Below are 60,948 nucleotides of genomic sequence, written 5' to 3' on the forward strand. Positions count from 1 at the left end.
CCTGGTATTTTTCTTCTGTGACCAAGATATTGTCTACCAGTGAGAAGGAATTCTTCCTCGTTGGTCCGTAAAAGGGATTGGTCTCCCAATAATTATTTTATTGAAAAACCGGTCGTGACAAGAGCTCTCCGAAGGATCTGGATCTGGTGATGAGACGGCCGCCCGCTCTGATGGTGAGTCGTCCACGGATGAGTCAAACTCATTGTATCAACTTCAAGATGGCAGGCTCAGGGGTTGTTCCGATGGCGACAGTATTCCGGACCCCTTTGAGCCGCCGAGCCAGGTTGGAATCTTCATGGCTGGTGCACAACCTGTTCAAAACCCCACCGCCGGGGCAGGAAGCCTTGTGCCCTCGCCGGCTCAGGTGCTGATGGATCTCACAGACAAGTTGACGGTCCTGTTAACCGCTATGGTCGCCCCGGCGGATCAAGCTCAGAATGACGCGGAGGTGGCACAGTTAAAGCTTGATCTGGAAAAGGCCAAGGAGGATCTAGCGGCGGAAGGGATCAGGATGGCTGTGGAGAGGGCGGCTCTCGATGCTCAGACTCAGCTGATTCAAGCGCAGTCTTTCCGACTCACGATGGATCAGAACGCGTCCAATGAGGTCATGAGAAGGAGGCATCAAAAAGCCCAATCTCGACTCCCTCCGGTTTACGATCCTCGAAACCTCTTCAACACGCCTGGGGCAGGGCCCAGTAACCCGCCAGAGATCACGGCGCCCGGAGCTGGAACGCCAATCCAGCCCCAAGTGATGGGGCCTCCCCGGGTGAACACTACCCAGCCTCATTACGTGCCAATACCACCGGGTTATTATGCCAACCCGTTGGAAAACATGGTCGCCGCGGCGGCACGACTGGCAGCTCTCCCAATCGATGGTGACTCTCCAACGGCGGTTGAAACCCTCCGGGTCAGAGAACTCCTTCAGACGGCTCTGGCACAGCAGGAGGCGTATTCTTATAGCCGGGATAGGATTCATTCAACCCCTCGTCCAGGCCGGAGCCCGAGTTATAGCAGACACATGGTCTCAGCGACCGGCTCAAGCAACGTCCGACGCCATGACTTGCCTCCTGGCCACGGCCCGGCTTATAACAGAGCCTTTCACGCAGTAGACCAAGACAGAGCACGGCAAGAGGCGGAGCAGGCGCCTCAGTTGACGGCTTACCAGCCACCCCCGGCTTATCCGACGGCTTCTATTGATGCGGGTATACCTACAAGGGCTGGAGGTGTCCCTTGTCTGGTGTCGTCTCCCCGCAATGAACGTCTGCCCAAGGATTTCAAGGGGCCTAGGAAGGTGCCTAATTACACGGCTGATTTACAACCCGGAGCCTGGATCGAGAGTTACGAGATGGCCATGGAGTTGCTGGAGGTTAGTGAAGCAGCAATGGCCAAGTACTTCACCATGATGTTGGATGGAACTGCCCGCACTTGGTTGAAGGGACTGCCTCCAAACTCTATCGGGTCTTGGGCTGAACTGAAAGCCTGGTTCATCCAAAACTTCAAAGATACCTGTAGGCAGTCTATGTCAATTGTGGATTTGACTAACTGTAAGCAGCAGGAGGGTGAGTCTACAACCCATTGGGTTCGCCGGGTCAAAGAGATAATACATTCATCTGATAAGATGGATGCCGGCTCTGCAGTCTTAATGTTAGAGCAGAATTGTCGCTTTGCGCCCCTGAAGATGAAGCTCGGGCGGCTCAAGCGCGATTGCAACGATATGGGTACGCTGATGGCGGCTCTGGTTAAGTACGCCGACTCTGATAGTACCAAGGATCCCGCGTCGGATGATGAAAGGACAGGGAAGGGAAAACGGAATGGCAATGGCAAGGGCCCCCAGCATAACCCGGCGAACCAGGGGGGTAACAAGCGTAAGGCTGATGGCAGTATGGAGTTTGTGGCCAACACCAGTTCGCAGGGTAACAACCACCGGCGCAAGGGGAGACCACCTCCCCGCACCGGTGGGTCAGGCCCGACGCGTGAGCAGTTGTTGAATGAGCCTTGTCCAAGGCATGGCTCTAGGGAAAAGCCGGCCACTCACCTGTGGAAGGACTGCGCAATCATGAAAGCCTTCAAAAATTCCAATACTTTCAATGGCAATAATGGCCCGGGCGGCGGCTCAGGCGCCGGCGGCTTTCATGGCCCGGGCGGCGGCTCAAATTCTAATTCTCAGAATGTTCAAGGGGGCTTTAGTCAGCAGTCCGGCCAGGGTCATCAGCAGCAGCAGGGGGGGGATACCAGACCAATCCAAAGCAGCTCAATGGTGGACAGTATCATGTGTTTACCACCAGTCTGTGCAAGCGAGATCAGAAGCTTCACAAAAGGGCTGTGAATGTTGTTGAGCCGGCGGTTCCATGCTATTTAAGATGGTCTGAGCAGCCTATTGTGTGGAGTAGGGAAGATCACCCTCCCCGGGTTGATAATCCGGGTCACCTGGCCCTGGTGGTGGCTCCTCAGGGGGGGATATAAATTCACTAAGGTGCTCATGGACGGATGCAGCAGCATCAACATCCTCTATTATGAGACCTTCCATCGTATGGGGTTGATTGATAAGTACCTCAGCCAGTCCAATACTGTTTTCCATGGTGTGGTGCCTGGTAAGTCCGCATATCTAGTTGGTAAGATCGAGCTGGAAGTGGCTTTAGGAGATGAGTACAACTACAGGGCGGAAAAATTAACCTTCGAGGTGGTTAAGATAAGAAGTCCGTATCATGCTATATTTGGGCGGCCGGCTTACGCCAAGTTCATGGCACGGCCGTGTTACGTGTATTTGCAGCTCAAGATGCCGGGTCACAATGGGACCATTACGGTTCATGGCAGCCGGAAGATAGCCTTGGAGTGTGAGGAAGGTGACGCGGCTTATGCAGAATCTGTTTGTGCAACAGAGGAGTTGAAGTTTTACAAGGACAATGTTGACCCGGCAGGTATGACGTCTTTGAAAATGCCGACCACGGAGCATGAGCCGGCAATGAAATTTAAGTCAGCTGATGAGACTAAACTTGTTGACTTTGTTCCAGGTGACTCATCTCAGCAGTTCAGCATCAGTGTCAATCTGGATCCGAAATAGGAAGGCGCGCTCATCGAGTTCATCCGTGAGAACAGGGACATTTTTGCATGGAAACCTTCTGACATGCCAGGTGTACCTAGAGAACTCGCTGAGCACACTCTCAATATTGATCCGAAATTTAAGCCGGTCAGGCAATTCCTTCGGTGGTTCAATGAGGAGAGACGGAAAGCCATTGGTGAGGAGGTGGCCCGGCTCTTGGCGGCCGGGTTTATTATAGAAGTTTTTCATCCAGAATGGTTAGCTAACCCGGTACTCGTGCTCAAAAAGAACGGCACCTGGCGGATGTGTGTGGACTACACGGACTTAAACAAGGCTTGTCCGGCTGATCCTTTTGCTCTCCCCCGTATTGATCAAATCATTGATGCTACGGCGGGTTGTGAGCGCTTAAGTTTTTTGGATGCTTATTCTGGATACCATTAGATTAAAATGGCAGTTAAGGACCAGGAGAAGATGGCGTTCATCACTCCCTTTGGAGCCTTCTGTTATGTGTCTATGCCTTCTGTACTCAAGAGTGCACAGGCGACTTATCAGCGTTGTGTGCAGAATTGTCTTCATAACCAGATTGGGCGCAATGTTCATGCCTATGTGGATGATATCGTGGTTAAGTCCAGGGAGAAGGAGACCCTGGTAGATGATCTTAGAGAAACCTTTGATAATCTCCGGGTTTACAAGATGACGCTTAACCCGGCCAAGTGTGTTTTTGGTGTTCCCGCAGGCAAGCTCTTGGGTTTCCTGGTTTCTAACAGAGGCACTGAAGCTAACCCGGAAAAGATCAAGGCAATCACCTCTCTGGCTAAGCCGGCGTGCATCAACGACGTCCAGCGTCTGGCAGGCCGCATCGCTGCTTTGAGCCGGTTTATAAGCCGTTTGGGTGAAAAGGCCATGCCACTATACCAGTTGATGAAGAAAACAGATGAATTTGTCTGGAATGATGCTGCTAATGCTGCTTTTGAGGATTTGTAGAGACAGCTGGCTGAGCCCCCAGTTCTTGCTGCTCCGGTTGACAAGGAGCCCTTATTACTGTATGTAGCTGCCAACACACGAGCCGTCGGTGTGGCTGTGGTGGTGGAGCGCAAGGAAGAGGGTAAGGAGTATCCGGTTCAGCGGCCGGTTTACTACGTCAGTGAAGTGCTCATTGAGTCCAAACAGCGGTATCCACATTGGCAGAAGCTTGTTTATGGTGTGTTCATGGCAAGCCGGAAGCTTAAGCATTATTTCCAGGGTCACCCCATCACTGTGGTTAGTTCTGCTCCCCTTGGAGATATCATCCAAAACAGAGAAGCCACAGGAAGAGTGGCTAAGTGAGCTATAGAGCTTGGGCCTCATGGTCTGAAATACGTGCCATGCACTGCTGTCAAATCTCAAGCATTGGTGGATTTCATCAACGATTGGACAGAGCTGCAGGTGCCTGAAGATAAACCGGATAATACATATTGGACTATTCACTTCGACGGGTCTAGGCAATTGGAGGGCTCGGGGGCTGGAGTTGTATTAACTTCCCCTAGAGGTGACAAGTTTCGTTATGTGCTACGGTTGATGTTTCCCTGTACGGCTGAGTATGAGGCCTTGCTCCATGGTCTTCGGATGGCTAAGGAGATGAGCTTGAGCCGGGTAAGGTGCTTTGGCGACTCAGATTTAGTGGCTCAACAAGTGTCGGGCAAGTGGGATTCCAAGGACCCTCTCATGGCGGCTTATCGCCGCAAAGTTGATGCCATTGCTGGACACTTTCAGGGTTACCAAGTAGAGCATATCAATCGCAGGAAGAACGAGGCGGCTGATGCATTAAGCCGGCTGGGCTCTCAGCGAAAGCCGGTGCCGCCTAATACTTTCTTGGACATCTTGCATAACCCTTCTGTTAAGTTGCCTACAGAGGAAGACTTGGCTGTCCCCGACCCGGAGGCACAGTTGGTGGCGGCTCTCCACATTACCCCAAACTGGACAGTACCATACTTGGCTTACATGACCCGCGGAGAATTGCCTGAGGATGAAACTTTGGCCAGACAAATAACCCGGCGGTCTAAGTCAATGATAATTATTAATGGTGAGATGCATCATCGCAGTGTCACTGGAACTTTCCAGCGTTGTGTTTCCCCTGAGGAAGGTCAAGAAATTTTACGTGAGATTCACGAGGGGGATTGTGGCCATCATGTCGGCTCAAAATCCCTTGTGGCCAAGGCTTTTCGTCATGGTTTTTATTGGCTGACGGCTCATGCTGATGCGGAGGACTTGGTCAGTAAATGTGACGGTTGTCAGAGGTTCTCACGACGGGCTCATGTGCCGGCTCAGGAGCTGAGGATGATTCCAATTACTTGGCCATTCGCGGTCTGGGGGCTTGATATGGTTGGGCCTTTTAAAAGGTCCAAGGATAAGAAGACCCACCTCTTGGTGGCAGTTGACACATTCACAAAGTGGGTTGAGGCAGAGCCAATTAGCAAGTGTGACGCGGCCACAGCGGCTCAGTTCATGAAAAGGGTGATATTTCGCTTTGGTTTTCCACACAGCATTATAACTGACAATGGTACCAATCTGTCTAAGGGCGCCATGGAGGAGTTTTGTCAACGAGAGCATATTCGACTTGATGTTTCATCAGTGGCTCACCCTCAATCCAATGGTCAAGCTGAGAGAGCTAATCAGGAGATTTTGAAGGGCATCAAGCCCCGGCTTTTGGTCCCTTTGCAACGGACGCCGGGTTGTTGGGTGGAGGAGTTACCCTCCGTGTTATGGAGCATCAATACTACTCCTAACAGGTCTATGGGCTACACGCCTTTTTTCATGGTTTATGGGGCGGAAGCGGTCCTCCCTAGCGACATCCGTCATGACTCGCCTCGAGTGGCGGCTTATGTTGAGGCGGATAATGAGCGGGCGCGCCAAGATGCTCTTGATTTGTTGGACGAACAGCGTGATGTGGCAGCAGCTCGCTCGGCGATTTACCAACAAGACCTGCGCCGTTATCACAGCCGCCGGGTTAAGTCCCGGGTCTTCCAGGAAGGTGATCTGGTGCTCCGGCTCATCCAAGATCAAACAGATGCACACAAATTATCCCCGCCTTGGGAAGGGCCCTTTGTGGTCAGCAAGAACTTGCACAACGGGTTATACTACCTTATCGATGTTCGGGAGCACAAAGATTCACGCAAGTCGGAGGAAGAGACCCGTCGGCCGTGGAACATAGCTCAGCTTCGGCCTTATTACACTTGAGCCACCGGCTCTCATAATGTACATATTTCTATAGCCATGTATATATTATGATAAATAATAAAGCAGGACCTCTGTCCTTTTCTCCTCCAAAGGTAAATGTGTTATTTCCATTACAATCACATAGTCGCTTGGACCTGTATCCGGCTTACGATCGTATTCGAATCTAGTCGTTAACAATATAATCACCTGGGGGCTTCCTGTTCAAACATAGGTCATATTCGAACCAAAGAGAACATAGCTGTCGATACCCATTTGATTGGCAAATCGCCGAGCTCATTGGGGAGTTTCTCTTGATCATATTTGAATCATAGCTCAACCCCCTTTGGGAACCGACGTGGATCGTATTCGAATCAGCGTCGTTAAACAACTCTCAAGGTCATTTGGGGGCTTCCTGTTCACACATAGGTCGTATTCGAACCAAAGAGAACATAGCTGTCGGTACCCTCTTGATCGGCAATGCCAACGCCACTGGGGGCTATATGATCGCATTCGAATCTTAGCTTAACCCCTTTGGGACAGTTTTCTGGTCGTATTCGAATCAGAAGCCCTTAAGTTTTGACCTTTTGGTTTACAACAAGTTGTTTTGATCATATCAATAGTGGGCAAGGGCGGTTCTTGTTCCGCCGGCTTAACTTTGATTAACAATGTTGCTAGCACACAGTAAGCATTATCGATGCTGGTGAACCAGAGTTGAGTTCTCAACCTCATTATTTGGGTTACATAAGCCGGACATATACATGCAAGATTTGCAGGTAGGCTATTGTGGTTATCCTGAAGATATGGTTGAGAGCCGGTCTTTTATGACCTTGGTTATGTTCCGGGTTAAGTGTAAGATATATGACTCTCCACGCGGTAAGCCGCCTAGAGACTTGTGATTTATTTTTCTATGCAGAACAATTAAAGACAGTTCTTCAAGCTTAAGGAAAATAAATGATCAATTATAACCCGGAGGAATATGAAGAAGCAGCTTAAATGGAGTTAAGCATTCAACACGTGCACGGTGGCACGACAAAATTAAGTATTTCTCCTACTCTATTACAAGACTCCCCGAGTCCAAAAGGTGAGGCATTGTTTTAAGGGGTAACCATGAGCCGCCTAAAAATCAAGGTGCTTGTTGGGTCGAAGCTTCCGGCTCATCCCTCTCCACTCCTCCTGCTGATTTCATGACCTGGAAGGTTGATGATTTCCAGTCAATTCCGCTCAAAGCTTCAAATTGAGCCTCGTCATCAATTAACCCGGCCGGGTCAACTTCTGGGGCGAAGGTACGCTTACGAGTCGGAGGGATCAAGCTGATTGCTTCATAGCGTGGAGTAGGGATACTCTGATTCTCCGCGTCATAGCCCGGCTGATACTTGGTAAGGTCGGTGTCATTCCCAATCAGGGTGGCCACCGGGCGCACGCTCTTCACACAGGCAGCGAAATCTTTCTGGTCAAAGGGGGTGCCGTCTTCCTTCAGGCTGGGGTATCCAAGAGCGATGTCGGCCGGGTCTAGCTCCGGGAGAAAAGCCTTGGCCCGGCTCAAAGCAGCTATAGCTCCGGCTCTTGCAGAGGCCCATTGTGACGCCCGGATAATTAAGCTACAGTAATTCTCTGCTAATGGTGCCACGTCACCACGGTTACTGTTGCTAATCTCGGGTTAGTTCGAACCCGATTCAAATTCAAGTTCAAAATCAAATCAAACGGTAAAAGTTTTCAAACATTAAAACTAAAATGTTCGGGTTGTGCCAAATAATGCGTAGGTAATTATGATGGAGAAACGACACCTTTATAAAATATTTAAATACTATTAGATGAATAAAACAGTAGCGAAAACTATTATCTAAATACTTTTAAATTCAAAAAAATTACAAAACTAATTTAGTTTGGGTAGCAAGTTAGTGTGGCTGTGGCATATTTGGTAACATCAAATTAGGTGCCATTTTGGTATTTCGCTAAAACAAAAATAAAAGGAAACTAAAAGAAAATAGAAAAGAAAAATAAATAAAACAACACACACACAGGGCAGAGAACCCCCTTGGCCCAACTGGGCCTCGGCCCAGCCGCCCCCACCTGGCCGCTAACAGGCCGGCCCACCCACTCCCCTCCATAACCCCCCACTCTCCTCGGTCCAACCCTAACTGACACCCATTCCCCCCCCCCCACGATCCCCACTCCCCCTCTGCCTCCCACTGGATCGGCGCTGCCGCGGCACCCCTCGCGCCCGATCCCGCCCGTCGCCGTCCTCCACCGCCCCCAACCGCTCCGCCCCCCCCCCACTCCCTCTCGATCTCTCTCTCGCCCTTCCCCGATCTGGATCGGGGCAACCCCCCCGGATCCCATCGCCCCCTCGCCGCCTCGACGTCGCCGCCACCCGCCCCCATCGCTCGACGCCGGCGCCCTGCCACCTCGTCGCCCCGTCCACGACCGCGCCGTCGCTGGACCCCGACCGGAGCTACCTCGACCCCGCCTCCCCAACGCCGCGTCGCCGGACAACCTCCTTGTCTTCCCCAGCGCCGCACATCGTCCCCGTCCTCCTCCCCAAGGGCTTCACCGAGCCACGCCGACCCTCTCCCCGGCAATGCTAGTGAGCGCCACCCCCTCTCCCCCTCGTCTAACGCGGACACGCCGTGGTCGCCGCGCCCCGCGTGCGCTCGGCCGCGTTCACCGCATCCTCGCCAGCCACCCGTGCCCGCCCGCGCCGGCCTTGGCCTCCTGCGACCAAGCACCGACCGCGCCCAGCCCCTACCGCCGCCCGGCCACAACCGCCTCCATCCCGCGACGCCTGGCCGCACCAGCCAGGGCCGCCGCCGTCCGGGGCCGCCCCTGCTCCCCGCCACCTGCCGCTGTCGAGCGAGGCCGCTGGCGCAGCTGGGCCTCGGGCACGGACACCCATCGCCCAAAACTGCAGCGCCCCTACGCCCGAATCGCCCGGCGCCCGTTGGCCCGACCCGATAGGCCCCCAGGGCCAATGGCAAGTGGGGCCCAGCCCCAGAACGAATTAAAAAAATGATTAAAAAAAGATAAATAATAAATAAATCATTCATTAATTAATTAAGTTAATTAATCCTGCTTAATTAAACAGATTAACTTGTTAGTTTAATTAATCAGTAATTAGTTTAACTAAACACTAATTAGCCTAAACAGGGTATGACAGGTGGGTCCCACTGGACCCACACGTTAGTTGACTAGTCAACACCCCTGTTGACTGCTAACGTCAGCATGACATCATGCTGATGTCATAAATCCAAAATTCGAATTAAATTAAATAATTAATTAAATTCCAGAAATTAATAAATTCTTATGAAAATCATATCTTTTAATCCGTAACTCGGATGGAAATACTTTGTACACGAAAGTTGCTCAGAACGACGAGACGGATCCGGATACGCAGCCCGTTCGTCCGCCACACCTCTCTAACCTATCGAACAGGCAACTTTCCCCCTCCGTTTCATCTGTCCGAAAATGCGAAACATCGGGAATACTTTCCCGGATGTCCCCCCCCCCTTCGCCGGTACCACCTACTGCCGCGTTAGGACACACCTAGCACCGCTCATTGTCATGTCACGCATCGTCATGCTTATGTTTGCATTGTATTTACTGTTTCTTCCCCCCTCTTCTCTCCGGTAGACTACGAGACCGACGCTGCTGCTGCCCAGTTCGACTACGGAGTTGACGACCCCTCCTACTTGCCAGAGCAACCTGGCAAGCCCCCCCTTGATCACCAGATATCGCCTATTCTTCTCTATACTGCTTGCATTGGAGTAGTGTAGCAAGTTACTGCTTTTGGTTAATCCTATTCTGCTGCATAGCCTGTCATTGTTGCTATAGTTGTTACCCTTACCTGCTATCCTACTGCTTAGTATAGGATGCTAGTGTTCCATCAGTGGCCCTACACTCTTGTCCGTCTGCCATGCTATACTACTGGGCCGTAATCACTTCGGGAGGTGATCACGGGTATATATACTTTATATACATGACACATGTGGTGACTAAAGTCGGATCGGCTCGTTGAGTACCCGCAAGTGATTCTGATGAGGGGGCTGAAAGGACAGGTGGCTCCATCCCGGTAGAGGTGGGCCTGGGTTCCTGACGGCCCCCGACTGTTACTTTATGGCGGAGCGACAGGGCAGGTTGAGACCACCTAGGAGAGAGGTGGGCCTGGCCCTGGTCGGCGTTCGCGGATACTTAACACGCTTAACAAGATCTTGGTATTTGATCTGAGTCTGGCCATTTGGTCTATACGCACTAACCAACTACGCGGGAACAGTTATGGGCACTCGACGTCGTGGTATCAGCCGAAGCTCTTCTTGACGTCAGCGACGGAGCGGCGCGCGCCGGATTGGACTAGAATGCCTGCTAGGCTAGGTCTGCTTCCGGCCGCGCACGCAACGTGCAGGTGTGCAATGGGCGATGGGCCCAGACCCCTGCGCGCATAGGATTTAGACTGGCGTGTTGACCTCTCTGTTGAGCCTAGGTGGGGCTGCGACGTGTTGATCTTCCGCGGCCGGGCATGACTCAGAAAAGTGTGTCCGGCCAAATGGGATCGAGCGTGTTGGGTTATGTGGTGCACCCCTGCAGGGAAGTTTATCTATTCGAATAGCCGTGTCCCTCGGTAAAAGGACGGCCCGGAGTTGTACCTTGACCTTATGACAACTAGAACCGGATACTTAATAAAATACACCCTTCCAAGTGCCAGATACAACCCGGTGATCGCTCTCTAACAGGGCGACGAGGAGGGGATCGCCGGGTAGGATTATGCTATACGATGCTACTTGGTGAACTTACCATCTACTCTCTTCTACATGCTGCAAGATGGAGGTGGCCAGAAGCGTAGTCTTCGACAGGATTAGCTATCCCCTTCTTATTCTGGCATTCTGCAATTCAGTCCACCGATATGACCCTTTACACATATACCCATGCATATGTAGTGTAGCTCCTTGCTTGCGAGTACTTTGGATGAGTACTCACGGTTGCTTTTCTCCCTCTTTTCCCCTTTCTTTACCGGATTGTCGCAACCAGATGCTGGAGTCCAGGAGCTAGAGATCCCGAGGATGATTCTACGTGGAGTTCGGCTTCGAGGAGTAGTTAGGAGGTCCCAGGCAGGAGGCCTTGCCTTTTCGATCGTTGCTACTTTTGTGCTAGCCTTCTTAAGGCAAACTTGTTTAACTTATGTCTGTACTCAGATATTGTTGCTTCCACTGACTCGTCTATGATCGAGCACTTGTATTCTAGCCCTCGAGGCCCCTGGCTTGTATTATGATGCTTGTATGACTTATTTATGTATTAGAGTTGTGTTGTGATATCTTCCCGTGAGTCCCTGATCTTGATCGTACACATTTCCGTGCATGATTAGTGTACGGTCAAATCGGGGGCGTCACAAGTTGGTATCAGAGCCGACTGCCTGTAGGAATCCCCCTTCCAAACTCCTTGGCCGAATTCGAGTCTAGCCTTTACAAAACTTTTACTAACATGACTGTGTGGCTTACGGGCCCACGTCGCCATTGGGTGGTATTAGGATCTTTTACTCCTTGTCTATACTCTGGGACTCTGAACTCTCTCCTATTCGGGTTAAATGATTTTGCTAAAAGGACTAACTGTAGGTTCTCATAAATACTTTCTCCCGGAGAGCCCGTTATCACAGATGGTCGCCGACTGCACCAGAAGATGTTGAAGATACTCTTCGATCATTCCCGAGACCCTTGTGCCCTCTGCCTTTTCAATTCCCTACTACCGATATATCCATATGGATAACAACATACACTTGTTGTTCATACAATTACTCTGAGTTTCTCGTGTTATTACCAGATACATCGAATTGCTCTCCGGCTTTTTAAGAATCCCTTGTACCACTGCCTTGCAGTTCTTTTCCACCTGAATACCCCTACGAATAATTTCTCGCACTTATCGAGTATCCGCTCATTCCCAAATGATTCATGTATTTCACAAAGTCTTCGAAATACCATTCGATCTTCCGAAAATCCTCAGCAACCTATTGCTCTGGAATTTCTTGCTTGCTTTAATTATGATTAACCCCATAAGTCTGGTAATCTTATTAGCATCCTTTGCCATTATCATTTGAGTCTGTTGATTCAATATGTTGCGATGCTCGCATTCCTCAGTCGAATCCTAGAGTTCATCCTTCCGGCTCAGATGTCATTTGAACAGGAGCTGGTTCTCGACTAATCAAATTACTGTCGATTGTATCCCTAAGGTTATTCAACTTATCCATCCCTAATCAGAGCATTGCTTCGGATCCCTTGATTTGGAAATCATAATTCTTTTGCATTTGAGCTTTGAGTTAGTCAGTTGCTTCTATAATCCGATGCACTTGCATTCCTTCTTCCGTTGATAGAGTACCGATACTCACATCAGCTCCGTTGTAGACCACCAGACCTCTTGTTGGATTATTATCTGGCAGTGTCCTTCATATTCAAATAACCTTGTGAGCCTTTCCACAGATATATAAGGCCTTTGGTAAATTGTATCCTCTACTTTCTCAACCATGCTCTGTTTTTGAGCTGGTGGTATTTACTATTGAAGCTTGTGGTATATGTTTCCACGATACCCTGACGGGTTGAACCTATGCCTTCCTTAATATGTGTGAACTCAAAGGTTTTCGCGAGTCATACTCTTCTGGTATTTTGCTAGATAAAATTTCAACACTACAACTTATTCGAAAGTGAGAGGTGAATGGAAGGTTATACATTGAAGAAGTGGGAGTCGACCTTGAACTTTGTGTTCATGCCCATGGACACGATGTAGATCCTACCATAGAAGCTTCTTGTAATAATAACTATTTCGTTGATATAATATCATCTGGTATCTGTGAATTGATCCTATGCAATCGTGGTTCCGACCATATTTTCTCTTTGATCCCATTTCTCTGACAAGTTAAAGCACTTGTCTTTTGCAAGTCAATACCCCAGTCCAACCTCTACTTTGATCTACCGTCAAGTATTACCCTCTGGTATCTCGAGAATATCTAAGAACTGTGTTGCATCTTATGAGTCTTCATCAACTATTATTTCTCACTAATTCCAATTTTTCCAACGGGTTATGAGTTGTTAGAACCCCTCAAGGACACCGATATGTGAATCAATTCCGCACTCCGATTCAATAACTCTAAGTAATTTTTGTTGCTTACGAGTTTAATAATCCTTCAAGTCATTCCTAGCCTGCTCGGCTATGTCATTATCGTGCTGATTTTAACTGTGCTACATGGTCCTTAATCACGGAGCACAACCTTCGACGGTGAGCTAATCTTACGTCAATCTTCCTCGTCATATCACTTCTCCTTGAACAGCAAACTTGATTTCGAGTTTGTCTCCTACCCGTGGTTCCAATAACATTTCGCTTTCATCATTCCTTTGACTTGATGTCATCGTCGATCAGTTACATCTTCTTGAAAACCTCTCGACAAATTTGTCGTGATCATTGTCAACAATTTGACTTCTTCCAAGTTGTGTGTCGAAATTCAGGATGAGAAATACCATCCTTGCCCCTCGATGAATTCTGTTATCATCGACAACATTCTTGCCTCCCCCAACACAAACTTGTTCATATTTTGTGTTGTATCTTGATTTCCTTGCTATCCAACTTATGTTAAGTTCTACCGCGGAGTATTACCATCTTTGATGTCAAGAATGTTGTGAGGATTGCTCCACCTCTTAAGAGTTCTTGCTATAATGATACTTCTCACCATCACCATTCTTTCTTGGTCCTCGTGTTGATTCCAACCGGGGTACCCACAAGTGGTTTGTGATGTGTAAATTCTAAACTTCTAGCAACCCTATTGCTTTGAAGTTATTGGTCTATAGTTTCATTCTACGTCTATGGCTTATTGAATTATCATTCGAACATTGATTGTGTTGCCTAGCCCATATTTCGGGTGCACGGTCAACCAATGTTCAATTGTGTATGTTTCCTCGAGCATACCTCATTATATCATTTGAACTGACAAAAGCTATCTCCTTGTACACATAATTGTGGAAATCCATCTTTTGGAAATCTCAATGGAATGTCGCTGAGTCCATCAGCCACCTCCTAACCCTCTCCTTGGTTTAATGATGAACTCTTGTTACGGAACTTGCTTTCATAGTTCATTTCCCGAGAATCTTACAATGTCATCCCATCAATTTGTGTTGCACCTTTCTTCTCAGACATCCCGAGTCTGAGGTATCCTGACACCAATCAGATCTGAATCTCGGTCAGATATGATGGTTGGAACATATTTCCAAGAGTTATACATTGGTCTTTATCTGACCTGGTAGGGTGATGTCATGCCTAGCACAACTGGCCGGAGGACCTATTGTTATTGTTCTTCCTTCAGCAAGGTTATCCATTCTTCCATGAGGAAATTGTAAGACTTATTCTATAAGTTCTTCCTGATGGATCCTTTTTGTTTCCAAAGTCTGATCTTCACCTATTGACCATGTCAATGCTATCTCGAAGCATGTCTATGGTACTCCGATTTTCAATAGGAACATTTGAAGCCCAATGCTAAATGTTTCCTGCTCAATTATCCAAACACCGTTGTATGGGTAATGTCATGAAATTTCTCTCCCCTACCTAAAGAGTTTTCTACCTTATATCCTGTCATGGATATCATGCTCAGTTTGTCCTTGGGAAGGATATACCCTTGAAATATGTGTTTAAACACATTTTCCTTTCCATTGTTCAGTTTAATCTGATGATCACCCTTTTCCTTTCCATTATTTTATTTAATCTTTCTGGTGATCATTATGATCTAAGCAGTATTAATTCCCTGCTTGTGCAAACACCTCGGTGTACAACTGTCAGTAAGACCCTGTTACTATTGTTGGTGACATTCCGGTAGCCACCGATGGACGAGAACTTTGCCTATTGGCCCGCCTCGTTCAACGAGCAAGAAAATGGTTCTCTTCGTCCCTCGCCCTTGGTATCGATGTTGTTGCCGACATAACTGACAGGCTACCCTCTGATAGGCCTTGCTATCGCGACTGTGCAAGATGTCAGCCCCCTTTCTACTTTAAACCACATGGTGGGCCCATAACCCAGAGTTCCACAAGATCGAAACCTGAATCTCCTGTACACCCCCTGTTCCCAAAGTTATTCCTCGCGCGTGGCCTCGTATGTAATTCACGGGCCACCGTCCCAAGTGATCAATTCTGGTATTGGACACAATACTTATTCCCGTTGCTCTGAACCCCTTTTCACTTTGTTTCAGGCAATGAACGATTGCCTATCCGCTCGAAACTTCTTATTGCACTGTCCTACTTTGCTCTTGATGTGTTTCATTTGTTCAACTCGAGAGATACTCATATGTTCATTCTTGGGATACCCCTAGATGATTTTCCCTTATAACATCCTATCGTTGAAGAGCTACCCCTTACCTATTCGTAAGTACGATGGAGTTCCCCGAAGAAAGGACGACAACATCATCATGATGCATAGGAATAAAGAATTGAAGACATCAACGAAAGGGATTAACTTCTTCGAGAAGATCCGTTATAATTTCGTAACGAGAACTTTCCCCCCTTATCCCACCTCTTAAATCTCGGGACGAGATTTCTTGTAGTGGAGGAGAATTGTGACGCCCGGATAATTAAGCTACAGTAATTCTCTGCTAATGGTGCCACGTCACCACGGTTACTGTTGCTAATCTCGCGTTAGTTCGAACCCGATTCATATTCAAGTTCAAAATCAAATCAAACGGTAAAAGTTTTCAAACATTAAAACTAAAATGTTCGGGTTGTGCCAAATAATGCGTAGGTAATTATGATGGAAAAACGACACCTTTATAAAATATTTAAATACTATTAGATGAATAAAACAGTGGCGAAAACTATTATCTAAATACTTTTAAATTCAAAAAAATTACAAAACTAATTTAGTTTGGGTAGCAAGTTAGTGTGGCTGTGGCATATTTGGTAACATCAAATTAGGTGCCATTTTGGTATTTCGCTAAAACAAAAATAAAAGGAAACTAAAAGAAAATAGAAAAGAAAAATAAATAAAACAACACACACACACAGGGCAGAGAACCCCCTTGGCCCAACTGGGCCTCGGCCCAGCCGCCCCTACCTGGCCGCTAACAGGCCGGCCCACCCACTCCCCTCCATAACCCCCCACTCTCCTCGGTCCAACCCTAACCGACACCCATTCCCCCCCCCCACGATCCCCACTCCCCCTGGGTCCACTCCCCCTCTCCCTCCCACTGGATCGGCGCCGCCGAGGCACCCCTCGCACCCGATCCCGCCCGTCGCCGTCCTCCACCGCCCCCAACCGCTCCGCCCCCCCACTCCCTCTCGATCTCTCTCCCGCCCTTCCCCGATCTGGATCGGGGCAGCCCCCCCCCCGATCCCATCGCCCCCTCGCCGCCTCGACGTCGCCGCCACCCGCCCCCATCGCTCGACGCCGGCACCCTTCCACCTCGTCGCCCCGTCCACGACCGTGCCGTCGCTGGACCCCGACCGGAGCTACCTCGACCCCGCCTCCCCAACGCCGCGTCGCCGGACTGCCTCCTTGTCTTCCCCAGCGCCGCACGTCGTCCCCGTCCTCCTCCCCAAGGGCTTCACCGAGCCACGCCGACCCTCTCCCCGGCAATGCTAGTGAGCGCCACCCCCTCTCCCCCTCGTCTAACGCGGACACGCCGTGGTCGCCGCGCCCCGTGTGCGCTCGGCCGCGTTCACCGCATCCTCGCCAGCCACCCGTGCCCGCCCGCGCCGGCCTTGGCCTCCTGCGACCAAGCACCGACCGCGCCCAGCCCCTACCGCCGCCCGGCCACCACCGCCTCCATCCCGCGACGCCTGGCCGCACCCGCCAGGGCCGCCGCCGTTCGGGGCCGCCCCTGCTCCCCGCCACCTGCCGCTGTCGAGCGAGGCCGCCGGCGCAGCTGGGCCTCGTGCCCTCGCTGCGATGGCCTCGGGCACGGACACCCATCGCCCGAAACCGCAGTGCCCCTACGCCCGAATCGCCCGGCGCCCATTGGCCCGACCCGATAGGCCCCAGAGCCAATGGCAAGTGGGGCCCAACCCCAGAACGAATTAAAAAAAGGATTTAAAAAAACATAAATAATAAATAAATCATTTATTAATTAATTAATTAAGTTAATTAATCCTGCTTAATTAAACAGATTAAATTGTTAGTTTAATTAATCAGTAATTAGTTTAACTAAACACTAATTAACCTAAACAGGTTATGACAGGTGGGTCCCACTGGACCCACATGTCAGTTGACCAGTCAACACCCATGTTGACTGCTGACGTCAGCATGACATCATGCTGATGTCATAAATCCAAATTTCGAATTAAATTAAATAATTAATTAAATTCCAGAAATTAATAAATTCTTTTGAAAATCATATCTTTTAATCCGTAACTCGCATGGAAATACTTTGTACATGAAAGTTGCTCAGAACGACGAGACGGATGCGGATACGCAACCCGTTCGTCCGCCACACCTCTCTAACCTATCGAACAGGCAACTTTCCCCCTCCGTTTCATCTGTCCGAAAATGCGAAACATTGGGAATACTTTCCCGAATGTCCCCCCCCCTTCGCCGGTACCACCTACTGCCGCGTTAGGACACACCTAGCACCGCTCATTGTCATGTCACGCATCGTCATGCTTATGTTTGCATTGTATTTACTGTTTCTTCCCCCCTCTTCTCTCTGGTAGACTACGAGACCGACGCTGCTGCTGCCCAGTTCGACTACGGAGTTGACGACCCCTCCTACTTGCCAGAGCAACCTGGCAAGCCCCCCCTTGATCACCAGATATCGCCTATTCTTCTCTATACTGCTTGCATTGGAGTAGTGTAGCAAGTTACTGCTTTCGGTTAATCCTATTCTGCTGCATAGCCTGTCATTGTTGCTACAGTTGTTACCCTTACCTGCTATCCTACTGCTTAGTATAGGATGCTAGTGTTCCATCAGTGGCCCTACACTCTTGTCCGTCTGCCATGCTATACTACTAGGCCGTGATCACTTCGGGAGGTGATCACGGGTATATATACTTTATATACATGACACATGTGGTGACTAAAGTCGGGTCGGCTCGTTGAGTACCCGCAAGTGATTCTGATGAGGGGGCTGAAAGGACAGGTGGCTCCATCCCGGTAGAGGTGGGCCTGGGTTCCTGACGGCCCCCGACTGTTACTTTATGGCGGAGCGACAGGGCAGGTTGAGACCACCTAGGAGAGAGGTGGGCCTGGCCCTGGTCGGCGTTCGCGGATACTTAACACGCTTAACGAGATCTTGGTATTTGATCTGAGTCTGGTCATTTGGTTTATACGCACTAACCAACTACGCGGGAACAGTTCTGGGCACTCGACGTCGTGGTATTAGCCGAAGCTCTTCTTGACGTCAGCGACGGAGCGGCGCGCGCCGGATTGGACTGGAACGCCTGCTAGGCTAGGTCTGCTTCCGGCCGCGCACGCAACGTGCAGGTGTGCAATGGGCGATGGGCCCAGACCCCTGCGCACATAGGATTTAGACCGGCGTGTTGACCTCTCTGTTGAGCCTAGGTGGGGCTGCGACGTGTTGATCTTCCGCGGCCGGGCATGACTCAGAAAAGTGTGTCCGGCCAAATGGGATCGTGCGTGTTGGGTTATGTGGTGCACCCCTGCAGGGAAGTTTATCTATTCGAATAGCCGTGTCCCTCGGTAAAAGGACGTCCCGGAGTTGTACCTTGACCTTATGACAACTAGAACCGGATACTTAATAAAATACACCCTTCCAAGTGCCAGATACAACCCGGTGATTGCTCTCTAACAGGGCGACGAGGAGGGGATCGCCGGGTAGGATTATGCTATACGATGCTACTTGGTGAACTTACCATCTACTCTCTTCTACATGCTCCAAGATGGAGGTGGCCAGAAGCGTAGTCTTCGACAGGATTAGCTATCCCCCTCTTATTCTGGCATTCTGCAGTTCGGTCCACCGATGTGACCCTTTACACATATACCCATGCATATGTAGTGTAGCTCCTTGCTTGCGAGTACTTTGGATGAGTACTCACGGTTGCTTTTCTCCCTCTTTTCCCCTTTCTATACCGGATTGTCGCAACCAGATGCTGCAGTCCAGGAGCTAGAGATCCCGAGGATGATTCTACGTGGAGTTCGGCTTCGAGGAGTAGTTAGGAGGTCCCAGGCAGGAGGCCTTGCCTTTTCGATCGTTGCTACTTTTGTGCTAGCCTTCTTAAGGCAAACTTGTTTAACTTATGTCTGTACTCAGATATTGTTGCTTCCACTGACTCGTCTATGATCAAGCACTTGTATTCTAGCCCTCGAGGCCCCTGGCTTGTATTATGATGCTTGTATGACTTATTTATGTATTAGAGTTGTGTTGTGATATCTTCCCGTGAGTCCCTGATCTTGATCATACACATTTGCATGCATGATTAGTGTACGGTCAAATCGGGGGCGTCACACCCGTCTTAGCTCTTGGAAGCGCTGAGGAAGAACGGCAAGCCGCCTGAGTACGTCCGCCAGGTGAGTCGGAACCTCATTGGACAGAGTCACAACGGCTAAAGCACGCTGTGACCCGGTGTAGAGTTGCTCCACCAAGGTGTAAACAGCCTTCAGCTTGGTCAGAACATTTTGATTAAGGTTGGAGCTTCTGGGACCTGCATAACAATGTTAGGTGAGCTGATGGCAATTGTGGGACTTATAAGACATAAAGAATGTAAGCTTGTTAAAAGCTTGCAGAATGACTTACCGAAGATTGCGGAGACCATCTGTGACACATGGCGCTTTATGCCGGAGAGTTCGGCGGTTCTCTCAGTCAGAGCAGCCTCCGCTTGTTCGGCCCGGCTGAGCAAAGCAGTTTTCTCCTCGGCCCAAGTCTTTCTTTCTGTTTCAAATTTCATTTTTAGCTTTTCTTGTGCAGCAACACTGAACTCAAATTTGGCGTTGGCCTTCCGGGTCTCAGTTTCCTGAGTCTTCAGGCGGTTCTTCAGCTCAGAGATTTCAGATTCAAATTTCTTGCAGGCAGCCTGTACAAATTCCGGGTTACAGTGTGAGTGATTATTATGCAACATTAAAGTCCCAAGCACTTTGCAAGCAAAGACACTTGGCACTTGGGGGCTAATGTATGCTGAAAGATTCTATTTATAATTGCCGGTTCATGCAGGTAAGCCAGAAGTTAAGTCTACAACATATTCTATCATAAGTAATAGACTTGGGGGCTAGCATGGTAAGGATGACTATGGAGTAAGCAAGAGAGTTGTACCTCAGATTTTTGCTGTATCTGCTTCACCATATCAATCTCCAGGTCCCGGCTGTTGTGCACTTGACCAATGTAACCAGAAACAATGTCTCCAATGCTCAAGTTAGCATAGTCAGTGATCTCCAGTCTAGCCCTGCGGCGCTCCAGCAGTTCTTCATTGGCAGAGCATCTGGCCAGCACAGTGGGTCTTCCCGGCTCAACATATTCAGTCCGGGTAATCACCACATCCGGGTCATCGGCCGGTTGAGCTGAGCTGGGAATCTCTGGGTTGTCAGAACCCGCCATGGTTTGTTCTTCAGTTGAGGCGGCGGTTTCCGGGGCTGGTGCAGATGGCGGCTCTGAGGCAGAGGCATTGGGTTCAGTTAAGTCCGGCTCTTCGACCGGTTTATTTTTCTTGGCCCTCTTGCTGAGCTTGGCTTGGGCACTGAAAGTCAAAAGGTTAGTACAAAAAACATAAGTAAGATAAGCACAAAATGAGATGATTATCATTACCCAGGTGCGGTCTTGAAAGCCGGCAAGTTAGATTGCATGGAGTCACCGGAGGAAGGTGAAGTTTCCTGATAGTTTGAATCAGATGAATTGAGTGGTTGACGAGTGACGCCCGCTAAAGGATGAAAAGGGTATAAGTTGGAGATAACCTCAGTCCGGCGCTTTCTTGATGCTTCGGGTAAGCCGGAGGAGAGGTCTGCATCCTTGCTGGCCCGGGTTTGCCTCCGGCTCTCATGAATCTGTTGCTTCAAAAGAAATTGAGGATCTTGATAAGCTAAAGGATGCGAAAATCTTACTTTCTGGGTTACTCTTCAGACTTTCAGCCTTGGCAAGGGGTCCGAGTCGGAGGAGAGTATAGTTACCTCTTCAGTCACCGGGTTACTCGCTCTGGTATCATCCTGCAGATAATCAAGTCAATAAGGTGGTTAAAAAACAAATGAAAAACAAAAGAAGAACCTAACGAATCAAGGGCTACCTCTGACTCGGAGCTATCATCCAACTGAAGCAGCTCTGAGGCGCTAGGCTTACTCCCCTTCTTGCGGGGAGCGGCTCTCCTGGCGGCTTTTTTAGCCTTCCTGGCTTTTTTGGCAGCCTCATGGTCATACTTGACCTTCCAGAACTTGTCATTAGCCTGGAAAAATGCAACAAGGGTTTCCTTAAAGTTAAAACGAAAATTGTTGAAATGGAAAGTAAAGTGCTCAGATTGGTAGCTTATCGCCGGAGCCGGGTTAGCTTGGCAGAAGGGGCTTAAGCCGGTCCTCCCGCAGTTTGCTAAGCTCTCGTTCAAGAGGGACTTGGTCATGTCATCCACGACGTCCTCAGGTAGATCGTTGGGTCTGTGCCGCAGAGGGTCATCCTTCCGGCCCGTGAATCACACATTAAGACAGGGCGGCGGCTCAAGGGAATCACCCGCCAAGAAATCCAGACCCGGACCAGATCGACGCCGTTAAGGCCATTTCCCAGAAGAGCCTTAATCTTGTTGATGGTGGGGATCAGTGGTTGACGCTCAGCTTGAGATAGTTTGTTTGGCAGGGGGTGAGTTGGCTCCAGACGCAGGGCACGAAAGCCGGGCAGAGGGTTCTCATCAGCCGGAGAAGTATCTTGGCAGTAGAACCATGTCTGGTTCCAGTCCTTTGGGTGGCTTGGCGGCTCAGCGTAAGGAAAGAGGCAATCTCTCCGTCGTTGAATGGAGATTCCGCCAAGTTCCAAGCTAGGCCCGTTGGCGCATTCGTTCTGGCGATTCAAGTAAAATAACTCCCTGAAGAGTAGCAGACTGGGTTCCTCTCCAAGGTATACCTCACAAAACACTTGAAAGTTACAAATGTTCGACACGGAATTGGGTCCAATGTCTTGAGGTCACAGATCGAAAAAGTTCAGGACGTCTCTGAAGAATTTTGAGCCGGGAGGAGCAAAGCCCCGGCTCATGTGATCAGCAAATATCACAACCTCTCCGTCTCTTGGTTGAGGTCTTTCTTCGGACGGGTCAGGGGCACGATAAGACATGACCTCCTTCTTAGGCAGGTAACCCGTCTTCACGAAATCAGCTAAAGTATCATCAGTAACATTGGATCTCATCCAGTTGCACGTAATGGGAGCCTTGGGAGCCTTGGGCGGCACTGTGAAAGACGAAAGCCTATGACAAAGGGAAATGTCCGGTTCAAATATAAGCCGGAGGAAGATTACAGTTCAGTATTCAAGATGGCGGCTTATGAAGGGGCCTAATGACATATGGCTAATTGTGTCGGGTTATCTAAGCCGTTGTGGGCATCATGAGTCATTCAAGTTGTTTAAAACTCTATCATAAATGAGCCGGAAATTTCACAGCGCATAGCCTCTTTTAAGCCGGAGATATGAGCCACCATAGCTAACAGATGCAATTTTTGACTAAGTGTGGCACAAACAAGTTTCACAGATCGCAGTGATTATTTTGGATCAAATGATCGTCTAGAAAGGAAAAATTTCTAGACCTAGAAAGCTGATACAGAGAAGTTCATGAGCTCTAAGAAGATACCTTTGCAAGTAAAGGGGACATTCTATTGTTGAAAATGGGTGCGAAACCACAGCCGCACGAGTTCTATATGGTTTCTGGATCCAAGGGGCCGTGTAGGAAGAACTGTGAAGAAATGGCGACGAACTGCGAAGAACAGGGGAGAACGACAAGAACCATAATGCGGATATACTCTATGGAGTGGCAAGGACTTACGGGTGCTGATGACTCGCGGAGGTCGCCGCCGTTTCTCTGGACCAGTTCAGGGTGATGCAGCGGCCAAGGTTGGAGAAGACCAGGGGCGCGGCGGCGGCGGCGGAGCTCGAGCTCTGGAGCGACAGAGGAGGAAGACGAGGGAGAAAGGAGTGACGAAGGCCTATGGGCCGGGCCTATTTATAAGGGTGACTGATAAGTGGGCGCGAGAAACGAGGAGGCCAAGACGTGATTATCTCACCGCAGAAGCGCCTCGATTTTCGGGATGGTCATTAAAGATAACATCCGTTGGGATATGACAGAATAAAAAATGAATTTAATGGAAGATGACGTCACGGCGGGTTACCAAGAATCCAGAAGATGACGTCACGGCGGGTTATAACTTTCGCACAAGCAGAAGCCGAAAGATTTTCTTTCAAAGGGATTGAAGATTGACATGAACCGGTTCAAATCAATCTGGGGCCTAATGTTGAGGATACAACCATTAGAGTCACCCGCCCAGGAGGGGCCGGGTTACGTCATAATGATCATCACGTGAAGCCCAATACCGAGCTTGAGGATGGCGGATCAATAATGGGCTTAAGACCCGGAGGCGGCTTAAGGCCCGAAGTGATAAACCGCCGTTGTAACAAGACTTGTAGTATAAGGCAAGAGTAGTTAAGAGTCCGAGCCAGATGTTGTTATAAGCCGCCCAGGACTCTGAGAGCCGCGGGCGTCAACCTCTCTATATAAAGGGACGACCCGGCGGCGGTTCAGGACGAGAGACAACAGATCGATAACCAGGCATAGCGATTAAGCTCCCTGGTCATCGAAACCCTAAGCAATACCACCTCAACTAGACGTAGGATTTTACCTTCACCGTAAGGGGCCGAACCAGTATAACCCTCGTGTTCCTTGTCCTGTTTAACCCCTTTAAGCTTCCTAGTGGCGATGGCTCCACGACTAAGTCCTAACACGAGGACATCTGCCGTGACAATTCCACGACATGTTCCGAGGCCATGTCTGTACATGCTAGGCTCGTCAAGTCAACCTAAGTGTTTCGCATGTCTTCCGAGGCCATGTCTGTACATGCTAGGCTCGTCAACACCCGTTGTATTCGAACGTTAGAATCTATCACACCCGATCATCACGTGGTGCTTCGAAACAATGAACCTTCGCAACGGTGCACAGTTAGGGGGAACACGTCTCTTGAAATTTTAGTGAGGGATCATCTTATTTATGGTACCGTCGTTCTAAGGAAATAAGATGTAAACATGACAAACATCACATGCAAATCATAAAGTGACGTGATATGGCCAATATCATCCTGCGCCTTTGATCTCCATCTTCGAGGCGCGGCATGATCACCTTCGTCACCGGCATGACACCATGATCTCCATCATCGTGTTGTCTCGCCAACTATTACTTCTACTACTATGGCTAACGGTTAGCAATAAAGTAAAGTGATTACATGGCGTTTTCATTGACACGCAGGTCATACAATAAATTAAGACAACTCCTATGGCTCCTGCCGGTTGTCATACTCATCGACATGCAAGTCGTGATTCCTATTACAAGAACATGATCAATCTCATACATCACATATATCATTCATCACATCCTTTTGGCCATATCACATCACATAGCATACCCTGCAAAAACAAGTTAGACGTCCTCTAATTGTTGTTGCATGTTTTACGTGGCTGCTATGGGATTCTAGCAAGAACGTTTCTTACCTATGCAAAAGCCACAACGTGATATGCCAATTTCTATTTACCCTTCATAAGGACCCTTTTCATCGAATCCGATCTGACTAAAGTGGGAGAGACAGACACCCGCTAGCCACCTTATGCAACTAGTGCATGTCAGTCGGTGGAACCTGTCTCACGTAAGTGTACGTGTAAGGTCGGTCCGGGCCGCTTCATCCCACGATGCCGCCGAATCAAGATAAGACTAGTAACGGCAAGTAAATTGAAAAAATCGACGCCCACAACTACTTTGTGTTCTACTCGTGCAAAGAAACTACGCATAGACCTAGCTCATGATGCCACTGTTGGGGAACGTAGCAGAAATTCAAAATTTTCTACGCATCACCAAGATCAATCTATGGAGTAATCTAGCACCGAGGGGAAGGGGAGTGCATCTACATACCATTGTAGATCGCTAAGTGGAAGCGTTGCAAGAACGCGGATGAGGTAGTCGTACTCGTTGCGATTCAGATCGCGGCCGAATCCGATCTGAGCACCGAAGAACGGTGCCTCCGCGTTCAACACACGTGCAGCCCGGTGACGTCTCCCATGCCTTGACCCAGCAAGGAGAGAGGGGGAGGTTGGGGAAGACTCCGTCCAGCAGCAGCACGACGGCGTGGTGGTGGTGGAGGAGCGCGGTACTCCAGCAGGGCTTCGCAAGGCACTACGAGAGACGAGGAGGGAGAGAGGTAGGGCTGCGCCAAGAGGGAGAGCAAATCATGTGTTGGGCAGCCCCCATACCTCAAGTATATATAGGGGAAGAGGAGGGGCTGCGCCCCCACCTAGGGTTCCCTCCCTAGGGGTGGCGGCCAAGGGGGAGAGACGGGGGCGCACCTAGGGTGGGCCTTAGGGCCCATCTGCTCCTAGGGTTTGCCCCCTCTCCTCTTGAGGGCGCCTTGGGCCTTGGTGGGAGGCGCCCCAGCCCGCCTAGGGGCTGGTCCCTTCCCACTATTGGCCCACGTAGGCCTCTGGGGTTGGTGGCCCCACCTGGTGGACCCCCGGGACCCTCCCGGTGGTCCCGGTACGTTACCGATAGCACCCGAAACTTTTCCGGTGACCAAAAAAGGACTTCCCATATATAAATCTTTACCTCCGGAACTCCTCGTGATGTCCGGGATCTCATCCGGGACTCCGAACAACATTCGGTAACCACGTATATCTATTCCCTATAACCCTAGCGTCATCGAACCTTAAGTGTGTAGACCCTACGGGTTCGGGAACCATGCAGACATGACCGAGACGTTCTCCGGCCAATAACCAACAGCGGGATCTGGATACCCATGTTGGCTCCCACATGTTCCACGATGATCTCATCGGATGAACCATGATGTCGGGGATTCAATCAATCCCGTATACAATTCCCTTTGTCTATCGGTATAGTACTTGCCCGAGATTCGATCGTCGGTATCCCGATACCTTGTTCAATCTCGTTACCGGCAAGTCTCTTTACTCGTTCCGTAACACATCATCCCGTGATCAACTCCTTGGTCACATTGTGCACATTATGATGATGTCCTACCGAGTGGGCCCAGAGATACCTCTCCGTTTACACGGAGTGACAAATCCCAGTCTCGATTCGTGCCAACCCAACAGACACTTTCGGAGATACCTGTAGTGCACCTTTATAGCCACCTAGTTACGTTGTGACGTTTGGTACACCCAAAGCATTCCTACGGTATCCGGGAGTTGCACAATCTCATGGTCTAAGGAAATGATACTTGACATTAGAAAAGCTCTGAGCAAATTAACTACACGATCTTGTGCTAGGCTTAGGATTGGGTCTTGTCCATCACATCATTCTCCTAATGATGTGATCCCGTTATCAACGACATCCAATGTCCATGGTCAGGAAACCATAACCATCTATTGATCAGCGAGCTAGTCAACTAGAGGCTTACTAGGGACATGGTGTTGTCTATGTATCCACACATGTATCTGAGTTTCCTATCAATACAATTTTAGCATGGATAATAAACGATTATCATGAACAAGGAAATATAATAATAACCAATTTATTATTGCCTCTAGGGCATATTTCTAACAGAATGATCCGGTTGGCTTGCTTGAGGATGGAGGGGTTGAAGGCTATGGCGGTGAGGAAGTGTGTGGGGATGGCACATAGGACGTGCCGGACGAGAGCGAGCCGGTCTCCTCGGGAGAGGAGGGAGGCGCGCCAAGTGGAAAGCTTCCGCTCCAGCTTGTGGATAATCGGCATGAGGCTCGTGGTAGAAGGCTTGCGAATGGACAAAGGGAGTCCCAAGTACTGGATAGGGAACTGCTTCACCGGGCATTGCATCTCGGAAGCAATGGTCGCCATGTCCTCGTCATTGCACTGGATAGGAGGAGGCGAGCACTTGCTGTAGTTGGTGCGGAGCCCGGAGGCCACCCCAAAGACACGTAGAAGCTCGCGGACAACAGAAATATCGTGGTGGTCCGGTCGGCAGAAGATGACGATGTCATCGGCATAGAGAGAGATGCTCGAGGCCGCGTGTCTCGTAGTAAGCCGCTGGATGAGGCCAAGCTCAACGGCACGGACGAGCATGGAGTTAAGAACGTCGATGAAGATAGTGAAGAGCATCGGAGAAACCGGGTCGCCCTGGCGAAGGCCACTGGCGTGGTCGATGGGGGGCCCGGGTGGCCGTTGATCATGACACGGGTGGAGGCGATAGATAGAAGGATCGATATCCAGTCACGCCAACGTTGGCCAAAGCCAATGTGCTGTACGGTTTCGAGGAGAAAGGGCCAAGAGACGTTGTCGAAGGCCCGCGCGATCTCAAGCTTGAGAAGCATGCGGGGGACCTTGAGGTTGTGGAGGAGACGCGTCGTCTGCTGGACGAGCAGGAAGTTGTCGTGAATACACCGGCCGGCGATAAAGGCGCTTTGGTTGGTCGAGACCATGGCCCAAGACGAGGTGCAAGCCGAAGAGACAGCACCTTTGCAAAGAGCTTTGCAATGAGGTGGATGAGGCTAATGGGGTGGTAGTCCGATAAGGCAGCGGCGTCCGGGCGCTTGGGTAGAAGAGTGAGGAGCGCTTCATTGAGTTTCTGAAAACCTCGCCCGTTGGCGGTGTATAGCTTGTCGAATGCCTCGCAAATGTCGTGCTTGATAATACCCCAGCAAGAAAGAAGGAATTTGGCCGTGAACACATCCGGGCCGGGAGCCTTTCCGGTTGGTAGGCATTTGATGGCCCTCCAAATCTCGTCCTCGGTGAAAGGCATCTCCAAGTCGGTTAGGTCGAATGATTCCGTGCGCAAGAGGGACTGGTTCAGGGAGAAGGCACGCTCTTCGGAGGAGCCAAGGACGTTGGCAAAGTAGTTATAGGCTGCTTCAGCCATATGGGCATGCTCGGAGACGGAGTGGTCGCCCACTTGGAGGGAGGAGATGAGGTTCCGCTGTTTCCGGCGCGAGGCATGCACGCTAAGGTAGGACAGCGGGGAGTCACGGAGCCAGGATAAGCGCGATCGCTGGCGAGTGATGGAGCGCTCGAGGGAAGCCAACCCCAAGTATGTGCATTTGAGCTTGCGCCTAAGCCACACCTCGATGTGAGAAAGCGGGCGGAAGTCTTGCGCGGCATCAAGGCGGTGTAACACCCCAGATGTAACTTTCCATATTTGTAACTCCAACTCTTGCCATTTTCGGCTATGTGTTATGATATTCCCTTCGTGGTCGGGTTTTGTTTCTGTTTTCCTTTTTGTTCATGTCATGCATCTCATATCATGTCATCATGTGCATCTCATTTGCATACGTGTTCGTCTCATGCGTCCGAGCATTTTTCCCGTTGTCCGTTTTGCAATCCGGCACTCCCACACGCACCGGCGCACCCCTCTTGTTTTCTTTTCGTGAGCGGGTTTTGAACGTTCTCGGAATGGACCGAGTCTTGCCAAGTGGCCTTGGTATACCACCGGTAGACCACCTGCCAAGTTTCGTTCCATTTGAAGGTCGTTTGATGCTCCAACGGTTAACCGGGTAACCGCAATGTCCTTTTGTGTGTTGCAGCAAAAAAACCCCTCCAAACAGCCCAAAACCCACCTAAGTCCCCTCCATGCTCTCGGTCGTTCGATCGCGATCGTGTGGGCGAAAACCGCACTCCATTTGGAGTCTCCTAGCTCCCTCTACCTATAAAACACCTCCCCCTCCGAAATTTTCGCAGATCAAACCCTAGTCTCTTCCACCCCGCGCCGCCGGACACGTCCGGTCCGGCCGGACAAAAGCCGCCGCCGCCCTCGCCCAACTGCGGCGCGCTACGTGGCGCCCGTACGCCGCGCCGCCGCCGAGCCCGCGAGGCCCACCGCAGGCCCCCGCGGCCCGGTCTCCCTCCGCCCGTCGCCCGCCCGGGACGCCGCCGCCTCCTCCCGCAGAGCGCCCGCCCGCGCCCGTCGTCGTCTCTGGCGGCTCCGGCCGCCCGCGGTCGCCGCCCCGCGCACCCGGCGCCCCCCTCCCATTCCGGCGCCTCCTACATCTCCCTCCTCTCCGACTCCGGTGGAGGTCCGGTGAACCACTGCCCCGCGAGCTCTCTCCGGCGAGCCGAGCTCCGGCAGCCTCGGCCCGATCCAGATCCAAACCGCTAGGGTTGACTTTCTCCCCTCCCCCGATTTTCTCTAAGTCCTTATTTACTTACATTCTATGGCATACTTCATTGCATCACATCTCATCGCATACTGCTCCGTTTCGTGCGTGTAATATATCGAAATGTTCGACTCGAGATGCTCTTCATTTTGTTCCATTATGCCATGTTCATTTGAGTTCATCTTGATGCCCAAATCTCTGAGGCAAGAGTGCTATATGCTGTTAACTGCTGTTACTTATCAGAACTTGAGGATTTGTTATTTTTGTTGCATTTGATGTGTGCATCTTATGGGCATGAGCTCTACATGTGTTTTGATGTATGCCATGCCATCTTTATAGAGGTGTATTCCATGTATTTTTGTGATCCATGTGGTGACTAGCACAAGCATGCAAACTAGGCTTCGTGATGTTTCTATTTTCAGGGACTTAGAATTTTGCTAAGTCTGTGACTGCTGTTATTTTGTTGCCATGTATCCATGTGTCTACAGAGAGATACATGCCCCTTTTGGTGATATTCAGTAAGGATGTTTTGTAGATATATAGTTGTTCTCTATCCATCCATGCCTCTGTTTGAAATTATGGAGTGCCATAGCATGTCTTAAACTTGCTCTACTTTTGCTATAAAATATTCCTGGCAGATTCTTAACATGATATCCAATTTTACCAAGTTTGTTGTAGTTGTTTCATACATGATTTGAACTTTCTCTTGCCATGGATAGCTTCATAAACATGCCATATTGCTGTAGGTATGCTTGTTTTGTCATGCATTGCTTTGTGGTGAGTGAATCAAACTCACAAAGATGCCTTCATGATACTGTTTCTGCCATGCTCTGTTTTCTGCCAAGTCTGAAACCTGTTAACGAAATTTGCTATGTTTACATGAGTGCCATCATATCTTCTGGTCCTTTTTGGCTTATGGACAGTAAGGTACTTTTGTTATATGAATTTAGGAGATTCATGTCATGCCTTGTTTGGATATGTTAAGTGCATGTAGCAAGTTGGTTGCTTGCTCTGAACATTGCTACCTCATGTTGTTTCAGCCATGTCCAGTAATTTCACCAAGTCTGTGAACCTGATATCTTTTGCACTTTTGCCATGCTTGTTTGAACCTGTTATGTTGTGATCTAGCCGTAGCTCAGTGTTCATCTTTTGTCAAGCATCTCCTGTGGATTACTGCCATATGCTTTGCTGCTATGTTGGAGTGTTGTATCATAGTTACTTGTGGTATTCTAAGTGCTATCATGCTGTTAATCGCAGATTCGTGTCATTCTTGTTTTGCTTGCCATTTGCAAACCGTGCATCCGTTTCCGGTGATCTTTATATCGATTTCGACCGAAATCATCTCATCTTTCCAGTGGAATCCTTGGTTTGCAAAGTTACTGCCTTGTTCACCCTTTTTTCTTCCGGAGCACGCATATGCATCGCATACCACATCTCGCATATCATACATGTTTTGCATCATGTTGCTTGTGCATTTTCCGTGATTGATTGTGCTTCCTTTGCTTGTGATCTTGTTGTGGGTAGAGCCGGGAGACGAGTTCGTGTACGAGGAACCTGTTGAGTACGCTTACGAGGATCAAGCTTTCGACAACTCTGAGAACCTTGCAGGCAAGATGACCATACCCTCGAAATCACTTCTATCTTTGCTTTGCTAGTTGTTCGTTCTTTTGCCATGCTGCGCTACGTTCCACTTGCTATATCATGCCTCCCATTTTGCCATGTTAAGCCTCTAACCATCCTTTCCTAGCAAACCGTTGTTTGGCTAAGTTACCGCTTTTGCTCAGCCCTTCTTATAGCGTTGCTAGTTGCAGGTGAAGTTCAAGTTGGTTCCATGTTGGAACATGGATATTTTGGAATATCACAATATCTCTTATTTAATTAATGCATCTGTATATTTGGTAAAGGGTGGAAGGCTCGGCCTTATGTCTGGTGTTTTGTTCCACTCTTGCCGCCCTAGTTTCTGTCATACCGGTATTATGTTCCTTGAGTTTGCGTTCCTTACGCGGTTGGGTGATTTATGGGACCCCCTTGACAGTTCGCCTTGAATAAAACTCCTCCAGCAAGGCCCAACCTTGGTTTTACCATTTGCCACCTAAGCCTTTTTCCCTTGGGTTTTCGCGAGCCCGAGGGTCATCTTTATTTAAACCCCCGGGCCAGTGTTCCTCTGAGTACTGGTCCAAACTAGAGCACCGTGCGGGACCGTCCCTTGGCAACTTGGGTTACGTTGGTACCTGTACGCTTAGCTTATCCGGTGTGCCCTGAGAACGAGATATGTGCAGCTACTATCGGGATTTGTCGGCACAGCGGGTGGTCTTGCTAGTCTTGTTTTACCATTGTCGAAATGTCTTGTAAACCGGGATTCCGAGACTGATCGGGTGTTTCCGGGAGAAGGTTTATCCTTCGTTGACCGTGAGAGCTTATGATGGGCTAAGTTGGGACACCCCTGCAGGGTATTATCTTTCGAAAGCCGTGCCCGCGGTTATGAGGCAGATGGGAATTTGTTAATGTCCGGTTGTAGAGAACTTGACACTTGATTTAATTAAAATACATCAACCGTGTGTGTAGCCGTGATGGTCTCTTCTCGACGGAGTCCGGGAAGTGAACACGGTTGGAGTTATGCATGAACGTAAGTAGTTTCAGGATCACTTCTTGATCATTTCTAGCTTCGCGACCGTTGCGTTGCTTCTCTTCTCGCTCTCATTTGCGTATGTTAGCCACCATATATGCTTAGTGCCTGCTGCAGCTCCACCTCATTTCACCATCCTTTCCTATAAGCTTAAATAGTCTTGATCTCGCGGGTGTGAGATTGTTGAGTCCTCGTGACTCACAGATTCTACCAAAACAGTTGCAGGTGCCGACGATGCCAGTACAAATGACGCAACCGAGCTCAAGTGGGAGTTCGATGAGGAACGTGGTCGTTACTATATTTCTTTTCCTGATGATCAGTAGTGGAGCCCAGTTGGGACGATCGGGGATCTAGCATTTGGGGTTATCTTTTTTCATTTGGTTTTGACCGTAGTCGGTCTATGTGTGGATTTTGGATGATGTATGAATTAATTTATGTATTGTGTGAAGTGGCGATTGTAAGCCAACTCTCGTTATCCCATTCTTGTTCATTACATGGGATTGTGTGAAGATGACCCTTCTTGCGACAAAACCACAATGCGGTTATGCCTCTAAGTCGTGCCTCGAAACGTGGGAGATATAGCCGCATCGTGGGCGTTACAGGCGGGCAATCAGCTCGCGCGCTACCTGCAGCTGCAGAGAGACACCGCCGATTGTGCGCGCACTCCAACGTTGGAGGTGTCGCGCGGTGGCCTTGAGGCGGGCCACAATGCGACGGAAGGGATCCGCGTCCGGGGGGGTCGAGTTCCAAGCATCTGAGACCGTGTCATGGAAGTCGTCTAGCTTCGGCCAAAAGTGCTCAAAATGAAACCTACGCGCCCCCGCGGGGCGAGCAGCACAATCCACCACCAACGGGCAATGGTCGGATGCCGTGGAGGAGAGGCAGTGTAAAAGGCAATGCGGGTGCGCGACCTCCCATCCGGAAGTGCACAAGATCCTGTCGTTGCGCACGAGGGTTGGCGTTTCACGCTCACTAGACCAAGTGTAGCGGCGCCCGTGCAGGTACATGTCGCGGAGCTCCTCATCAACAATGAAACGTCGGAATCAATTCATGACGCAATGGTTCAGATTCGGGGTGTTCTTGTGGGCAGCCGAGGTGATCATGTTGAAGTCACCGCCAAGGAGCCAAGGCCCGATGCGTGAATCGCGCACATCGTGGAGGTCGGCTAAGAAGTCAAGCTTTGCCTCATCATCCTGGGGGCCATACACGCCGGTGAGCCACCAATGCCCGTTGCCGCCGACGGGGGTAACAAGAGCGGTGATATGATGTTCTCCAATCAGAGGGTTAGAGAAGGAGACTTGTGATCTGCGCCAAGCAAGGACCACGCCCCCGCGTGTGCCAGAGGCCGGGAGGAAGAAGAAGTCCTCAAAAGAGGGTCCGAGGGTGTCGAGGACCGTTGTCGTGGAATTGTCACGGCGGATGTCCTTAAGCTAGGACTTAGTCGTGGAGCCATCGCAACTAGGAAGCTTGAAGGGGTTATGCGGGACAAGGAACACGAGGGTTATACTGGTTCAGCCCCTTACGGTGAAGGTAAAAGCTTACGTCCAGTTCGAGGTGTTATTGATTAGGGTTACGATCGCCAGGGAGCTAAACAGCTATGCCCGGTTCTCGATGAGGTTGTTGTTGCCCCTAAACCACTGTCGGGTCCTCCCTTTATATAGGGAGGCTGACGCCCAGCAGCCCTTAGAGTCCCGGCCGGCTCATAAGAGTGTCCGGCTCGGACTCTAAACAATACTTGCCTTACACTACAAGTCTACTATAACAATAAAGATTGTACTACGGGCTTTAAGCCATCGCTGGGTCTCAGCCCATCTCTGGCCCATTATCTTGAAACTTAGCTCCGGGCTTCTGGCAATGACCCTTAGTGTAACCCGGCCCTCCTGGCGGGTGACTCCCAGGTCTATATCCTCAACATTAGGCCCCAGATTGACTTGAGCCGGCTCGTGTCAATCTTCAACTCTGCCGACAGAAAAATCTCCGGCTTACCGTTCGTGTGAAGGCCATAACCCGGTGTGACGTCATTCTCCGGACTCCGGATAATCCGCCATGACGTCATCCTCCATTAAGTCTGTTTTTTACTCCGCCAGATCCGCAACGGATCTCTGCTGTTACTGTCTTTCCGAAAATCGAGGCGCCGTGAGGGGGAGATATCCACACCGTGGTCTCCTTGAATATCGCGCCCACTTATGACTTACCTTATAAATAGGCCGGCCCGGCACTCTCTTCTCACACTTCCTTCTTCTTCCTCGCGCTGTCGTTCCTCTGCCCGAGCTTCTGCCGCCGCCGCCGCCGTCGCGCCCCTGATCTTCATCGACCCGGCCGCTGCATCACCCTGACCCGGACCAGATAACGGCGGCGACCTTCGCTCTTCCTCAACTCCGGTGAGTCTTCTCTGCCTTGCTAGAACAGATCTGTGGTAGGGTTCCTCCCGTTCTTCGTGTTCGTCACCTTTGCCCAGAAACTCGGCAGTCCTCGTCACCACTGTAGTCGGTTGATCTTTATCCTTGCGTAAAACCACTGCGGTAGACGTTCGGAACTCATTTCATCTGCAAGAAATCCTCTTTTTACTGCATAAGAACTGTGTTCAACCTCAAGAACTTCTCCTGCCTTTGTTTTTTAGGTCTAGAAAATTTTCACCTCACCCGACCATTTTGATCCGAAAAAGTTACTGTAATATGTGAAATCTGTTTTACCACACTTAGTAAAAACTGCAGCCCTTGAATCTTGGCGGCTTATATTTCCGACTTAAAGAAAACACGCGCCGTAGAACTTTCCGGTTTAAAGAGAACCATGCTCTGTAGTATCTTCCGACTTAACCGCAGTAAGCCGTAGATGACCAACTCATCCTGAATGCCTCGACGGCTTAGATAACCCACCGTATCAATACATACCATTAGTCCCCTTCATAAGCCGTCATTGTAGTTTGAATGATAAACTCCGGCTTATAATTAACCCGGACACTTTCCTCTTTATCATAGACCACCAACCGTCACCATGCCTCCCAAAGCTCCCATCACTTGCAACTGGATGAGATCCAACGTCACTGATGAGACCCTGGCCAACTTCGTTAAGTCCGGATATCTGACCAGGAAGGAAGTGATGTCCTACCGTGCCCCTGATCCGTCAGAAGAAAAACCACAGCCGAGGGAGGGGGAGGTAGTGATCTTTGCGGACCATATGAGCCGGGGCTTCGCACCGCCCGGCTCAAAATTCTTCCGGGACGTGCTCAACTTCTTTGACCTTCGACCTCAGGATATAGGACCCAATTCCATATCCAACATCTGCAACTTCCAAGTTTTTGTGAAGTATATCTTGGAGAAGAGCCGAGTCTGCTGCTCTTCAGAGAGCTGTTTTATTTGAACCGCCAAACCGAGTGCGCAAACGGTCCAAGTCTAGAGTTAGGCGGCATCTCCATCCAACGGCGCAGGGACTGTCTATTTCCTTACGCAGAACCGCCAAGTCACCCCAAGGACTGGAACATGACTTGGTTCTACTGCCAAGACACGTCCCCGGCTGATGAGAGCCCGCTGCCCGGCTTTCGCCCAACGCGCCTGGAGCCGACTCATCCGCTATCCGACAAGCTGACTGCCGCGGAACGCCAGCCTCTGCTTCCAACGATCAATAAGATCAAGGCCCTGCTAGGCAACGGTCTGAACGGAATAGACCTGGTCCGGGTCTGGATCTCATGGCGGGTGATCCCATTGAGCCGCCGCCCCGGCTTAATGTGTGAGTACACCGGGCGAAAGGATGACCCGCAGAGGCACAGTCGCAACGACCTTCCAGAAGACGTTGCCGAAGAAGAGACCAAGGCTCTGTTAAACGAGAGCCTGGCAGACTGTAGAAGAACCGGGCTAGCCCCGTTCTGCAAGACCAATCCAGCCCCAGCGGTAAGCCGCTGACTTTAACCTTTCAGCTTCTTTGATATGTCACCTTGCTCTGAACCATTTCAAGAATTCATTACTGTATTTCTCAGGCTGATGATAAATTCTGGCGGGTCAAGTATGACCATGAGGCGGCCAAGAAGGCCAGGAAGGCGAAGAAAGCCGCCAAGAAAGCCGCCCCTCGCAAGAAGGGCAGCAGACCCACTGCTTCGGAGCTAATGCAGTTAAGCGATAGCTCCGAGTCAGAGGTAACCCTTAAATCTTTTAAATTCTTGCTGTATATGTTGTCTGATGCTGTCCGCCTTATCAACACTTGCTTATTGACAGGATGACACCGGCGCCAGTAACCCGGTGGTTGAAGAGGTAACATCACTTTCCTCCGGCTCGGAGCCCTTACCACAGCTGAAAGTCCGAAGGGTAACCCAGAAAGTAAGCTTTTCCCATCCATTAGCTCATCAAGACCCTCAATTTCTTTTGAAGCAGCAGGTTCACGAAAGCCGACGTCACACCCGGGCCCGCAAGGACACCGACCTCTCCACCGGGTTACGCGATGCAACAAGGAAGCGCCGCACTGAGGTTTTTTCTCACCTGTACCCTTTTCATCCGTTGGCGGGTGTCATCCGTCAGCCACTCAACTCTTCTGACTCCAATTACCAGGAGACCTCCCCCTCTTCGGGTGACTCCATGCAGTCAAGTCTGCCGGCCTTCAAGACTGCACCCGGGTAATAACAATCTCCTTACATTATCTGTCTGTACTTACTTTTTGTATACCTAACACTTCTGTCTTTTCAGTGCCCAGGCAAAGCTCACCAAAAGAGCAAAGAAGACCAGGTCAGCCGGAGTGCCAGACTTGCCTGAGCCGGAGACGACGGCTCAAGAGCCGCCAGCCGCCTCCGCCCCCGAAGCCACCATTCCCATGGACACGGCGCCTGAAGCCCCTGCCCCGACCACCAAGAGAACAACCGAAGCGTCAGCTAACCCGGAGGCGTCCGGCTCAGCCCCACCAGCTAACGACCCGGACGTGGTAATTACCCGGACGGAGTATGTTGAGCCGGGGAGGCCGACCGCACTGGCCAAATGCTCCGCGAAGGGGGAGTTGCTGCAACCCCATCGGGTGAATCTGGATCTCTCCAGCTACACCGATTTAAGCATTGGAGAGCTTGTCTCAGGCTACATCAGCCAAGTTCACAAGAGCCGAGACGCCGAGATCGCCATGGTCAACCAGATCCAACAGAAATCTGAGGTAACCTTCTGCTGTTTTCTTATTTCTGCATAGTGATCCTTGTCATCCTAGCCCCCAAGTCTAGCACTTATACTTGAATATGTTGTAGACTTAGATTCCGGCTTACTGAACTGAGCCGGCCGTACATAGATAGATACGTTCAATATGCATTAGCCCCCAAGTGCCAAGTGTCTTTGCTTGGAAAGCGCTTGGGACTTTATAGAATGACTGTTAATAACCCGGAAATATATGCAGGCTGTTGGCAAGAAATTAGAGTCGGACCTGGCGGATCTCAAGAGCCGGCTGAAGGCACAAGAGATGGAGACCCGGAAGGCAAACGCCAAGTTTGTCTCCAGCATCGCTGCTCAAGAAAAGCTGAAGACCGAATTTGATGCTGAGCGGAAGGCCTGGGCTGAAGAGAAAGCCGCACTGGTAACCCGGGCGGAACAGGCGGAGAAGGCACTCTCTGAAAAAACCGCCGAACTCTCCAGCCTAAAGCGCCAAGTGTCCCAAATGGTAGCTGCCATCTTCGGTAAGTCGCCTCACCGGCTTTCATTCATGTTAGAATGTTTACATCTCCTGATTCATCCTTATCACCGGGTCATCTGATGTTGTTAAACAGGTTCCAGAAGCGCCAACTTGAACCAGAGCGTGGTCACCAAGCTAAAGGCCGTGTACACCCTGGTGGAACAACTCTACACCGGGTCACAGCGCGCTTTAGCTGTGGTGGCCCTATCCAACGAGGTGCCAACCCATCTGGCCGAAGTCCTGCGCCGGCTCGCTGTTCTGCCACAGCGGATCCAGGAGCTACGCCGAGCCTCCGCAAGATCCGGAGCAATTGCCGCGCTGAGCCGGGCCAAAGCATTCCTGCCGGAGCTAGACCCGGCAGACATCGCACTGGGTTACCCGAGCTTGAAGGAAGACGGCTCCGCCTTCGACCAGCAGGACTTCGCGGCATGTGTTAAGGCTGTACGCCCGGTGGCCACCATCATCGGGAACGACACCGACTTAACCAAGTATCAGCCGGGGTACAACGCGGAGAATCAGAGGATTCCAACCCCTCGCTATGAAGCTATCAATCTGATTCCTCCGGCTCGCCAGCACACCTTCGCCCCGGAGATTAACCCGGCCGGGTTAATCGACGAAGAAGCTCAGTTCGAAGCTCTCCGCGGCATCGACTGGAAGTCGTCAACCTTCGAGGTCTCGGGATCAACCGGAGCAGAGGACGAGCCGGGGACTTCAACCCAGCAGGCATCGTAAAGCGGCTGGCGGTTCATCGAACAACGCTCCAACCTTGAGACTTGAGGAATTTTGTAATAGACTAGGTGCAACATTTTATCTCTGCCGTGCCATCGTGCACGTAATGAACGCTGAAATCCCTTGAAATTATCCTTTGTGTTCTTCCGGGTCGTAATTATCCCTTTGTCCTTCTCAACCTTAAAAGGTGCCTTTAAGTATCTGCATAGAAAGGTAAATCACAAATCGCAAGGCGGCTTACCGCCCTGAGAATCAGGTGTTTGAGATGGATAACCCGGAATACGAACCGAAAAGACTGGCCCTTAACTATACTCTGAACATAGCTGTGATAACACACTTAACAGCCTGTAAGCATACTTCCGGTTTAAATAACCCGGGTAGCACGGTTGGTACCTTAACTCGAATTTACTTGTCTTGATGACATCCATGATGTTCAACTAACAAGATAAACCAAAATTAAGCCGGTAAGTGAGACCCGGCAGTACATACTTTGACATGATCAGAGTAGACTTGTGATAAAATATAAAAACTTAGGGGCTTCCGGTTCGAATACGACCAGAAACTCGGTCCAAAGGGGTTAAGCTAAGATTCGGATACGATCATATAGCCCCCAGTGGGTGTGGCGATGCCAATCAAGAGGGTATCGACAGCTATGTTCTCTTTGGTTCGAATACGACCCATGTTTGAACAGGAAGCCCCCAAGTGATTCTGAAAATTGTTTAACGACGCTGATTCGAATACGATCCACGTCGGTTCTCAGAGGGGTTACACTATGATTCAAATATGACCAGAGGCAACTTCCCAATGAGCTCGGCACTTTGCCAATCAAATGGGTATCGACAGCTATGTTCTCTTGGGTTCGAATACGACCCATGTGTGAACAGGAAGCCCCCAAGTGACTTTACTGCTTACAGCTAGATTCGAAGATGATCATAAGCCGGATCTTCTGTAAGTCAGCAACACACATATTTGGAAGAGAGCAAAGGACAGAGGTCCTGCTTTATTGCTTTATCATAATATATACATGGCTGAGATAAATATATACACCACAAGAGCCGGTAGCTCAAGTGTAGTAAGGCCGAAGCTGAGCTATGTTCCACGGCCGACGGGTCTCCTCCTCAGATTTACGCGAGTCTTTATGCTCCCGGATATCAATGAGGTAATATGACCCGTTGTGCAAGTTCTTACTGACCACAAAGGGCCCTTCCCAAGGTGGGGATAATTTGTGTGCATCTGCTTGATCCTGGATGAGCCGGAGCACAAGGTCACCTTCCTGGAAGACCCGGAATTTGACCCGCCGCTTTGCACAAACTAGTGGTGAACACGTGATACTGTCCACCGCTAAGCTGCTTTGGGTTGGTCTGATAACCCCCCTGCTGCTGTTGATGACCCTGACCAGACTGTTGATTAAAGCCCCCTTGACCGTTTTGAGGACCGGAATTTGACCCGCCGCCCGGGCCATGAAAGCCGCCAGCGCCTGAGCCGCCACCCGGACCATTGTAGCTTTTAAAGGCCTTCATGATAGCACAATCCTTCCACAGATGAGTCGCTGGCTTCTCTCTAGAACCGTGTCTCGGACAAGGTTCATTCAACAGCTGCTCCAGAGAAGGTCCTGACCCGCCGCCTCGGGGAGGGGGCCTCCCCTTGCGTCGCTGGTTGTTGCCTTGGGTGTTGGCTACGAACTCCAGGCCGCCATCGGCCTTGCGCTTGCCTCCTCCTTGATTCCCCGGGTTAAACTGAGGACTCTTGCCATTGCCGTTCTTCTTTCCCTTCCCTGTCCTTTCATCATCTGAAGGGGGATCCTTGGTACCATCAGAATCGGCGTACTTGACAAGAGCCGCCATTAGCGTACCCATATCCGTGCAGTCGCGTTTAAGCCGCCCAAGTTTCATCTTTAGGGGCACAAAGCGACAGTTCTGTTCCAACATCAAGACTGCAGAGCCGGCATCCATCTTATCCGATGAATGTATGATCTCCTTGACCCGGCGAACCCAATGGGTCGTGGATTCACCCTCCTGCTGCTTACAGTTAGTCAGATCCACGATTGACATAGATTGCCTGCAGGTATCTTTGAAGTTTTGAATGAACCGGGCTTTCAGCTCAGCCCAAGACCCAATGGAGTTCGGCGGTAACCCTTTTAACCACGTGCGGGCAGTTCCATCTAACATCATGGTGAAATATTTGGCCATGGCCGCCTCGCTGACCTCTAGCAATTCCATAGCCATCTCATAACTCTCAATCCAGGCCGCAGGCTGTAAGTCAGCTGTATAGTTAGGCACCTTCCTAGGGCCTTTGAAGTCCTTAGGTAGACGTTCATTACGGATGGCCGGCACCAAACAAGGGACACCCCCGGTCCTGGTAGAAATACCCACATCAACGGACGCCGTCGGATAAACCGGGGGGGGTTGGTAAGCCGTCAATTGCGGCACCTGCTCCGCCTCTTGCCGTGCTTGGTCTGCTGCGTAGAAGGCTCCAACATGAGCCGGGCCATGGCCAGGGGGTGGGTCATGGCGTCGGACATTACTTGAGCCGGTTGCTGAGACCATGTGCCGGCTGTAACTCGGGCTCTGGCCTGGGCGAGGAGTCGAGTGGATCCTGTCCCGGTTGTAGGAGTACGCCTCTTGCTGTGCCAGAGCCGTCTGCAGGAGTTCCCTGACCCGGCGGGCTTCGACGGCCGCCGAAGAATCGCCGTCAACGGGAGAGCCGCCAGTCGTGCTGCCGCAGCTATCATGTTCTCCAGCGGGTTATCGTAATGACCCGGGGGTATTGGCACATACTGAGGCGGGGCAGGGGGCACCTGGGGAGGCCCCATCACTCGTGGCTGAATAAGGGGTCCTGACCCGGGCGCAATGACTCCTGGTGGGTTACTGGATCCCGCACCTGGCGTGTTGAAGAGATTGCGCGGATCGTAAACCGGCGGGAGTCGAGACTGGGCCTTCTGATGCCTCCTTCTCATGACCTCGTTGGCCGCGTTTTGATCCATCGTGAGTTGGAAGGACTGCGCCTGAATCAACTGAGTCCGGGCGTCGAGAGCCGCCCGCTCTGCCGCCAGCCTGATCCCTTCTGCTGCAAGATCTTCTTTAGCTTTCCTCAGATCCAATTTTAACTGTGCCACCTCCGCATCATGCTGAGCTTGATCTGCCGGGTCAACCGTGGCAGTTAACAGGGCCGTCATCTTATCCGTGAGATCCATCAGCACCTGAGCCGGGGAAGGCACCGGGTTTTCCTGATCCGGCAGCGGGGTTCTGAACAGGCTGCGCACCAGCCATAAAAACTCCGACCTGACTTGGTGGCTCAAAAAGGTCCGGAATACTGTTGCCATCGGAATAACTCATGAGCCTGCCATCTTGAAGGTGGTACAACGAGTTTGACTCATCAGCGGCCGACTCGCCGTCAGAGCCGGCGGCCGCCTCATCACCAGACCCGGATGGATCAGAGGGCCCTCCGTGGATGCATCCCACAAAAGCGCGCCTTAAGGCAGGCCGGGCCCGGGCGGGTCGTGCGCGCTGAGCCGTTTCGATGAGATCGGCGCGGGGATCCGGCTCGGGGCCCGGCTCACCAATCTTGCCGATGAAGACATGAATTCCACCGAAGGGGACCCGGTACCCGTACTCCACTGAGCCGGCGTCGGGGCCCCAGTCCGCATCGTCGATGTAGAGCTTGCCGCGACGACTCTTGGTCATCCGGCCCACAGCGTATCCCTTGAGCCCTTCGAAGCTGCCCTTCAAGAACTCAAATCCACCGTGCGCCAGCCCCACGGTGGGCGCCAACTGTCGTGGAATTGTCACGGCAGATGTCCTCGAGCTAGGACTTAGTCGTGGAGCCATCGCAACTAGGAAGCTTGAAGGGGTTATGCGGGACAAGGAACACGAGGGTTTATACTGGTTCGGCCCCTTACGGTGAAGGTAAAAGCCTACGTCCAGTTGAGGTGGTATTAATCAGGGTTACGATAACCAGGGAGCTAAACAGCTATGCCCGGCTCTCGATCAGATTGTTGTCGCCCCTAAACCGCTGCCGGGTCGTCCCTTTATATAGGGAGGTTGACACCCAGCGGCCCTTAGAGTCCCGGCCGGCTCATAAGAGTGTCCGGCTCGGACTCTAAACAATACTTGCCTTACACTACAAGTCTACTATAACAATAAAGATTGTACTACGGGCTTTAAGCCATCGCCGGGTCTCAGCCCATCTCTGGCCCATTATCTTGAAACTTAGCTCCGGGCTTCTGGCAATGACCCTTAGTGTAACCCGGCCCTCCTGGCGGGTGACTCCCAGGTCTATATCCTCAACAACCGTGGAGTCCGAGATGTGGGCAAGTTTAGTTTCTTGCAAGCACACAATGGTGGGGGCTGCAGCGAAGATCACGTTGCGGACGGCCGTACGTTTAGAACCGGAGTTTAAGCCGCGCACATTCCAGAAGATAATCTTAAGATTGTGATCCATTAACAGTTATGGGGGGGCGTTTGAAAGCGCAACAAGCGAAACGGCTAGGCCTCCACTAGGCGAGACGTGGTGCGAGAGCACGAGGCTGGTGCACGTCCAGGAAGATCCCAACCGAAGAAGTCGGCGAATGCCTCGACAACGTCCTCCGCCAAAGGTCGCTCGAACAGGAGGGCGTATCTGTCTAGCATCTCGCTTGGGATGGCCGCATTGTCGTCCTTGACCAGCCCAAGGCGACGCAGAAGAACCCGCTTCGCCTTCATCTCGGAATTGAGGCCCTGGTCAGCTTTGGCGATCCTAAAGCTTCGGCGGGGTGGGGGGGTGAAGTCAGCGGGAAGCTCTCGCCGGCGACGGCACGGCGGCGCGGCCAGAAGGGGTTGGGGGCGAACGGAGAGCACGTCCACAAACGCAGCCAAGGAAGTGGAGCCGGTGTCTGAAGCCGCGGGCGTGGTGGAGAGCGGGGCAGCACTTTGGGGCGGAGGGCAGGCTGGCGAGCGTGCAGGGGCCGAAGCGTCAGGCGAAGGGTCATGCATGTGCATGCCGCTAGGCGGTGGGCCATCATCAGCCAGCCACGCCTCATGCGGGCGCGCGGGAACCAACGAATCAGCAGTAGTGGCGGGGCTAGACGGACACGCGGGGCGGGCCAAAGGATCGGGAACCGCAGCGAGCGCAGACGCTGGTTGGTCAATCACCGGATCCAAAGCCGTGGCAGCATCTGCAGCGGGCCCGCGGGGGGATTCGTCCAGGGCGAGCGCAGACGCTGGTTGGTCGGACACCGGATCCAAAGCCGAGGCAGCATTTGTAGCGGGCCCGTGGGGGGCCCGCCGGATAAGTAATTTGCATATTTATATTGGTAAGAAATGTGCCGCTCGTGCCGCACCGGGATGGTAGCCAGACTAGATTCTTGAACTTTATATAAATTCCATAGAAAGAACAACTGCACAATAGTTTTGGAGTAGACCGCTTCTCCATTTCTTTTCTTTTCTTTGGGAGAAATACAATATAGAAAGCTCCTGCCGTACAAATGTAAGCACCAGAGTTGAAATCTAGTAGATGGAGTTGTGCACCACTACTCCAGCACGACACCAAGATGTGGTTCTCCCCTTTTCTACATTTTCAGTATCTTGGCTATGGATCGTGTGTTTCCTCTAATTCTGAACTTACACCACAGTTCTGAAGTCTGAACCTGATCCTGATGGCTCCTCTAATTCTATTCTGAACCAGGAAGTGAGCATTGATGGGAGTACTTGTGGGGCTGTTCTGAAATCTGGAAATAAGATTCAAGTGGAGATTGAACAGAGCAGAAACCCCTCATCCTTTTTCTCAACTTTTAGTCCAACCTGCTCCCATCTTTTCCATTCAAATCTTGCAAGAGAAGGTGAGTGAACATTTTCAACGCAACAGTGGCTGGATGTTACGTATAAAAAGGGGAGTGCCTAGAACTCATTTAGATGAGATATAATTTGGTCTTATTCACCTTGAAAACAAAAACAGATACAACCCACGTCAGCACACACGCATCTTATAGCATCACATCCAATGACTATAAAAGATGAATGAGACCAAACTATATCTCATCTAGATGAGTTCTAGCAAAACTGTATAAAAAGGCCTAGGCCAAAGCGCTCCATCAACAAATCGCATTACCACCACGCACTCGCACGTATTCCAGTGCGTCACTTGGAAGGCTCTACACGAGCTCGACCGCGCGTGGCAATGGAGATCGAATCCAACACGAAGCAGTGCAGAGTTAAGGGAGCACCATCTGAGGAGGACCGGCTGAGTGGCCTCCCCGACGACGTCCTCCACTCGATCGTCGGCCGGGTCCCCCTCAAACAAGCCGTCCGCACCAGCGCCCTCTCCACGAGGTGGCCGTGCCTGTGGCTCCACGCGCTCGCCGCCTCCGCCGTCCTCGACTTCACCGACCGCGAATTCGCCCGCGGCCAGTCCCTGGGGCGGATCGTGGCCACGGTGAACCGCTGCCTGGAGGCCCACGGCGCGGCGCCCCTCGACGTGTTCCGCGTGGCGCTGTCCCCGTTCGACGCGTTTGGGCGGGACGTCGTCCGGTGGGCCGCGGCCGCCTTGGGGAGAGGCGCCAGGGAGGTGGGGGTGGACCTGACGCAGCACGCCGACGGCCGCGGGGCTCTGGAGCTTCCCGCGGACCTCTTCCAGGCCGAGAGCTCCCTCGCGGTGCTCAGCCTCGGCCGGTGCAGCCTCCGCGACGTCCCACCCGGCACGGCGGGGCTCGCCGGTCTCACATCGCTCTCCCTCAACCAAGTCGACGTCACCGACGATGCTGTCCGGGACGTGGTCTCCGGGTGCCGGCTGCTCGAGTTTCTGAGCCTGGAGAGCTGCCACCTTCTCGTGTCGGTGAGGGTCGCCGGCGAGAGGCTGCGGGGCCTGGAGATCGTGCGCTGCCTGGCCATGCGCCACCTGCAGGTGGCCGCGCCCGTGCTGGAGTCCGTCGTCTACCACGGCGACGTCCTCCTCATCTGGAGAGAGGACGAGCCGTCCGGCGTGGAGTTCGTTGGCCCGGGCGGCAGGACCGATGCCAGGCCGGAGCTAAAGGACGCGTACCTGACCCACATCGGCTACGGCGTATACGACGAAGTAATTCACGAGTTCGCCTACTCGGGCTTCTTGGATCAGGTCGCGCATGCCAAGATTTTGACACTTTGTTCCGTGGGCATGCTGGTACGATATTCAAACCTGTTCTTGCCTAGGAAACCAATTAGGCGATTAACGGTGTCTTTTATACGATCAGCACCTGGAAGAAGAGCGATTGTTCGCGGAGGGCGACGTGGATGCCCCGAACCTAGAAGAGCTGCAGCTGCTAATGGACTCCGTCTCCATGGGCGACGACGATGTTACTCGCTTCTCCGGATTCTTAGAGCTTGTCGTGGCGCCGCTCCTCGAGCGCCTCTTTATCCGGGTAAGCATCCTGATATACATACATGATCCATTCGAACCTGACTTGCCACGGCGTGCGACCCTAACGAGCTACCGGCTCTGTGGATCGAACTTGCAGCTCCCAGACGCGTGCGGCGGCACGGCGGGGACCGGCGAGGGCGCGGACATCGTTCTCGAGTGCGAGATCGCTCTCGACCACCTGACGTTCCTCAAGGTGGTGAACTTCCGAGGGACGAGGTGCGAGCTGCGGCTGCTAAGGTTCGTCCTGCGCAGGGCTCCTGTCCTCGAGCAGCTGGTGCTCGTCACCCCGGAAGACGTAGGAACTCCGGGGCACCATGACCAGGGGAGAGCGTCCGCCTGCTACTTAAGGTCGTCCAAGAGCACGTGTCAGAGATCAGCAAGGCGTGGCTCTGGCAGGAGCCCTGTGTCACCGTGTGCCGGCCGAGGGAGGACGATAGCCGGAGCCCTGCACACACCAAGTACTACCACCATGATCATGCATAGTTCAACTAGAGCTAATTAATTAGGCATGGTTAAAGAAAAAGCACCCAAACCTATCAATAAGCCACAAGCCTTTTTTACTACTCAGTTAAAAAAGGTTATTACTAAGGTTTGTATATCGAAACATTAACAGAATCACTAAAAGTCTCACGTCAGATATTGAGGATCCCGTCACGAACGCTTCATCCACTATCTGACCACCTGCACGAATTTTGACGCAAGTTCATCGCCACGTCACCCATTGCGAACCGTCCGCGCGGACGGGCGGTGAGAAGGACCCTTTTTCTCGCACTGGATGGGGTGAGACGGCCCCCTTTGTTATGCATTTCTAGACCAGTCCACTCATTCTCTTCCCCACTCACAGCAACCATCACTTTCGATTCCACCCCGACCAATCGCCGACGAGGGTGTGTGTGGTGGCTTGCACGTGGTCCGTGGATCTCGGCGGCATGGTACTAGCTCGAGAAAGCGATGGCGCTCGAGGATGCACAGGGGCAGCGGCGGCGGTCACCATCGAGGGTGTTGCAGCGGCCTGCCCGCGGATCTCGGCGGCATGATGACGGAGCTAAAACTGATAGATCTCGGATAAGGGATCCCGAAGTAAGTGTCTAGATGTGATGGTAACAAGGACATGAGGTTTTACCCAGGTTCAGGCTCTCCGAAAAAACAATATCCTACGTTTTGTTTGTTTTTATTGTTTTGGGTTGGAGTGCAAAGTACAGATAATCTATCATGAGATTGTTATGTTATTCTACGAGTCCTATCCCTCGGTTTATATAGGTATTGGGGGGTCTAGGGTTACAGCGTCCAAGTCAGCTACGTATTAGGAAATAGTGTCTTCGACGAATCTCGCTTCTTGAAGTTCACGACAAGTTTTCGGAAGCTTTCCATTCACACGTCATGGGCCGTCTAGCGTAGCCCACTCCTGAACCGACATGGGGTCCTCGACTCGTCCTGGCCCACCAGGCTGAGAGGCGACTTGGTGAGAGACCCCCAATCCAGGACACCATTAGCAGCTCCTGAACCGGTCTTCAAGTCCCAAGGTGCCCTTTGTCTTTGGTCGTCAATCTTTGAAACCGGTTCAATGAATTTTTCACATAAATTGGACTCATCAGTGTGGTGAAATGTTTGTGCTATCTTTGATAGAAACTGCTTGATGAATTGGTAACGCTTTGTTGTTTTGAACAACATCGTGTTAAATGTGAGTACGAAAGTGATTTACGATTATCATAAACTACTTTCAATTTTTACATTTAAAAAATATTAAACTTGTATAGAAAGATGTTTCTAATGTATACGAAAAATATTAATCATGTGTACGAAAAAATGTTAATGGCATTTAAAAAATATCACAGGTTTGGAAGAAAATGTATGCCATATTTAAAAAATAATTATACATTATAAAAAATATGTTCATGTAATTCGTAAAAGGAACCCATACATTCAAAAAAATGTACGTTACATTAAAAAATCATTACAAGATTTTGGAAATTTGTTTGTGAAATTTTGAAAAAATCTCTATATAATTCAAAAACAATTATCATTCAAAAAAATGTTTCGACATGTAGTAAAAAATGCTTAACACCTATTAGAAAAAAAATGCTCAAAAAAGGATTTAAAAAATGCGAAATTGTGTATTTAAAAATGTTAAAAGATATATAAAAAATTAGATGTACATGAAAAATATACAAACGTGTATAAAAAGTTAATCTAAAAATATATATTTTGCAAAAATGTTAATCATGTATTTGATAGATGTTTAATGAGTACAATAAAAATGTTCCAGTTATATATGAAAAAAGTGCAATGCTTTTGAAAAATGTAGACATGCATTAAACACAAACAACAATGAAAAACAGTTAAAAAATGAAAACCCGATAAAAACTGACTAAGAAACAAAAGAAAAGCAAAAGAAACTGAAGAAATCAAAGAGAAACAAAGCAAACCGAAGTATAAAGAAGAAAGGAAGAAAAGTGATGAAAAAACAAAGAAAACCAAAGTAGAAGGAAGAGAAAAGGAGAACCTGAGGAATACCGCTGATATTTATTTTTTTAAACCCAAGGAAAGAAGAAAAAAGAAACAGAAAAGAAAACCGAAAAAAACTAGCACAAAGCGAACCTACAGCGACTTGCCACAGAGGAAACGAGAGACAAGCGCTAATGGGCCGGCCCGATAATTGTCGCCTGTTTACGTATAGCCCCAGGGCCGGACTGTTTACGTATTCGGTTCCAGAAGGCAAGAGGTGGGGAGAGTTTATTAATTTCCATCTGGCCATAGTTCAAAAAAAAATCCATCTGGCCATAGAAGCAAAGCCCAGGAACCGATCGCGCGGGAGGAGATGGCCGACGGAGAGGACGCTGGCGCTGCCCGCCGACGCACCGCCGTCTCCGACTACCGGAAGAAGATGCGCAACTTGAGGGACTCGCGCGTCGGAGCTGGTAAAGGCGCACAGTCTCCCGTCCCTACTCCGTTCTGATTCGAGATGTGTTCCGTGATACGTCGGGGCGTTGAGGCCTGGCCTGCGGTGTTGCCTCGGTTCTGCTCATCCAGGGGTTATCATCGGATGTTGCATTAATTGTTATTTTAGGGTTTAGGGTTATTTAGGTGGATAAATCCTATTTTATGATAATGGCTATCCAAGGGCTCATTCGGTTTAGGATTTTCAAATCAAAGAAATAGAAAAGTTTTTTTTTTGAACCGAAACCCGTAGAACAATCGTTCTACGGTATGAATTAATTAAAATAAAAATATTTACAGAAGTTTACAAGTCACAGAGGATTAAGTCAACCAATTCCTGCTCTATCAAATCCCAACATGTTATGAATGATTGGGATGCCCCCTTCACATTAGTTCTGAGGAATTTTCCATGAGGTATTTTACCTAACGCTAAGAATTGGGCTAATATTGACACAATTCTACAGAATCTAGTACCTCCATGTTAGGAAATTAGGCAGATTTCGTTTAAGCTTAATCCATATTAGCAACAGACTAGGAACATCTAGCGCATATACATATAGAGCAATGGCACATGTCAAGAAAGAGAGGGTCAAAACATGCGAGGGCTCCGGAAACTCCAGTGCAGCAACATCTTCGGCCATGGTGGTGAAGACATGGTGGTTGCCTGCCGTAGGGGAAATAGTCGAAGCAGCCGGACGGACATAGAGGATGTAGTCGAACTTGAGGGAGCAGTCGCGCCGAGACACTCCTCAAAAACCTTATCGCCCCTCGCATGGTGCAGGTTCTCAAGGGATGTGGTTTCGGAGGCCTGCTTTTCCGGACGGCTGCGCAGTTACAGGGATGGGATCGTCCAAGAAGCAATTCAGCACTAGGAACTTGGTCCCTGTGTGTGTGTGAGCGCGCGTGCGTGTGTGCGCGCGCACACGTGTGCGTGTGTAGCTTCTCTCCTCTACATAGAGGGGATGCGTGGGAGAGTGAAGAGATGCAACTGACACATGGTGGAAGAACTAGAAAACATGATGAGCTCGAGTATTGACGCGTATGCACTTCCGAGCAAAAATTTGGTTCTTCCAAGGTAAAAATTACACCCGAAAAGATGAGGGAGAAAAATTACTCACCCGATAGGTTGGAGAAGGAAATATGTACTTGTCTCTTTTCTACTGACCTTCTCACTGTATATGCAACTACAATGGTGCATTTATAAGTGACGTGAAAACCCTTATCAAGTCGGCTTGGACTAGTTTGACGAATTGTCCATGGCCCTTGTAAGGAATTCTTAAGTAAAAATACTTTTAGCCATAATGTTTTCTTGTTTCCAAAGGCATACATTTCCATTATGATTAGCTTGATTTCTCATATGACACACGGTTCATCTACATGCAGTGAACGAAAACTTAAAAAATAATCAGGATTTTGCAAAGATTGAAGATTACTTGGAGCCACTCCAAACTGTTGGAGAGCTAACATGAGAGGTTCTCGTCCTTTTGACAACGAACATTGTAAGTGAAGTGCCTTTCTTTCTGTGTTGTTTCATCAGTATACTTGCACAATTATTTTTCACTTGCCCTGGAAAGTTAAACGCCTTCCGTGAGATCCTTTTCAAGTTTGTAAATTTCTATGCTTCCAAAATTCCCAAAACAATCATTTTTTAATTACATGTACAAAAATTTGTGGAAAAAAGGTTATGATCATGTGCAAAATATATATAAATATATGAAGTTTTATTACAACAGAGGCACCCGTGTCTTTAGTTCCACAGAAATCCTAGAGAACGAACGATTTCTGTATGGTCTTTCAGCGTGACGACCTATGTGTCATTGAATTTGGCTTGTGGTGTTGGGCATGCAGGGATGTAATTGTTGTATTTCATCAGCATGACCTGGTTAACTCCCAAACGGTGTTGCGCGGAGTAGCCGTCGTGCCATAGTCTTCTATGGCATAATAATTTATTTTGTCATGAATTTTGCTATGAAATAACTACCAAATTGATCTGTTTTACTTTGCATTTCTGCATGAAGATGGCACGTGTAGTTTTTGCTTTTCTTAACTAAAATAAAAACTGAAATGCCTACTTCTCCAAGTTATTGTCGAGGCTAGCTGCGGCCCAAGATACTGCCGGAGTAAAGTGGACAAGGAGATACTAACTCCTGGAACTCCCGTCAGGCTGGACATGAAAACTTTAACAATCACGCATACTCTGGAAATGCCAGGCGAGGTATATAATTAGTTTTGTTAATTTGTTTAATTTGTTGGTGCATTATTTATCATCAGTTTATTTTAGAACCATCTGTTATGTTTAAAACTGGTTCCAGTGATGAACCCTAAACGTGTCCCTTCAGGTGGACCCTGAGGTATCACTGGTGCTTGATGAACTCAGAAAGATCATGGAAATGCTCGAGATGGCATCAATGCATAGTCAAAGATTGCTGCTTGCGCTTGGAATTAAGCCCCCGAATGTGAATCTAAGAAACAAAGCATCGATCCATTCTGGAGGACTCCGCCCCCGTAACGTGCTTCGGATGGATCACCGCTCGAAACAGAAATGCCCGGAGATGCCCCAGCACCGCCACTGCCGCCGTACAAGAGGAGACCACCGATGGCAGTGGCAAGGATAGGAAGAGGGGCGGAGTAGTGGCGCTCATGATTTAGCTTGCGAGTCTTGCTAAAGGAATTATTGCCTGCAAGTTTTGTTTCATGTGCATATGGCCAAACATACACTGATATTGATTTGGGAAATCTTTTTTTTTTGCAGGGTTTGATTTGGGAAATCTAACACATACTCAACATAATGTTGAATGTTCTATTGCAACCATTTTAGGCCCAGTTTTCCTTAGTGGTTTTACACCATTTACATCGTAGAAAAAGCATCATAATTGTTTTTTCTTGACATAAAAGCATCGTAATTACTGACACTAGATAAGCATGTGGAAACCGCACACTCACACAATTATTCCAAAATAGAATAAACCATTGATGGTTACCTCTATACATTTACATAGTTCAGTAGCAACACATGAGTTTATTTAAATAGTATATACTAGTACCTCCGTTCCAAAATAATTGAAGTTCTAAGTTTGTTCTAAGTTAAACTTTTTAAAATTTGACTAAGTCTAGAGTAAAATATATTAGCATCTGGAACACCAAATTACTCTGATAAGATTCTTTATGATATATATTCTCGTACTATGTGTATTTGGTGTTGTAGATTTTAACACATCTTTCTATAGAGTTGGTCAAACTTAATCAAGTTGACTTAGGACAAAACTAGAACTTTAATTATTTTGCAAATGAGGGAGTAGTACATGAGGTACTTGTGGCTACACTTGTATATTCTGTTTAGAGGGCCTAGTTGATGCTCCTAAACAAGGCGATTTTAAGATATTTTAAAATACCACAACTATGTTGTACTCCTACATTTGCCAAGCATAATTATCTAAGTGGTTATTAGAAGAGGCTATCTAGGCAATGAGAATGCAATGAGTTGAAGTTATGTTGTTTACTTGTTTTTGAAAGAAGATTTGATTTCGAATATTGCCTATGGAGGCCGAGATCCATGGAGCTCGGTTTTGAAAAATTCAAATTTCATATTTTCTACATTTTAAAAAATTCTGAAAAAAATACAGATATACATGGAGGCATAACATACATGTGTGTAAATTTTTAGGGCAAAATACAATTGAAATGAGAGCTGCGCAAAAAAGACAAATATGAGGCTTTTTAACACATGATACTATTCATCCTCTCAGGCCATAAATTTGTCTTTTTTGTACAGGTCGCATTTCAACGTATTTCATCCTGAAATTTTACACACATACACATAACATCCTTATTTACTTGCACATTTTTTTTCAGATTTTCTTGAAACCGAAAAGTTTGATTTTTGATTTTTTTTCAAAAAAAAAGGCCTCCATGTAGGCCGAGAGCCAAACGTCCGTTCTCATTTGATTTTCACTATCAAAATTATGAATCCATAGACCTTTCTCTTCTTTTCCTTTTTGATGTGAACATCATGCTGGAAGTATCACAATCAAAGCATGCTGATGTATTCATAGTACCCCAAACATAACCCCTCCAGGTTCTTTTCACCGTATGAGAAGTGGCATCGGTCATTTGGAGTTCTGGGGATGATTTAAGGATGTTTCTAGCAGGGAATCGAAACCGTTGGATCTAAATTAATTTTTAATCAATATATAAGTTGCTTTTATGTGAACAAGCATGATGTTCACCTTTTAAAAATATAAGGAAGATGTCCGATAATTGAGCAATAATGTCCATAATTATGCAAGAGTGACTACTAAACAAATGCAAGAGATAATTATGTATCACATTGCATTAAGCCCTTTTTCTGTGGGAAGCGTTTCCACAACTTCATTTTCTAAGGGCTTTACCAAGCATACTTTGTGGTTTCTGAAAAGTCCGCAAGCAACACACTCGTTTGTGGCTAGATTTATATCTGAACTGTCAATGATCCAGGTGAAACCCAATGCGAATTTACAAGGAACCCCTCATGCAGATGGAGCGCCACATGCAAGTGCCTTGGCACCTCTAACGGGCTTCGCGAAAATCCACGTCGACGGCGCAGTTTACAGGGACTGACGCGGATCAGCTGTTGCAGTGTGTCGTGATGAAGCTGGAGACTATCTTGGAAGCTCAGCATTGGTTATCGAGGACCAACATGACCCGGCGACGCTAGAGGCGATTGCTTGCAAAGAAGCATTAGCCTTGGCTGAAGATCTTCTTCTCCAACATTTTGTTGTCTCCTCCAACTGCAAACAGGTGGTGAGCGACATCCGCAATGGAACTCAGGGCCGTTATGGCTCGGTTATCAAAGAAATCAACCTTCGAGCTGCTAGTTTTAATTGTAGTTTTATGTTTGAAGGTCGAGCCGTTAATGGCGTGGCCCATAGTCTAGCTAAACACTCTCTATTCCTAGATCGAGGGAGGCATGTTTGGTTGTCAAACCCCCACGACCCGGTTTGTATCCCACATCATGTGGACTATCATCAATAAAGTTTAGCTTCTGCCCTAAAAAAATAGAAAAAAATTAGAACAACATAAAAAGTTAGTTATTTGAATGAAAATACAAACAAAGATCGACTACTAGAAAAGTTTTGCCATGACCCCTCATTACTGACCGGCCCAGGAGCACCCTCGCAGATGAGGCTCATCACTGGGTCGGTTGAGGCCCGTCAGTGAGGAAGCCCTGGAGATTGGGCTAGGTAGATATCATTCATCGGCGGACCAAAATGAGGTCGGTTAAATATAACTTGTTCACGCCACTCCGGGTGCCCAAATTCGATTGTTGTTACCACAAGCGGATTGCTTTTTTTAACACAGTACAGACGCAAGCGCTCATACATACGCGCATACACTCACCCCTATGAACACAGTACAGACGCAAGCGCTCATACATACGCGTAGACAAACAGATTGTTAGGCTGGGCAGGTTCGCGATGTGTTGCTAATATTGATTGTCCTATCTTAGGGCCTATGTTGACGTGGCCCCTTAAATTTTGTCAACTCTTCGTTTCCCTCTCAAAATCTCCCGTCCACTCCATACGTATCCGACACCACTCCCTCCAAGCATTCACCATCTCCTATCATTGGTTAACATGGATCTTTCTTCCAGCCCATACATGTGGTCCTTCATCTTGTACCTCTCCTCCCTCCCTGCGCCGATCCCTGTCTGACACCACGGGCGGCGATGTGTGTCAGGTCGACGCAGATCGGCCCTTGCCGTGTGTCACTCGTCATGCCATGGGAGCCAGTGTCGCCCCATCGTCGCTACCACCCGACACCGTCGCACCTTCACTCCCATTGTTTCTATCGTGTCATCAATAGTGAGGCGTGGGCTTTGTCCGGCCATTGCAGACTCGGATATCAGGTTCCGCAACGCCATTGTTGGTTCCGTCTTGGACCACATTGCGTGTCCCATGGAGGATAACGGGAAGATTTCAGAAGACTTGTCATACAAGACAAGGAGCTGGATTCATGGAGGAAATGATTGCATTTAAGCTGGATTCATGATTCGAGAAGGCTTGCCGTAAAAGAAATGAAAATGCTACATTTTAATCATAAACAATTACTTTTATCTTTTCCAAGATGAAGATCAATTAAGATGGATTGAATAACTACTATAAATAGATAGATAGGTTTTAGTGTAGGTTTAATTCATTTCTTCTTTTATTTTCATTTCTCCAATCTCGTGTAATCTCACAAGACTTGGTAATGGTGTTTCAATTAATTATTATTTTTGTTCACTTTGTATCATCAACTTTGTACTATTTATTATTTATAATAAAGTTTGTATTTCAATTATCTTTATCTTGTATTTAAATGCATTTCCTATTCGTAATTGAATTGTACTTTAGCACTTAAGTCCTTCACTTATATTCTTATTTGTATTCCAAACCAAAACTCAAATATGAGTAAAGGTCATGTCAAATTTTATATTTGAATGCAATTAACTAAGTTTAAAAGGAAGTTTTAAATTTAACCCAAATGTTGTATGCATGAATGCAAAGCTCAATCAAGAGAAAAAAACCCCGGCTCTCATATAACTATAGGCCACTACACAAATGGGCCTTCTCCAACGACACGTCCTACCGGTGGATGTTTATGCCATCACTCGCATCCACACATCGCTCCGGGTCCTTGAGGACACTATTGCATGGGCGCCGGAGAAATCTAGCATCTTCACCGTGTGTTCCTCTCACCACTTCTCCATGGAGGAGCGCAAGTCCATCGTCGAGGGCATCGAGCAGGGAACCGGATGGTCACCGCACCATCTGGAAGATCACATGGTCATCGCGCCATCTGAAAGACCATATGGGAGTGCCCTGCTCCCCTTGAAGGTACAAGTCTTCGCTTGGAGGCATGTGTGCAACTCTCTACAACTTTGGCAAATAAATTTTCTCGACACTTCGAGCTTGATACGTCTCCAACGTATCTATAATTTTTTATTGTTCCATGCTATTATATATTCTGTTTTGGATATTCAATGGGCTTTATTATACACTTTTATATTATTTTTGGGACTAACCTATTAACCGAAGGCCCAGCCCAAATTGTTGTTTTTTTTGCCTATTTTAGTGTTTCAAAGGAAAGGAATATCAAACGGAGTCCAAACGGAATGAAACCTTCGGGAACATGATTTTCTGAACAAACGTGATCCAGAGGACTTGGAGTGGACATCAAGCAATCAACGAGGAGGCCACGAGGCAGGGGGCGCGCCTACCCCCTGGGCGCGCCCTCCACCCTCGTGGGCCCCTCGTAGCTCCACCGAACTACTTCTTCCTCCTATATATATACCTACGTACCCCGAGAACATCAGAACAACAACCAAAACCCTATTTCCACCGCCACAACCTTCTGTACCCGTGAGATCCCATCTTGGGGCCTTTTCCGGCGCTCCGTCGGAGGGGGCATCGATCATGGAGGGCTTCTACATCAACACCATAGCCTCTCCGATGATGTGTGAGTAGTTTACCTCAGACCTTCGGGTCCATAGTTATTAGCTAGATGGCTTCTTCTCTCTCTTTGGATCTCAATACAAAGTTCTCCTCGATTCTCTTGGAGATCTATTCGATGTAATCTTCTTTTGCGGTGTGTTTGTCGAGATCCGATGAATTGTGGGTTTATGATCAAGATTATCTATGAACAATATTTGAATCTCCTCTGAATTCTTTTATGTATGATTGGTTATCTTTGCAAGTCTCTTCGGATTATCAGTTTGGTTTGGTTTACTAGATTGATCTTTCTTGCAATAGGAGAAGTGCTTAGCTTTGGGTTCAATCATGTGGTGCTCGATCCCAGTGACAGTAGGGGAAACGACACGTATTGTATTATTGCCATCGAGGATAAAAAGATGGGGTTTATGTCATATCGCATGAGTTTATCCCTCTACATCATGTCATCTTGCTTAAAGCGTTACTCCGTTCTTATGAACTTAATACTCTAGATGCATGCTGGATAGCGGTCGATGTGTGGAGTAATAGTAGTAGATGCAGGCAGGAGTCGGTCAAAATTTTCTACGCATCACCAAGATCAATCTATGGAGTTATCTAGCAACGAGAGGGGAGGAGTGCATCTACATACCCTTGTAGATCGCGAGCGGAAGCGTTCAAGAGAACGGGGTTGATGGAGTCGTACTCATCGTGATCCAAATCACCGATGATCCTAGCGCCGAACGGACGGCACCTCCGCGTTCAACACACGTACGGAGCAGCGACGTCTCCTCCTTCTTGATCCAGCAAGGGGGGAGGAGAGGTTGATGGAGATCCAGCAGCACGACGGCGTGGTGGTGGAAGTAGCGGGATTCCAACAGGGCTTCGCCAAGCGCTGCGGGAGGAGGGAGATGTGTCACGGGAGGGAGAGGGAGGCGCCAGGGCTTAGATATTGCTGCCCTCCCTCCCCCCCCCACTATATATAGGGCCAAGGGAGAGGGGGGGCGCAGCCTTGGCCCTTCCTCCAAGGAAGGGTGCGGCCAGGGAGGAGTCCTTCATCCCCAAGGCACCTCGGAGGTGCCTTCCCCTTTTAGGACTCTCCCTTTTCCTTATCTCTTGGCGCATGGGCCTCTTGGGGCTGGTTCCCTTGGCCCATATAGGCCAAGGCGTACCCCCTACAGCCCATGTGGCCCCCCGGGGCTGGTGGACCCCCGGACCCCTTTCGGCACTCCCGGTACAATACCGATAATGCGCGAAACTTTCCCGGCGACCAAAACAAGACTTCCCATATATAAATCTTTACCTCCGGACCATTCCGGAACTCCTCGTGACGTCCGGGATCTCATCCGGGACTCCGAACAACTTTCGGGTTACCGCATACTAATATCTCTACAACCCTAGCGTCACCGAACCTTAAGTGTGTAGACCCTACGGGTTCGGGAGACACGCAGACATGACCGAGACGACTCTCCGGTCAATAACCAACAGCGGGATCTGGATACCCATGTTGGATCCCACATGCTCCTCGATGATCTCATCGGATGAACCACGATGTCGAGGATTCAATCAATCCCATATACAATTCCCTTTGTCTATCGGTATGTTACTTGCCCGAGATTTGATCGTCGGTATCCCGATACCTTGTTCAATCTCGTTACCGGCAAGTCTCTTTACTCGTTCCGTAACACTTCATACCGTGATCAACTCCTTGGTCACATTGTGCACGTTATGATGATGTCCTACCGAGTGGGCCCAGAGATACCTCTCCGTTTACACGGAGTGACAAATCCCAGTCTCGATTCGTGCCAACCCAACAGACACTTTCGGAGATACCTGTAGTGCACCTTTATAGCCACCCGGTTACGTTGTGACGTTTGGTACACCCAAAGCATTCCTACGGTATCCGGGAGTTGCACAATCTCATGGTCTAAGAAAATGATACTTGACATTAGAAAAGCACTTAGCAAACGAACTACACGATCTTGTGCTAGGCTTAGGATTGGGCCTTGTCCATCACATCATTCTCCTAATGATGTGATCCCGTTATCAACGACATCCAATGTCCATGGTCAGGAAACCGTAACCATCTATTGATCAACGAGCTAGTCAACTGGAGGCTTACTAGGGACATGGTGTTGTCTATGTATCCACACATGTATCTGAGTTTCCTATCAATACAATTCTAGCATGGATAATAAACGATTATCATGAACAAGGAAATATAATAATAATCAATTTATTATTGCCTCTAGGGCATATTTCCAACAGTCTCCCACTTGCACTAGAGTCAATAATATAGTTCACATCACCATGTGATTAACACTCACAGGTCACATCACCATGTGACCAACATCCAAAGAGTTTACTAGAGTCAACAATCTAGTTCACATCACTATGTGATTAACACTCAATGAGTTCTGGTTTGATCATGTTATGCTTGTGAGAGAGGTTATTAGTCAATGGGTCTGAACCTTTCAGATCCGTGTGTGCTTTACGAATATCTATGTCATCTTGTGGATGCTACCACGCGCTACTTGGAGCCATTTCAAATAACTGCTCTACTATACGAATCCGGTTTACTACTCAGAGTCATCTGGATTAGTGTCAAAGTTCGCATCGACGTAACCCTTTACGACGAACTCCTTTTCACCTCCATAATCGAGAAAATTCCTTAGTCCACTAGATACTAAGGATAAGTTCGACCGCTGTCATGTGATCCATTCCCGGATCACTATTGTACCCCTTGACCAACTCATGGCAAGGCACACTTCATGTGCGGTACACAGCATAGCATACTGTAGAGCCTACGTCTAAAGCATAGGGGACAACCTTCGTCCTTTCTCTCTCTTCTGCTGTGGTCAGGTCTTGAGTCTTACTCAATACTCACACCTTGTAACACAGCCAAGAACTCCTTCTTTGCTGATCTATTTTGAACTCTTTCAAAATCATGTCAAGGTGTGCGTTCTTTGAAAGTATCATCAGGCGTCTTGATCTATCTCTATAGATCTTGATGCCCAATACGTAAGCAGCTTTATCCAGGTCTTCCTTTGAAAAACTCCTTTCAAACAACCCTTTATGCTTTCCAGAAATTTTACATCATTTCGGATCAACAATATGTCATTCACATATACTTATCAGAAATGTTGTAGCACTCCCACTCACTTTATTGTAAATACAAGTTTCTAACAAACTTTGTATGAACCCAAAAACTTTGATCACTCCATCAAAGCGTATATTCTGACTCCGAGATGCTTGCTCTAGTCCATGGAAGGATCGCTGGAGCTAGCATACCTTTTAGCATCCTTAGGATCGACAAAACCTTTATGATTGTATCACATACAACATTTCCTTACAAAAACTGGTAAGGAAACTTGTTTTGACATCCATCTGCCAGATTTCATAAATGCAGCTAATGCTAACATGATTCTGACGGACTTGAGCATCGCTACGGATGAGAAAATCTCATCATAGGCAACTCCTTGAACTTGTGAAAATACTCTTTGCCACAAGTCGAGCTTCATAGACGGTAACATTACCGTCCATGTCCGTCTTCTTATTAAAGATCCATTTATCTCAATGGCTTGCCGATCATCGGGCAAATTCACCAAAGTCCATGCTTTGTTCTAATACATGGATCCTATCTCGGATTTCATGGCTTCTAACCATTTGTCGGAATATGGGCCCACCATCGCTTCTCCATAGCTCGTAGGTTCAGTATTGTCTAACAACATGATATCTAAGACAGGATTACCATACCACTCAGGAGTAGTACATATCCTTGTCGACCTACGAGGTTTGGTAGTGACTTGATCCGAAGTTTCATGATCACTATCATAAGCTTCCACTTCAATTGGTGTAGGTGCCACAGGAACAACTTCCTGTGCCCTGCTACACACTAGTTGAAGTGACAGTTCAATAACCTTATCAAGTCTCCACCATCCTCCCACTCAATTCTTTTCGAGAGAAACTTTTCCTCGAGAAAGGACTCGTTTCTAGAAGCAATTACTTTTGCTTCCAGATCTGAAATAGGAGGTATACCCAACTGTTTTGGGTATTCTATGAAGATGCATTTATCCGCTTTGGGTTCGAGCTCATCAGCCTGAAACTTTTTCACATAAGCGTCGCAGCCCCAAACTTTTAAGAAACGACAGCTTAGGTTTCTCTAAACCATAGTTCATACGGTGTCGTCTCAACAGAATTGCGTGGTGCCCTATTTAAAGTGAATGCGGTTGTCTCTAATGCCTAACCCATAAACGATAGTTGTAATTCGATAAGAGACATCATGGTATGCACCATATCCAATAGGGTGCAGTTATGATGTTCGGACACACCATCACACTATGGTGCTCCAAGCTGTATTAGTCGTGAAACAATTTCCACAATTTCTTAATCGTGCGCCAAACTCGTAACTCAGATACTCATCTCTATGATCATATCACAGACATTTTATCCTCTTGTCACGACGATCTTCAACTTCACTCTGAAATTACTTGAACCTTTCAATAATTCAGACTTGTGTTTCATCAAGTAAATATTCTCAGCATCGTCGTCCTGCGAGGTTTGGTAGTGACTTGATCCGAAGTTTCATGATCACTATCATAAGCTTCCGCTTCAATTGGTGTAGGTGCCACAGGAACAACTTCCTGTGCCCTGCTACACACTAGTTGAAGTGACGGTTCAATAACCTTATCAAGTCTCCACCATCCCCCCACTCAATTCTTTCGAGAGAAACTTTTCCTCGAGAAAGGACCTGTTCCTAGAAGCAATTACTTTTGCTTCCAGATCTGAA

At 49.1% G+C, this 60,948-nt stretch overlaps 1 protein-coding gene and 1 long non-coding RNA gene across 2 annotated transcripts; both read left to right on the plus strand.

Moving 5' to 3' along the window:
* Positions 1 to 44,465: 44,465 nt before the first annotated feature.
* LOC123144168 (F-box/FBD/LRR-repeat protein At1g13570) lies at positions 44,466 to 46,414 on the plus strand. Its single transcript, XM_044563216.1, has 3 exons — positions 44,466 to 45,540; positions 45,611 to 45,778; positions 45,875 to 46,414. The coding sequence occupies exons 1-3, from the start codon at positions 44,563 to 44,565 to the stop codon at positions 46,277 to 46,279; spliced, it is 1,551 nt and encodes a 516-aa protein (XP_044419151.1). The 5' UTR covers positions 44,466 to 44,562; the 3' UTR covers positions 46,280 to 46,414.
* A 2,093-nt stretch (positions 46,415 to 48,507) lies between these two features.
* On the plus strand, positions 48,508 to 50,930 carry LOC123141362 (uncharacterized). The gene is made up of 3 exons (XR_006470233.1): positions 48,508 to 48,695; positions 50,098 to 50,213; positions 50,796 to 50,930. It is a non-coding gene; the product is annotated as an uncharacterized lncRNA (long non-coding RNA).
* The last annotated feature ends 10,018 nt before the right edge of the window (positions 50,931 to 60,948 follow it).

The sequence above is a fragment of the Triticum aestivum genome, chromosome 6D, assembly GCF_018294505.1.
Source record: "Triticum aestivum cultivar Chinese Spring chromosome 6D, IWGSC CS RefSeq v2.1, whole genome shotgun sequence".
Lineage (NCBI taxonomy): Eukaryota > Viridiplantae > Streptophyta > Magnoliopsida > Poales > Poaceae > Triticum > Triticum aestivum.

Excerpts from the sequence above, each read along its gene's own strand:
- LOC123144168 (XM_044563216.1), top strand. The coding sequence starts at position 44,563 with ATGGAGATCGAATCCAACACGAAGCAGTGCAGAGTTAAGGGAGCACCA. Across the intron at positions 45,541-45,610 it reads TTTGTTCCGTGGGCATGCTG|CACCTGGAAGAAGAGCGATT; the intron begins GTACGATATTCA and ends TTATACGATCAG. Across the intron at positions 45,779-45,874 it reads TCGAGCGCCTCTTTATCCGG|CTCCCAGACGCGTGCGGCGG; the intron begins GTAAGCATCCTG and ends TCGAACTTGCAG.